At 36.5% G+C, this 72,089-nt stretch overlaps 2 protein-coding genes across 3 annotated transcripts in view; one reads left to right on the top strand and one right to left on the bottom strand.

Moving 5' to 3' along the window:
- Positions 1-4,206: 4,206 nt before the first annotated feature.
- Positions 4,207-44,293, top strand: LOC124237957 (collagen alpha-1(III) chain-like). The gene is made up of 51 exons (XM_046658121.1): positions 4,207-4,411; positions 14,682-14,884; positions 15,144-15,194; positions 15,627-15,740; positions 17,006-17,086; positions 18,876-18,929; positions 19,411-19,464; positions 20,258-20,311; positions 20,939-20,992; positions 21,172-21,225; positions 21,877-21,930; positions 22,584-22,628; positions 22,765-22,818; positions 23,270-23,314; positions 23,891-23,944; positions 24,360-24,458; positions 25,000-25,044; positions 25,202-25,300; positions 25,502-25,555; positions 25,678-25,785; positions 25,995-26,048; positions 26,659-26,757; positions 27,074-27,127; positions 27,288-27,386; positions 27,717-27,770; positions 27,895-27,948; positions 28,518-28,571; positions 29,152-29,205; positions 29,539-29,583; positions 30,152-30,250; positions 30,338-30,445; positions 30,704-30,757; positions 32,285-32,338; positions 32,428-32,481; positions 33,378-33,431; positions 34,034-34,141; positions 34,595-34,648; positions 34,922-34,975; positions 35,176-35,337; positions 35,460-35,567; positions 36,532-36,639; positions 37,314-37,367; positions 37,455-37,562; positions 38,033-38,086; positions 38,441-38,548; positions 38,847-38,900; positions 38,998-39,105; positions 39,973-40,270; positions 41,596-41,783; positions 42,179-42,421; positions 43,173-44,293. Exons 1-51 carry the CDS (start codon positions 4,333-4,335, stop codon positions 43,317-43,319), a joined length of 4,401 nt encoding a protein of 1,466 aa, XP_046514077.1. The 5' UTR covers positions 4,207-4,332; the 3' UTR covers positions 43,320-44,293.
- Positions 44,294-65,600: 21,307 nt separating this feature from the next.
- The window catches only part of LOC124238016 (collagen alpha-2(V) chain-like), a 400,620-nt gene continuing 394,131 nt past the window's right edge, over positions 65,601-72,089 (bottom strand). For both annotated transcript variants that reach the window (XM_046658382.1, XM_046658381.1), the window contains 4 exons: positions 71,392-71,683; positions 69,740-69,927; positions 67,990-68,229; positions 65,601-67,305 (listed from right to left, as the gene is read on the bottom strand). In XM_046658382.1, coding sequence (XP_046514338.1) covers positions 67,159-67,305; positions 67,990-68,229; positions 69,740-69,927; positions 71,392-71,683 — 867 coding nt within the window. In that variant the 3' untranslated portion in view covers positions 65,601-67,158. The remainder of the gene's footprint in view (positions 67,306-67,989; positions 68,230-69,739; positions 69,928-71,391; positions 71,684-72,089) is intronic.

The raw sequence follows: 72,089 nt of genomic DNA on the forward strand, positions 1-72,089 counted from the left end.
TCTGTGTCACCTTTGGAGCAAAATTTATAATCACACTGTTCTGGAACGAGTCAGGGTGTTAGGTAATGAAATGAATTCCAATTTTCTATGAATTTTCAAATATAATTGTAATAATTATGATGTCAAATAAATCATCATTGAATCATAAATATATTAAGACTTCATTGAGGAGGACAGAATCACAATACTCCAGAAACTTTCACAATTCAAACATGTACATTAAGGCAGTTTCCAGGAAAGTTTACCTGCTCAAATTTTTGCCACCCTTTAAAAGTATATGTGTATATGTATCATATATATATTTCTATATGTATATAGACATAAACACAGACACACTTATAAACACACACAAACACATATGTGAATCCTCTTGCATGCCCTAAGAATGGACTTCATCATTCACTATAAATTAATGAGTATTTACTCAAAATTTTTTAAATTATAGCAATACTGGAAATTACCTAAAGATTAATGATAAGCCAAAAATCAGAAGAACAGTGTTCTTTCTAATTTGCCAGTCAGTCTACAATTTTATCCTTTCTCTTCTCTCCATCCTTTTACAATCCCCCACTAGAAAAAATACTGAAGTAAGTGCCAAATTTGTATTCACCCAATTCCTAAATTGCATAAAAATATCATTACCACAATCAATGACTAATCCAAGTGGAAAACATGGTGAAAAAAAATCTGGAAAATGTGCTGTTTAATTCCAATTCCAATGAGTAATTTTCAGAGTCGTGTAACCTCTTTGAACTTTCTGTTCAGTCTTGGGGTAATTTTCAGCTGAAAAATACAAGAGGAGAAATGTGGAACCTCAGGTTTAACTGTAAAGGATATAAAAAAGACAGGAATAGAGATATTTATCGTTTCCCAAATGAGTAAGTTGTAGCTCACTTCATTTTACCAAATGTCAAGGAAATGTGAGCCTTGTCCAAAAGTAAAATTTCTAAGCTAAAGAGAAGTGATTATCAATATAGTTCTATAGGAACAAAAATAAGGGACAATTAACTCTACCTCGGGGACTAAGAGGAAATTAAAGAAAAGCCTCTTGAGGAATTGGTCACAGGAATCACTCAAATATTTGCCTGTCAGGTCCCACCACCAATGTCATTGCCTCAATCTTGGATATGTCTGTGGTTAGATATGCCCAAGTCCTTCTACTACAACATGACATTTTTCAACCATATTTCTGGCTTTTCTACAAACATATTGGCATTGGTTCAAATTCTTTTAAAGGGAGCACAACTCTCCAAACGCGGCATCACCAATGTAAACTAAGTGAACTACGGATCCACCTCTCCAGGAATAGCAAAGAAAATTTGCTTTGTATTTTACAATTGTAGTAAGATACCCTATTTTAAGCAGCAATTCTGCCACGGATTCAGTGTATTTTTAAGTGAATCTTATCACAGATACATTTTAAAGGGGCTTACAGTGATTTGAAGGCATATAGAAAATGTCCATGAAAATAATGCATCTCCTTGGCTTAAAAAAGAAGATCACACATAAGGCAGTACAAGTGAGAAAGAGAGGGAGAGAGAGAAAGACTTCTATTCCATGTGTTTTTCATGATGGAGATAACCGATTTTCTTCTTGCTATTATTGTAGAGAGCACTGCTGACATTCACTGGCCTACTGAGTTCATCACAGCTGTGCTTATGCATCTCCCCCAAGATGCGTTTTCCAATGAACTGGAAAGGATTTGAATTTTTGGTTGATAATCTGCCACACCCTTGCTTTGCTTCATCTTTCCAGTCACTCTTTTTGTTAGAGGAGAGTCAGATTAATCAGTGTTTTGGCTGCTGCAGGTGTTTAGATTTGTGTTAAAACTCCAAATGCAATCCAGAGAGCAAAACGAAACATTATGTGAGCTGGTTAATGTCAGTGAAGTCAGGGATATATAGAAAAAAATATGTCTAGATTACTATGAGAACACCAGCTCTTGGACTGCATGATAGGATTCACCAGTGTGTGTATTTTACCCAGTCATGACACCAGCTCAGATCCACACCCATCTAGACACTGTATTAGAAAACACTGACATGAGGAGGAGGAATAGGATCTGGGATACAGAATGCAAAGGATTCTGGTACAGGACCTCTAAAAATGCTCAAGATAGTGAAGAATGCTAAATCAGAAAATCTGGAGTATGAGATTTCTTATCTCCGGATCTCTCATGGATATCTTAAAATACAACAATGCTTTTACGTGCAAAATATCAGCTAACTTTTCTTAAATGAGTGCATCAATCATGAATTTTTCCCATGAGTGTAAAACTTTTATTTAAGAATATTTTAGTTAAGAATTTTAGGATAAACCAAAAATACAATAGAAATTGTACATGTAATGCCCAAAACAAAGCATAAAAAGCATTATTTAAAAAATAATACACCTAATTTTTCACACTGGGAAATAATTCTAACGAAGAAATTCAATAAACTTCAACTCTCATTAACCATCTAAAACACTAAGATAATGAATAGATATATGAATTTTTTTGCAAGTGTCAAAGACACCAGGAGAAAAATGAATCATATTTCTGAATGGGTTTAAATACAAGGGAATTTTTTTAAAGTACAGGATAAAGATGATTGGAAGACAGAAAGATGTATCTAATAGTCTTTTTCCCCAACATCTCCATTTTGATCCAGTAGAAAAGTTTATCTTCATGACAGTTCAATCGTTACTTTTTTTTCTTCAAGTTGTGACTCTCCACTCTAAAATCAAAAGATGCACAAGAGCTTGGTCCAACTAGTTCTCTTTTCCTGTCATCAGATGATGTCATCTATATTAGGACATCTTTGTAATTTTTGTAACTGGGTCTGTAGGGAGGCAAGTGAGCCACTGTCCATGCTTACAGAAAAGATATACACCTGGGAATGTACATATAGCGTATGAATTGAGTAAAAATTGGGTAACATGAATAGGGAGAAAGAGAAAGATGAAAACAAGTTTAAAGGACAAAAGTTTTGAGCTGAATCTTAGAGAAATGACTTCCATGAATTGTTGTGAAGTGGGGAGAGTTTTATGTGCACATACATTCATGGAGATGAGTATGGTTAACATAGAAAAAATAAAATAAATGCTGATGACCTTGATCAAAATTGAAGAGCCTGTGTGGAACATACAGATGAATGAACTATGGATTGATGACTAGGGCGTAAAGAAATATCATGATTACTAGAAATAAGGACACTGTGGACAAGCATATTTTTCTTACAAAGATTTTTCAAAGACCTATAAATGGCATTTACCCCTTTTTCAAATATAACCCAGAAATTATTCCCTAGATCCAGAAATATATTGAAAATTATTAATGTGTGTATTACGTATATTAATGTGGCCTGGAAATTATGCATATAAAAGTATAAATTTAGAAATATTTATACCAATCTTTATACTAATCCAGATAAAATGAGACCTTCTTCTGGTACTTTGATATTCCATGGGATAGGCTCTTTCTCTTTTTATTTCTTACAAAGTCAAGACATGAAAAGTCTAAATTTCTCTCTAGAAAAATCTGTTCAGGCAGCATAAAAATTTGAGATCTCAGAAGAAATCACTGTTTGGCTGGCTACAGATATTTGTGAGAAATAGAAACAGCTATAGATAAGCATCTAACTCTTCAGATGCCATTCAAACATAGCTCAGATGCTGAGTCTTTTGACATTTACCTGAAATTGAGCTTCCGGGACCCAGGGTGGGTGGATGAGCGGAAGGGACAGGCAGAGGCTTTTCCTCCAGTTAATCTTTCACAGTTCCCTACTTAAATTGAGTTAGGGTGGATCCTGGCAAAATCCCAATAAAAAAAACTTCTAGGAAGATAAGGTTTGCAAATTAGCCTTGCCCAAGACAAGGGCATCAAGGGATTTCTCAAAATTACAGTTGTTAATGTTATAAGAGGAAACAAAAAGTACATATATTTAATTCTTTTATTTAAACACCAGGCAGAGCATTTTGATATATATTCTTAAGTTATACAAACATATATGTGACTAAAATATGTAACATCTTATACATAAACAGATGCACACAAGCTCCAGATGTGCTCTTTTTCTCCCTTTGTGGGTTGTGTCTTCTATAAGGGAAAAAGACATATTAATCATTTCTTTTACTGCTGAGGGGATGGGTGCTGCTCTCATGTTTCAGAAAGGGGCTGGAAAGTGAGGGAAGCCAAACTTTTTCCTATTTAAGGCCAAAGCACAGGAATCTCAGTGGCTGAGTTTTATGACGGGCCCGGTGCTCGAGGGCAGGGAGCAACTGATGGTGCTACTTTGAACTGCTTTTCTTTTCTCCTTTTTGCACAAAGAGTCTCATGTCTGATATTTAGACATGATGAGCTTTGTGCAAAAGGGGACCTGGTTACTGCTTGCTCTGCTTCATCCCACTCTTATTCTGGCACAACAGGAAGGTGAGTAGGTACTGATTTCCAGAAACTTTACGGGGGTTTTTATTTTTACTTCTCCTTACAAAGAGGTGTAAAGGGAAAATCAGTCTCCTAAAAGCTACTTTCCTCTGTAAGCTCCCAACGGTGAAGCGTAGAACTTAACAGGATGGTGCCTTTTTACATTTGCTCAGAAAGAATATTGTGACTTTCTATTTAAAAGTTCTCTGGTTTAAGATAAAGATGTTCTTGTACTAACTTGTTTGCATGTTAACGGTGCTGGAAACTTTTAAAATGGCTTTTAAAAGTTCCCCTCCTGGATGGTTAACATCTTGGAATGCTTCCCTCCGCAGTCTGGAAGTCATTGGACTCTTGTAATAGTTTTATGTTCTCCTTTGTATGCTGGATTCTTTGTAAGGATCGAGTATTGAGTATTGTTTTCCCAATAGGATAACGCATTTAAAAAATAGCACGCATTAAGAATAGTCTAAAGGAAAATACATTATTAGAATTGTTGAATGTATTTCTATAAAATGACAAGATAATATCTTCAATGTTCTTTGAAACGGATTCAAACTGCTAAAACTTTTTCATCGTTTCTGTCTTTATGCTGTTTCAAGCACTTCCATGGTTGATTAATACATGTTTTCTAATAGCATATTGTTAAGGGTCTAGTGTTTTCCACATCTTCTACATTTTCACGGCATTTGCATTAATGAAGAGAATATTTTTAAAAATATTTTCAACAGGAATGTTTCAGTGTTCTGCAAACAAGGTAAAGACACTATACTGCTTGACTTCAAAAAGTTAATTTGTTGTATTTTCTAAGTGCAAACAATGGTTTTCATGTTCTAATTTCCCCCAAACCACAGTTGTCTCATTATTTGATTATGTGAAAATATTTCTTTTAATTCATGTGTTCACCTTAGTCATGAAAATACAGGACAAATTGGAATACAAACTTTTACAGGAATAAATATTTAAATGCTAAATTTGAAGGAGCTAAAAGAAATCATTACACATCAATTTCCATTTGCACATAATCAAAAGTGTTTCTCTTTAAACCTATAGTTTTTGCAAACATGGTGTCTGAAAATAGTTTTCTGTTTTTACTATCAAATATCTTTGATATCCTCACAAGTCATATATGTAAGTTGAGGGGGAGTGGAATACCCAGTGACATTTCTTCAGTTATGTTCAGCCCGTGGCTACAAAAGAAGCAACGCCCATGTTCCTTGTTCCCTTCATTTCCTCTCCCCCTTATTTCTCTTCTCCCTTCCTTTCCCTTCCTTCTTATCTCTCCACCCCTTTTGGCTGCCTTGGACCTCTTCCTTCTTTTGCTTCCTTCACTCATCACTCCACCCCCTTCCTAGGCAAGTCCATCTCTCCTCCTCTCTCCTCCTCCTCTATCACCCCTCCCTCATTCCCATGTGTCCTCCCTATGCCTCCATCTCTTTTCTTTCTTCTCTCCTCTTGCCCCCTACCCCTTTCCTTCCCTAGAACCTCAATCCTCTTTCCCCTTTCCCTCCCTATTCTGTCTCCCCCAGAAGATGCTACAACTCTAGTCCTTGGCTAGGATACCAAATGACTACTACCACACTCTCACCTCAATAAAGACTTTCATCTTTTTTAAAGCTCTTAAATTCTCCTGATTTCTGGAAAAAAAATTCAGAGAGTTCCCATTTATTGGAAAACACACAAATCTGTGGTGTCTCGTTCAAAAGATGGCCAAAATATTTGTAGGTGCCTGGGGTTACAATCTTTTATTAGCTCTATGGCTATTTTTCTTCTCAATTCAACTTTAGAAGGGAAAAAAGTGTTTGATACCTACATTACCTTTACATCGATAAATTCTTTTTATTTTCCCTTCCTCTTTAGATGCAGAAAATAATAAATAGCTATTATATTTTCCTAATACATTTGTAGCTTTTAGGTTCAAAAGAAGTTGAAAGGGATTCTGTTCAGCTTCTTGTTTTTGTTTGTCATGAAAAATACGTTTTTAAGCATAGTACATCTTATGTTCTCTACAGGTTTTATTAAAAAAAAAAAAAAACCCTGCTGGTGAACTAAATGAGGGAGGTTACAGGAGGTGGCTGAATGAACAGCCCCTTAAGGACACTCATATGCAGTTCTGGGGCATACATGCCCTGAGCAGCCCACAGCGAAGTAGCACACTTCTAATGAACACCAACTTCTAGTCTACTTGCATGAATTTTCTGGAGCATAAAACATGTCCTCACAAAGAATTTTGGTCTTTTTATAAATTTGTGAAAGTTCTGTTTAATTCGTATATTTTATTCCACTAATAAAGAAATGTGGTCTGTTTTGTATTTCCTGTAGTTTATAAACATGCCAAATTTTAAACACAAGGACTCGCCCCCTAGTGGCTGACAGACGTAGTTACATCTACATAACCAAAGCCAAGACAAATGTTACACAGCTGGATTCTGTATTTTATAACGAGATTTAAAAATATTACGTGTGAATTTTAAATATTAAACACTACTTTCCTAAGAAAATTAGTATATTACTGATAAAACATTGCCAAACACACATACTCCCACACAAATGAGCTCATTCAAATAAGCTTGAATGCTATGGCCCTTTTCAAAATTCCGCATATAACTATGCCACATATAACATATAACTATTTTTTCAAATATTTGTCAAGTTTCTGATGTAGTCCTTATGTGACCTAAGTATTTTAGCTACTACTTATTAGATAGATAGATAAATGGATAGAGAGCTATTGCTAAGTAATATTGCTTCATTGGGGCAAAGAGATAAACTTTATTTTAACTAAAAGTGTTCTAATGTTTGAGATGATATTTTGGTACACTTGTAATTTCAGTGTGATAATGAACTGTGCGTCTTTAATTCCTTTAGAATTACGGAACTGTAAATGGATTCAGAATCAGTTCCTTATTACAGATTATGTCTGTTTTCCACTATATTTAAAGAGAGAACTTGTAACTGATCAAGTAACATTCAAGTTTTCTGCTTTGTGTTCTCCCTAAAATCAAACATACTAAACTAATGAAAAAATATAGCATAAAATCACTAGAAATAATTGTACTTTTAAGAGGAGAGACTGTGTGATTGCTCACAGATTTCATTGTTGGTCATATAACATAGGTTCAGAATTTTGGTTGTGATTACACAATGAGGAAGTGACAAAGTTAAGACTAGAACTAAAATTCTGTTAAATCCTAGGTAATTAGAGAACATAAAATAAACATTAAATCCAGAATTTTCTTACTTTTGTAACTGTTTGTCATTGAAAGGAGATACTAAAAATTATATAATGCCCTAGAAAATGTATGAGCTAATGAATTTCTAAAGGTGAGAAAAAGGTACATTTTTTCTGTTTAACACTCAACTTTGAATCGGTAAATCTATTTTTTAAATCACTTATGATTTAACCAGAAATTATCTTGAGTTCTGTAATAACATAAATTCTAAGTGAATAAAGTACTGATACAAGATTTTGTGTTTTTCATTCATGATACCTTGCATTTCTTTACCACTTCCAGAGTATTCAACATCAGACGATCTAAAGGTCTGTAGGTGAATAGGAGGAATTCTGATTAAATTCTGGAATCAAACATCTTAGTAGTATGAGTGAAAAGACCAAAGTCACTGGAAGAATTCTGGGAAAGAAGGAAAGACTGTGACTAGGTACCTTTTAACTAATTCAGATTCCTGGGTTGATGTCTCAGCTACAGGCTTCTTTTAAAAAATCAAGAATCGTTGGCTGTAAGTTTCCCAGGAGTAGATTTGAGACTGAAAAATAGCTCCTCAGAAAGCCCCTGTTCCACATCTAGAGTCGCACGCCAGACCCTGAGCTGTCACTCAGAGAGAAGAGCGCCCTCTACCAAAAAGCCATGGTTTCCATTGCGGATGACTCTTCTTTGGTGCAGAGTTCCAAAGATTATGTAGCCCAGTTCTATTATTTTGTAACATGAAATGATATCACTGCCTTGAAGTGATTAAAGTGGATTTCTTAAGAGTTAAAGTTTTAAAAATGAAAGATGTTGTTGCCTTTGCTGGACATGAAGGACATTTGTAAAGTTTCCAGGTCTACAATAACTTTCTGGAAATGTCTCAGTGCACTGTTTCTTGTAAAACAGTTTTCCCTGTAAAACAGTTCAGTCCCATTGTTTTCCATGCTCAAAAAAAAAAAAAAAAAAAGGTGGGGGGGTGTCATATGGTGTAAAAAAATCCAGAGTTTTCAAAAGGGAAACTTTGCCTGTTTCATGTCAAGATGACAACGGAAAAAATGAGATAGCTATTCTTACACAAATCATTTGTTAACTGCAGTTTGGGAAGTTACATTAACCACTAGAATTTCTGTCTGTGCCTAATGAAAACACAGCAGAAGTGGATTCCTTTCAGATTAACTAATAAAACCCTTGTATTTTCCATGACTGAGGTCAAGAATTGCCATTTAAAATGTAATCTTAATGAACAAAATGAAAAGTTCAAAGAAGAGAGCAAAAATTAAAAGGCCCAAAGGATGTAAAAACCAAAGATAAAGGATCCAGAAACCATTAAAAGTTAAATTTGCTTTGAAAACTCACATTGAGAAATTACTGCTTCAGTAAAATGGCATTCATTTTTCCGAAACTTTGTTTTCTATATTATTTGGTGTGGAGACTGGCAAACAGGGACAGTGTTCCTTGAGTTAATTAAAATCAGAGAAACACTCTTTGGAGCTGCATGGTATGTTTATGATGTCCAAATTTAGAAGAGAAGCCTCTAAGGAAGTTATAAGTTCATTAATATGAATCATTTACTAACTATATTTTCTGAAAATCAGTATCTTAGTGAGACATCCTAAATATGTTTTTGGCATTGGATACAGAAGCCTTATGTGTCTGTTGTTGCTGCTGTGCTGTTAGGATCCTGCTTCTTTGTATAGAGTAAAACGTACCCTGGGTCTCCCAAGCACGTTAATCCTGCTGGTGGTCTGGATGTCATCAGGGTGGCCTTGGAGATGTAAGTCATTTTCAGAAGGTCAGGAGAAAATAAACAACAGATTTCAACTCCAGATGGTATCTTCTTTTTTTGAGATCAGACAGAAAAGATATTCTGTTGGAAACTGTTATCCCTTTACAAAATCTGCCTTTGCAGGCTCTGATTTTAAGTTGACAGGGTTTAGAAACCATAATGGGACAAAGCTTTGAAGCTGGCTTCTTTAAACCTGCCCTGCCCTCCAAGCTGCAGAAAGGGACTAGATGCGGTAGTTACGAGTAGCAAATTAGAGACAGCTTTCCTAGGTTCTCGTCTTAGCTTTTCCCCTCACTATATAACCTTGGGAAAATTATTTACCGTCTCTGTGTCCAGATTCCTCATCTGTAAGATGAAGACTATGATAGCACTCACTTCACGGGGACTTTGAGAAGATTAAGTAAAATAGACTTGCAAAGCCCTCAGAACAGTGCCTACAACGTGGGAGATCCTGAGCAAGCTCTACTTAGTTTTAGTTTTACTAACACTGGAAAATAAAACTACTGTAAGGAAGAAATTAAAGCACTTAGTGACTTAGTGACAGGAAAGGTAAGATATAAAATTTTGGTTACCAGACGTAAAATTTAAAGATGTTTGCCAACTGTAATAAACCAAGTAGAATATATTTTCATCAGTATTCCTATAATTTGTCACTAATCAGATTATATTGTAATACAATTGCTGATGGGTAGATATATGATCCTTTTCATTTTAGTTCTCTAATTATTTCTATTTTTCGCAGGACAAAATATTTATCACCTTAAAAGAAATTTCTAATTGGAGACATAAAAATCAGATATCTATGAAGAATAAAACAAGGGAACATCTAGAAATGATGAATCATTAAGTTTTTTTGTCTTTTGGTGGGAGCAAAATAGGCAGAATCTGCCTTGTCCATGCAAAGCAGCATTGAAATTAAAATTGAAATTAGCCATCTCTAAAGGTTTACAGATATTTCGTCCAAAGTCCGTTTTGTTAACTCATCTAGCATATTTTAAGATATTCTGATAAATATATAAGCAGCAGAAACATATTTACTAAAAATATATATTCCCCAAACATTAGTCTCATTTAAAAGCCCAACGTATTTTCATCTGTAGACCACATAAACCCCCTATAGTCACACATGGAATGTTCAACTTTCTAAAGTAACAGGAGAATAATGTTATGATCCTTTGCATGTCACATCTGTTATTTTTAGATTTTCAGGTTAAAGAACACCTTTTCCCAGATAAGGATTCAGTAAGAAGAGAAGAGAAAAAAAATTAAACTTGTCACTCAGGCTAAATTAACAATTTGATTAGATGCTTCAGGGCATATTATTTTTACTCCAAAATGGAATAAAGATAAACATAATTTGCATTATTTTTTAGAATTTTAGTCATAAAATTATGTCAAATCAGTATAAGTTAACATTTGAAGAATGGAAAGAAAAACAACAAAAAGGAAAGCTTTAACTACATCTAAAAATATTAGATTATGTTACTTGGTTTTCTTTTTCTCTAAAGTTCCAAAACAGAGAGCTGGGAAATAAAAGAAGCTGAGAGGGGATTATGTCATATACTAGCTTTATTTTGTTTTATAATTTAGATCCCAGTAAGGAGATGATTTAGTCTACTGCATTGCTTGTGTGACCACAAATAAATTATTTCAGAGCTGTACTTTGTAATAAGGAACAGAAATGCCAAGTGACAGGAGAAGTCGAGTTTAAAATTAATTATAAATGGTAACAAGGAAACGTAGTTCAACCAATAACAGCAAAGGAAGTAATTGGAAAATCTATTACTTCTCCAGTAATAAAAACGAGATTATTTGATATTTTATTTAACATTTTTGCAAAGGTATTTAACTTATTTTTTTAAATCAAAGCTGCTCTGAATTTAGATGTCTCAGAAAAGCAGGGACTAGGATGAGATGACTATTATTTCTGAATCCTATTTTCTATTCCATTTCTAAAGGCTGCAAGTGACTAACTGGAACATTTTATTCCTCTTGAAAACAAAACATTCTTTTTCTTGACACCCCATGATTTTCCCACGTATGGCTAGGCCATGGTACTAAAACTGAGGGCTGGGAGACACTTGTGTAAGAGGTTTAGCATCTGGTAGAACATATTGCCAACCATATTTTGCCTTGCACAGGATAAAAAACATAGAGGAAACTGTGTAAAACTCTCCATTCTGTCAACAAAGGTGACTGAGGTAGAGTGACAGAGACAAGTCTGACTTTCAGCCATAAGTTTCTACAGGAACTGACTTTTCAGGAGAGTCAAATTTCTTTCAAATGAATATGAAATAAATTACAGTAACAAACAAAACTGCAATAGTTCTTACTTTTCAAATAGTCCAACTTCCTTCTTGTACTTAGAACCCATCATTTTTAAAAAAAGAGAAGTACATTAAAATAACTCAGCCTTTATATTGAGACCTCTCTGTTTTAAAAAGCACAATACACATGGTTTCTAATAAAATTCGGAAACCAGAGGCTAAATAACAATTTTCGTTTACATAACTTTGGTTTAGCCCAATTCTAATAAATTTCTTTACAGTTTTAATAAGTCAATATTGTGCTCATTTATTTAACAGTTTGCAGAGCAAAGAAGAAACACTGTATTTCTAGTGATGTGCTGATACTTTCAATGAGATGTAGACATGGGAGAATGAAGACAGAAGGGAAAAATCATACTAATTTTAAGGCGGAGGACACACATAGGAAGAGAAAATATTTAAAACATGAGATACTTCACCCTGGCTTTAACTGTTATTCTCATTTGTCTTTACTACATCATCAGTATTCAGTAGCTAATTTTTATAACACAGGTCGTGTGTTAAATGCAGAAAGATATTCTTGATCCAGAGACAAAGAGCTGAAAGAATCATTAGTATAAACTAGTGGTATTTTTTTCTTTTTTCCCAGCTTTATTGAAGTATAATTGACAAAGCTGCGTATATTTAAAATGTACAATGTGATGATCTGACATACATATACATTGTGAAATGATCACTATGATCAAGTGAATTAATGCATCCATCACCTCACATAGTTACCTTTTGGTGTGTGCGTGTGGTGAAAACACATAAGATCTACTTTCCTGGCAAATTTCAAGTATACAATACAGTTTTATCTCCTCTAGTCAACATTCTATACACGACTGGTATTTTCAAGGGGGCTGGGTAGACTGAAACCCACATTATTAATGGGGAAATCTTGAGCTGAAACTAATCTATTGGAACGTTTCATATAAAGTTAATTTAGAGAAAGTTTTAAAATGGTTCATTTTAAGAAAAAGAAAGCCAACGCAAAGATCGAAGAATGCATTTCATGCAATTTATTAAACAATCTTCTATCTCACTAAAATTTTTAGAACTTTTCTGAAAACCAGTGAGCTTAGTTCTTAAATAAAAGATGTCAGTTCTGCCTAGAGAACAATGAATTTAATGCCTAGACCCTCTTATATTATTAATGTTCATAATAATAGGAAAAAATTATTTGCGCTTCTCTTAAGCATACCTTTCAAAACACCATTTAAATAGGTCTACTTCGTTTGAATTAGGTAATCATTTTGGCATTCAGCTTTTATGCTCCCTAAGTACAAAGGAATGCTCCTTTAAAAGCTTAGGCAATATTTCTTTTCGATGTTCTCATGTATCTGTTTTAAACATGGAGGAGGAACTAGAATAACTTTTCTAAATAAATAGATCCTTTCTTGCCTGCTGAAAATGGCAGTAAAACAATTATGCTTTCTTTTAGTACCTGTAGACTACATTGGGAAATTATAACACAAAGTGAGAGTGGACTTTTAAACTTCTGGAACTGATCAAGGGTGTTGCACAAAATCATTAAAGTTGTATTTGTGCACATAGTGCAAATGAGGAACGGAGGCAGTTTTGCTCCTCATAGAGTCTACAGGTTCTGAAGTTCTCCTGTTTTTGCGAACTTTTACTAAACCAGCTAAACCTCTAAACCCAAAGTATTTAGCATGATCTAAATCATTATTACTTAGGATATGGAGAGAATATAGAAACGGGATCTTAAAAAGTCATATATATCCAGATGGAAAAATCTCAGGACCCACTCACAGCCCCTTGGCCACAAGGCAGCAAAAAAGTGTAGTTGTTAAACTGTTTCCTCTTCCCAAGCAGGCCTCTTTCAGCAGACATTTTAAAGGTCTTGGCTCTGGGAAAATAAAATTTCACTATTTCACAAAACTACAAATATTGAACAGTATTATCATTTGTTGTTTGCAAAAATTTTTGCAGATGTCTAGAAATTTCTTGTTTATTTACTCAATTACTGGCAAGCTATCATAGTAATCCTCAAGAACTAAGCTTGGATTTAACCACAATCCACAGCTAATGCCTTAAGAATTGAGACCAAGTTTTACTTTGGCAACCCCTAAGCTGATTCATTGTTAATAGCTGCTGAAATTTCAGTACCTTGCATATAATCAGGAAACAAGTCTAAAATTTTGGTTGAAGCAAATTTTTGACCATTTTAAGCCACAAAAACACATGATCATGATTCATATTTTTCCATATTATTTTTACTTACTACTTGCCAATATTTGTTTTTTTTAAAAAAACTTTTTTTTTAGTGATTTGGAAATCTCTTCACATTCATATGAGATATGCAATATGTTATGTCATATCATATTGACCTACCAGTGCCCAACAGAGCTAGCAGTGATATTCAATACATACAATAAGTTTTGTTAAAGTTTTCCCAGGAATCTGGAAGAGTTTGGGGCTGCCAAGAGTAACTCCGTATTCTCCCGAATTTCTCAACTAGGTTAAGAAAATCCAGAAAGTCTTGTTAGTAACAAAATCATCTTTATAGTTTAATGCTCCCATCTACTGTTAAAATAAAGAATAGCAATTGAGTAGAAAGGCTTGTTTTCAATTATACAATTAATAAAAAATGTTTAAGTGCTTGTGGGATTTCCATTGGTGTTAAATTCTTACTACAAACAAAAGTAAAATACTGTCTTAAGGATAATTTACTATGGTGTGCCAATTTGACATTAATAAACAGATTTAGTATTTTAAGCATTCTCTTACTACTTAGCAAATTATGTAGGGACAATATGATATTCTTTGTAATTTAATTTGCAATTTTTTTGCATAAGCATGCTTATAAGAACATACCCACAAATTAGTTTAATGAAAGGAAAAAATTATCTGTTTCAAACTATTTCCACGTTGGCTACTGGAAATGGTCTTGACAGCATAACAAAATCACATTTCAGCAAAACGTATGAAAATATCACACCATCTAAATTATTTTCCAGTTGCTGAAGGAGGATGCTCCCATCTTGGTCAGTCCTATGCGGATAGAGATGTCTGGAAGCCAGAACCATGCCAAATATGCGTCTGTGACTCAGGATCTGTTCTCTGCGATGACATAATATGTGACGACCAAGAATTAGACTGTCCCAACCCAGAGATTCCATTTGGAGAATGTTGCGCAGTTTGCCCACAGCCTCCAACAGCTGTGAGTTTAAAGATAATCTGTACATCTTCAAGATTCATATTTAAACATATGAATAGTTCCTATATCATAGGAGCCTGAAAGGAAATGAAAGTAGCGTCTGTCAAACATTATGTTGGTATTACAAGTAAAAGGTGAATGTCAGTTTAAGCTAGGAATTGGATGTGATTTGGGCTAAGAAACAGATATGCAAATTGGGATACACTTCATGAGAAGGTTGCTCTTATGTTTTGTTTAATCTGTTATCTTTTCCATTTATTAGCCTACTCGCCCTCCTAATGGTGTTGGACTTCCAGGCCCCAAGGGAGATCCAGTAAGTAAACATTCTTCAGTGGAAGGAAATTAATTCCTTGAGTAGTTCACTTTGGTTTTCTTCTAACAGCTTTTCCATATTTGAACTTTCTTCATTCATATGTTTCCTTGAGTACCATACATTTAAATGACACAAAATAACTCAAATTGAGAATCCATAATTGTACATGTAAAGGTTCAAATTTCCCAAGCTTTGTATAATGTCTTCATCCCCATTTTCAGTTTGAAAAATAAAATATAGGTCAATATACAAAGGAATGAATTATACCGAAATTATTCACAGGATTTGGGCAAAAATGTATGTGTTCCCAAGCAGATGTATCACTTTTATTGATTCCTTCTGTTACAAAGCAGAGAAGCTACAATTTGGTAATGAATCTGAATCACTAGGACTTTTCACTGTTTTACTAATTTTTATCTCTGATTTTCTCAGGGCCCTCCTGGTATTCCTGGGAGAAATGGTGACCCTGGTATCCCAGGGCAACCAGGTTCCCCTGGTTCTCCCGGCCCCCATGGAATCTGTGAATCATGCTCTACTGGTGGTCAGGTAATACATTCCAGGCCTAAAACATGCCCGCCTTTAAGACTCGCTAGTTCATTTTCTTTTCTTTAGCCTATATTACCTCTCACCTTTGTGTGTTTCTTATGTCTATTTTCTGATTTTATGTATTTAACAAATTCTTATTTAGTGCTTATATGTGCTGGGCACTATTCTAAGTGCTTTATAAATATTCACTTTTCCACATAATGCTAATGCTTTGGCTACTATATCTTTGCAAAATTTCCCACTTCTCAGCAGGCATATAACGTATGCACTATGTTTGAGCAATGAACCATCACATCCTAAAAGAATTAACCTAGAGAATTTAGGAATTGCTTATTGCCTTTATAACTATACCTTATTGCCTTGATAACTCCAATGGTAAAGCCTCTGAAAGTCTGGACAACACTCCGTATTGACTTCAAATCAACAGGATTATTCAGCCCTTTGCAACTACTTTTGCCAAGCCTTCAGAGTACAACATGCTCCTCTTGAAAAGCATGGCAACCAACTAATTCTGCATGTAAAACAAATAAATAAGACAAAATTTCTGCTGTGCGTAATTAGAAGAAATTAGAAAACACATATAGACAAATCGCTATGAGTTTACAAAAAGGTGTTTCAAACATCAACTCAACAAGAAGCCAAGGATGTCATCTAACTTACTCTTATCCTGGTACCAAACAGAACCCATTGTTAGGCCTAGAATTCAAAATAGAATAATTTCCAATGAAATCCAATAAGCACACGAGCCTTTTTATCATTCTTGTGCTTATTTTCTATGGGAGTGTTTATTTTAGGTGATTGTTAGGCTTATTAACCAGAAGCGAGGGGATATAAATTTTACTTGTATCATTAACTGTTGGGAAAGTTACTTGACTTCATTTTTCTGCTAAAAATAAGAAGGTCAGATTATATTATCTCAAGGCTCCAACAGTCTTTGATGTCATGTTTCTAATGCTGTGGATATCGCTTAGAAATATTATTTTGAGTAAGAGCATATAGGAACAAATGATTGCAGATTAACATTGCATACAGTTAGTTAAAAGATTTGTGCATTACATAAGTATTTCTGTAGGTTATCTAACATCTAAAGCTAGAGAGTGACAGAACAAGCAAGGTGACTAAATAATATATACTACACCCTCTGGCATGCAGAAACTTTCTATCAGCGAATAGTAGATGTTGCATGTACTTCTTCTAAATGCTTTTGAAAAGAACTATGGTCTATATACCAATATGATCATATCTATCTGGTCTCTTTGCTACAGAACTATTCTCCCCAATATGAGTCATATGATGTCAAGGCTGGAGTAGCAGGAGGAGGACTCGCAGGCTACCCGGGGCCAGTTGTATGTACAAGTCTTTCTCAGCATTTTAGAACATTATTCAGCCTTCCAGTTGGCGAAATTTCAAATGGTGGTTCTTCTGTTAATCCAGTATTACTACAGAATTGTACAAACTAGGTTTTCCTCTAGTAAGGCTGGGAAATAAAATGGTAGCATTATCATGATCCTTCTATCCTAACTCATTTTTCCTCACCGCCTCTCATTTCATGCCTGTTTGCCACTCTTTCCTTATACACCTTATACACCTATACAGGGGCCCACCTGCCTTCATGCTTAGGTCTCACACTCATATATTTCCTAATTTAACCAAATTTTATTTTTCACTTCCACTTTTCCTCTTTCTCATCCAAGTTGTTCAGAATCTTCTTTTAACGTATTTTCATTCATTAAATGCTACCTTCTAGATGACAACCTGAGTGATAAACGCCCAATATCACCATACATCTCACCTCAAATCCTGAAATCAAATACAAATATTTCCGGAATTCATCAAGTCTTTAAGTTCTTCTACTGTAAATGATAGCTATTTTCATTGTACCTGAAAGGTTTTCCTCAATGTAAATGACCTAGAGTTTTCATAGAAGAAAATAGCAAAAAGAACATTGAAACCTGGGCACATGTGCATGATGCATGGTCCCCTGTAAAAGACCCTTGCTGTAGACAGCCTCTCGGGAGAAGCTACACTAGGGGAGGCTCTCATTTCACTGCCAGTAACAGGTACGTAAGTGTAAATGGAGCATGATGCTGATTCTCGGGGATTAGGGAGGATTGCTGCCCGATTATTGGACTCCATATTAGTGACTTGTAAAACTAGAGAGGACAAAATTTTAGCCACTAGGTCCAAATGACCAGTTAAAAAAAGACCCTTCAAATTGGTATAAAGTAAATTATATAAAGAGAATTTTAAAAATCTTTAAAGTTTTGAGTTATGACTTTTTTGTATCTTTCAAAGCCAGAAGGAAAATTATATTAATTACGTAAACATCTGGTCTTACTCAGCTACACTCACATTATGAATCCTATTTTTCAATCAAAAACCTGAAAAAAACCTAAACATGCTCCTAAAAAACACACTTAAACTAAAAAAGTCACTACTTATTAACATGCCAGAAAAGAGGTTACAAGAGAAAATTTAATTACAAATTGTAGTTTTATAAATTTATTACCAGTATTTAGAAATAGCATGCTACAAAACTGAAGGGTTTCTAGTTTAACCTATATTTCTGAACAATGACAAATAATTGATTATAATTCTAATTCAGCATTGTCCCATGTATGATGATTCTCATATGCACATCTAAATCTTCATGTCAATGTAACTCAGTGATATAGCTGAGAACTTTGGTGTTGATTTATAGCATTTTTAGAAACTAGGATTTATAGTATGTGGATAAATATTTTTCCTCAGTGAGTTTGGCTGCCAGACAAAAAAACACTTCTTCACCAGTACCAGTATCATCCTAACATTGCAGAGATTCTCATAACATTTTACATGGATTTTTCCAGATTTTGAATCCCCTTTTGGGAAGAAATACTGAAAAAATATAAGACTTACCAATAATTTTTATTGATTCTGTGGGAATTTCATTTAGAGTGATATTTTTGTAATGGGATCCTCACTGTAGATCTAATAAGATCAATCATATCCATGAATAGTTACCACATATTGACATATGTTCCCATTTTTTAGAGATGTCCGTATCATTCCTAAACAGAGACATCTCTATGATGCCTGGATAAAGTGTATTTCAGTGCACTTGTTTTGTATTTACCCTTTACATTTGCATTCTAGGGTCCCCCCGGCCCTCCTGGCCCCCCTGGCGCATCTGGTCATCCTGGCTCCCCTGTAAGTATAGCCATGAAATACATATATAGTGGTGTTTTCTTCTTCGTGCATGTTATATAAGTCAGGATAATACAGATCCTGCTATAATTTAGCCATTCCAGTGTGCATGATCCCAATTAAGTAGAGAAGTCACAACCAAGAAACTATCATTCCTTCAAAAATGTTGGAATTTCATATTTAATTCCTTTCCACCAACAACTATTAGCAATTAAAATCTTGGTAAAATTAAACCACATGTTTAATTTGCCTTTAATACGGCTTCAAATTCGAAACAATTCAGTTTCAGTGGAATGAAGTGGATGGAATGGAATAAATTAACTTTATTCTGATCTGAAAAATTTTGGTTTCAGTCTTTATAAATTGGAATAAAATCCACTGACTACATTCACAAATCCTGATTTCATACTGTCTTCAAGTTGTAAAGGGATCCTATGAAGATTAAGTCACTTAAAAAATATGTACATGTTATTCTATCCACTAGGGTTCTCCAGGATACCAAGGTCCCCCTGGTGAACCTGGGCAAGCTGGTCCTGCAGTAAGTAACAATTATATCTATATTTAATAAATTGACAATTCTATATAGAAACCACCTTCATTTTCTTAAACTTTATCATAGCTCCCTACAAAGAATATATTAAACTTATGCTTACATTTAAAATTTATGTAGTATTTTTATAATAGCTTAACTGGTTTTGAACTGGTTGCAAGGATTTTTGGGAGTCTTTTCATGATTTAGATATCTTGGATACTTACTATTCAATCTAGGAATTCCCTGGCTGATTAGCCATCACAACAGTCCATTTCCTGGTGTGGATACAAACCCTCTATCTTAAACAGGGATTTAGTTTTCCTGTAGTCCCTTAGTTCACCTTTATATCTACTCTACTGATATAGAATTTTTGAAACTTAATATAGTAGAAATAAACATAATCTAATAGAGTCGTCCAGAAGAATATGCTGTGTAAATAGAGAAGTAAGGGGAAGTTAGTTTAATTTAATGTTTCAAAATATTTGGAAATACTTATATATTTAAAAATTCAATATCTCAAAAACTGTAGAAGTACATTTGGGTGTATAAATACACACATGTGATATAAAATACAGGTACATTATACTTTTGATTTTCATTAAAAATAAGTTGAATAAACAGTAAAAGCTGAGATAATATAGGTATAATATTAACTCAATATGTCATTTTCATGATGAGAAATATTGAGAATATTTTCTAAAAGGAAGTTCCTTCCAGGAATCCACATAATATGTAATAATAAATTGATTATAACAGAAAAATCTACAGATATATTTGTTTTTTATTTCCTTATTTTCAGGGCCCTCCAGGACCTCCTGGTGCTATAGGTCCATCTGGTCCTGCCGGAAAAGATGTAAGTTTTTAAGGATTGAGTGGGGATATGGCAAAATTTAACTTGGAATATTCTGAATAGCATATACCATATGTCAGAATCTCAGAAGGAAAACCTCACTCAAAAAATTTTGATAATGACATCTTAGCGGATATTAATCTTTGAATATCTAAACAGTATTTACATATATCATTTATTGAATTCTAAACTAACAGAACCCCTAAAGTCAAGAAGATTCATCCAGTGAATAAATCACTTACTGGGAGGAGAAATGTCTCTTCTCTCTGCCTCTTGCAATGAAAAAATTGATATCAGTACTTTATGAATTTCAAAACTTATAAACACTTTTAATATTATGCTATTCTTTCTTTCCCATTTAATTTCCAATGGCAAATTCTTATCACTGGATTGAGAGATAGTCACAATATTTCAGTGACGAGAAGCCTGCATTGTTCATACATTTATATTGAGATGGGAGAAGCCCTCCTCACTCCTTCTATTAAGAAAGCTGATCTGACAACTGTATGTTTAGCCCAATCATTTTCGTGAGGCCTTGAGGAGAAAAATGCGAAGTTATCAGTTTGCTGATTGGCTACAATGTGTTTTCTCCTGCACAAGCACCTATGTATTGTTTATTTCTCCACCTAGGGAGAATCAGGACGACCCGGACGACCTGGAGAGAGAGGATTGCCTGGACCTCCAGTAAGTCTTCAGTATCCAATGAATTAATTGCAGTAATCACAATGATCTTAGCCTATTAATTAAATGATCTTAGCCTATACAATTAAATTGAATTAAACTTAAAAATAGAAGGCATTTTACTAGTGGATTGTGATTCTATGTGAAGGTTCATTAATATCTTTTCTTTTCATTGGTTTTAGGGTATCAAAGGTCCGGCTGGCATACCTGGATTCCCTGGTATGAAAGGACACAGAGTAAGTAGAGTTTCTAAACGGACTATAAGCTGGTCCCTTTGTGTTTACTTGTCTAACCAATCTTATTGGACAATTGAGTATGTGCCCCCCAAAATTGATTCTGACAACTAATTTATTTGATTTTTTAAAAAGTCTATCAATTTTATTTGCTAACCAAGCTAACTAGTTATTTTACACAAAGTAATTATGCCAGTTTTAAGTGTACAGAAAGGCTTGCAAAAGAATAATTTAATTTTCTTATCACCACTGTCAAAAAAGAATAAAAATGTATTATTGAGAGCTATGTTATTCATTGATTTAGTCAATACGATTTATAGATTGAATCAAGCAATTTTATTCCATGCAAAACATAGGTAGATTTAACCAACTGAGCCAAAAATCTGTCAATTTGCTAGAAATAAAATCTATGAAATTGATATTTACTATGCCACATTAAGGCAATTTCCTAATTGGACTAAATTGTACTTCCTAATTAGTTCCGATTCTTTACTATAAAATCAATGTCAAATGTCTTCAATCCATTTAAAAGAACTTTGTATTAAGTTACTGTTGAAAATATTGATATGTGGTAAAAGCTAGTTAGAAAAATTTCAATGTAATGTTTTCAATCATTCTGGATTATGAACAGGTTTTAAAACTTTTACTTCCTAGGGCTTTGATGGACGAAACGGAGAAAAGGGTGAAACCGGTGCTCCTGGATTAAAGGTGAATCACAACAAAGTCATACTTTCATAAGTAAATTTATTTAAATGTTATAGTTGTATTTATGATTCATATTTTGGAGTTTAGCTTTTCCCGAAATTCACCTGAATTTTGCATTTTAGGAGCTAAATAACAGAAACTAATTAAGATGTTCTAGTAAAGTTTCCCTGAAAGCTGATAACTTGGACTGCCTACATTAGAAATGATGGCGCACCCCTGAGGAGCTCATTGATTACTTCTGTTTACTTCTCAAAATTTTTTTTAATTTTATTTTTCCTTTTTCTCCCCAAAGCCCCCCAGTACCTAGTTGTATATTTTTAGTTGTGGGTCCTTCTAGTTGTGGCATGTGGGATGCCACCTCAGCATGGCCTGATGAGCAGTGCCATGTCCCCGCACAGGATCCAAACCAGCCAAACCCTGGGCCGCCCAAGGAGATCGCACGAACTTAACCACTCAGCCACGGGGCCGGCCCCAATCCTCTCATTTTTAAAATGCAAAAATTGAGATTTATGGCAAATAAAATGCTAATAGAAACTTGATATTGTTAAAATGCGTATCTTTTTCTTAGGTTCCATAAAATTTTTCATAATATGGAGTGTTTAATAAATTATAAATTTCTCTGGTACAAAATGGTAACATATTTTATACATTTCTAGGGTGAAAATGGTCTTCCAGGTGAAAATGGAGCTCCTGGACCCATGGTAATTACGTTTCTCGTATAATTTTCAGTTTTACTGTTAACCTCCATCTAACCCAAAATTCGCCTTGCTTCCTCAGCAACTGTTTTTCCACGTATCAAGTTCACAGTAAAACCATACTTCTGATTTTATTCTCTAGGGTCCTAGGGGGGCTCCTGGTGAAAGAGGACGACCTGGACTTCCGGGAGCCGCAGTGAGTACTGTTGCTGACCTTGTGCAATTACAGATAAGTGTCTCAGCCAGGTCTTCAGGCTGTGACAATCTGCAGGAAAATTTCTTTTCTATGAAATTGCATTTAAAGTCACCTCCATAAAATTTTAGCCATAATTCTAGGGAAACAAGTAAGAGTTTTTTAGTTATTATCTCTGTTGAGGATTTTGTTTTTTTAGTGTTAACTTTGCATATGGTATTAGAGCCATTATTTCACATTCAGTTCTGTAAAACAGAGAATCCAATTCTTCTACATGAGATCATTGCTGTATATCTCAGAATTTTAACAATTTGACTAAAAATATATAGTTAGTAGGCAGATTTTAATGTACTTGTGGAAAAGTCATCAATTGAGTCAGAATTTTAGTCAAAATATTACTTATAACCAGCCTTTTAGAATTAAGAAGATACTTGAGACAAACTTCTCTTTTTAGGGGTCTCGAGGTAATGATGGTGCTCGAGGAAGCGATGGACAGCCGGTAAGAAACTTCTCATCTAACCCTGATTTGCTTCAAGTTAATGAGAAATTATAGATTGTGGAATATTGGAATAATATGGATTGTAGACCCCAAACTCAACATTGTTCATAAACCTCTGATTCAAACTGACACTAAGCCCGTAAACAAATCTAAAAACACTAAACCCATGAACAAAATTCCGATACTTTTTGTTATACTTTGGCCAGTTGCTACCATCTGTATGGTGCTTACACTCTCAGTTAATAGCCAGTATTGGATATGACAATTAAGAGTCCTGCAAAATAGATAACATGTTCCCTCTATTTTATAAATGAGAGCTCAGAGCTGCATAACCTGCACAGTCACAGAATCATGGCAGAAGTGGGGTGAGGGGCTCCAAATTTTCTAACTTTAGACTTCACTCTCTTTTTATTTTATCACGTTGTTTCGCCACATAATATTCATCTATGAATCAATAATATTTTTATCTGCATAATTGTCTTCTGTACTGAGTATGTGCTCACGTATTATTTACTAGTAGTGTTAGCTTTCATTTACTTGATGATGAGCTCTTGAAATTGTACTTCATTTTTTCAGGGACCCCCTGGTCCCCCTGGAACTGCAGGATTCCCCGGTTCCCCTGGTGCTAAGGTAAATAAGTATTTCTATAGAAGAATATAAATATAGCTTGGAGACAACAGAAAATCCTTGGATTGTTTCTTGAATGTGACTTTTTTTTACAACTCAAGTGGATATCTTTTATCTACTTAGATCTTTAAAGCCCTCTTCTTGATTCCAAAAGGAGTGTTATTCCAGACATTCAACTATCCTAATACCTCTTCCGATGCCTTTCTCTTTTCCCAGTCTATTTTGGGGAAACAGAGATAACACAGACACACACATAGTTGCCATTTTTCTCTGCCTTTATGATTAATGATTCCTTCATAGAGTATATATTCATACTACTCCAGCCTTTGGGAGACAGATTTAAACAAGGCTGAAGGGTAAACTGGCTAAAAGATTAGAATTGGCAAGGGAAACTGACTACATAGAGTTTATCCCTTAGGGTGAAGTTGGACCTGCGGGATCTCCTGGTTCAAGTGGTGCCCCAGGACAAAGAGGCGAACCTGGACCTCAGGGAAATGCTGGTGCTCCAGGTCCTCCTGTAAGTAGCAAATATGGCCTTTGAGAGAGGGAGAGTGGTGCTACACTCATTTCATGAAAGCATATGTTTTAATGTTGCTATCAATTAAAATTATTTTTTGAAAACAAATGTTGCTTAGTGCTTTGCAGTGACTCTACTGTAATAAATACAGTACTAAAAAGGTAGTTTTTGAGGTTTGCATTCTTCTAGAATTTATGAATTTTTTGTTTATATGACAGAGTAAAGGATAGATAATAATCTGATACTTCAAAGAATGTGCCCCAAACTAATCACCAATCAGAAAAATTCAAAGAAAAAACAAGACCAAAACCTCTTCTATTTATTTTTATTTAATAATCTAGACCATGTGCATATTATCTCTAATTTATTCAGATAATGATTTTTTTTGCCTACCTTTTATGTGTATGCTATAGTCGGAGGAATCATCTAATCTCTATAAAGCACAACACCCCCCAATAACTTTATTTTGCAAATATATAAACAACTTCAAATATATGTACACTATTTGCATTATTATTAATATGTTTTTTTTCCCCTCTAGGGCCCTCCTGGGGCTAGTGGTAGTCCTGGTGGTAAAGGTGAAATGGTAAGACACCCCCACCTCTCACCCTCTTCTCATCCACACATACATTATTGACTTCCTTTGCATTTTGCGTAACAATACATTTGCAATGTTTTAAGCTAGCTATTCAGAAAGAAAAGTTCAAGGTTGACTAATGTTAGTCTTCTTGGGTTGTTCTTAGGGTCCCGCTGGCATTCCTGGAGCTCCTGGACTGATAGGAGCCCGGGGTCCTCCAGGACCATCTGGTGCTAATGGTGCTCCTGGACAGCGAGGGCCTGCGGTAAGTTGCCTATTTTTCCTTTGTTGCCAGAAAGGTGGGGCTTAATTCTCACAACAAAAATATGAATAACAGGGTTTTTCCTCTTGTTCAGTTGAATTTATGTTGCTTTCACTGTGGTGTTATAATTGAATCAAGTGGCACTGGTGATGATTCTGTTAGTCTATTCTCCCTGTTTTTAAGTCAAGATTTTGTTTCATTTAGGGTGAGCCTGGTAAGAATGGTGCCAAAGGAGAGCCAGGAGCACGTGGTGAACGCGTAAGTATTACCTCAATGGATTTGGTTATTTCTTAGAGAAATGCAATCTAATTAGAAAGTAAATAGGTAAAAGTTTTGCAACCAAATTCAGTCATTACTCTTTTATGAACATCGTTTCTTAGGGTGAAGCTGGTTCTCCAGGTATTCCAGGAGCTAAGGGTGAAGATGGCAAAGATGGTTCGCCTGGAGAACCTGGTGCAAATGGACTTCCAGGAGCTGCAGGAGAAAGGGTGCGTTTTCCATGGGCATCTAAAAAGCAAACAACGCTATAATCTACATAGAACTAGACCTTCAGGGTGAGGCATGGTTTTTCTTGAGTACTCAATCCCAAATATCATTTTGAAGCATTTAAAACATGAGCCTATTTCTTTTGCCTCTCAAGAATTATGAAAAAGTTTTAATGCTTTGGACTGAAATATTTACCTTTCACTATTTCCAGGGTGCGCCTGGATTCCGAGGACCTGCTGGACCAAATGGCCTTCCAGGAGAAAAGGTAGATAACTGTAGTTTCTGTCTTCATAAATGCTAGTGCTACAAAAATATATATCCTTCTCTACAGTTTCCCATTAACTGAAACCTAAAAGTCTGAAAGAAATATATTGGAGTTTTAAAAAAATAATAATTCCCAATGTAAAACAATGATGCCGACCCCTGCTCAGCCATTTTCCTAGCTTTGTAACTAAAGCTAGTCACTTAAACTTCATAAGAATGCTTTAACTTATTTGTTAATTGGGATTATTTATCTCAACATCGTTTGCAAGAATAAGATAAACAAATTCTTGAAAGTCCTTTGAAAACACTAATGTGCTGTATAGATATGATCTCACGTCATCAAAGATATTTAACTTTATATACACAGAAATATATTAAGCCCACTAAATATTGCTTTTTTTAAGCATGTGATAGTCATCAGAGTTGCTTCAAAATGTTTCCAACAAGATAATGCAAGCTAATAGACAACTGATTTTATACAGAGTACGTCAGCAACATACGAACTCTCTCTCAGAGAACAAAGGATGTTCTCTAGTTGTAGCATAAATATGCTCAATGTCTAGGTCAGTGAAGGCTCTTTTACATATTTGTTGACTTATTTCACCTCTTAGGGTGCCCCTGGAGACCGCGGTAGTCCAGGCCCCGCAGGGCCCAGAGGAGCTGCTGGAGAACCTGGCCGAGACGGTGTCCCTGGAGGCCCAGGAATTAGGGTACAGAGAAACACTTGTTTGATTGACACTGTCATTTAGGAAGAAGCAAGGCAAGTGGAGAAGAAGGATCAAAGACAACTCAAATCAGACTACATACTTTATAGGCTCAAAACAAAGCAAAATTATTTTAAGAAAACAGGCTAGGATTGATTGAGGAAGAGCAGAATATAGAACACTTAACTAAGACACTTGATATACAGAAAAAAATGTGTGCGAATGTGTAAGTGGAAATCTCAAAATTTTACAGATAGATCTATGTTTTCTTTTTTTTTTAAATGATCATTTTTAAATCACCGGGCTAATTTCTTTAATTTAGGGTGTTCCCGGGAGCCCAGGAGGACCAGGCAGCGATGGGAAACCAGGACCTCCAGTATGTACATATTTAACATTTCATTTTACAAGTCCAGTGAATAATGGAATGCATAGTTTGGTCTAGCCTTGATATATATTGTATAGTCTTGATATGTGTATTGTATATCTTTATCAAATATTTGTCAAACCTCTGTTAATGTAATGTTTTTTCTCATTAGGGAAGCCAAGGAGAAAGTGGTCGACCAGGTCCTCCAGGCCCATCTGGCCCCCGAGGTCAGCCTGGTGTCATGGGTTTCCCTGGTCCTAAAGGAAATGATGTGAGTTCCTCCCTTCATTTTTCAACAAATATTTGACAGAAGGCCTTTACCCCCCATCTGGAAGTGCAGAGAGGGCCAAAACTTGATCTCCATTTCAAAGCATGGAAGAGTATATGAAAATCCAAATATCATGTGAGAAGGGAGCTAAAATATGTTTTTGTAGTAAAAACTTTTTTGGGAAAGAATGATGATATTTATGGGAATCTAGTTCTAGAAAGTAGTTTATGTTTGTACTTATGTATGGAGGAGGCATATCAAAAGAATGAGGGAACAATACGGTGAGTGATTTTTCTTTTGAGAATTAGTAAATATTGGTCACTTCTGCTTTAGGGTGCTCCTGGCAAGAATGGAGAACGAGGTGGCCCTGGAGGTCCTGGCCCTCCGGTATGTAGCTTTCATCAGCTTATATCCAGCTTTCTAATAGAGGCATTTATCTCCAACCCCATGACTTCTCTCTGTTATTTTTATTAACTCTGCTTCTCTGTTTTTCTTTTTTTTTTTTTTTTAGGGTCCTGCTGGAAAGAATGGTGAAACTGGACCTCAGGGTCCCCCAGGACCTACGGTAAGTTTACTCACATAAATTAGAGATGGAAGTGGGTGGCAGTGGGACAGGGGAAAGACTTTGGGAATTATATAATCTCTACCACTATGTCATTATAGTTCATGAAAGCATTTACAAAGCTTGCTTACTTACTTAGCTCACTAAATGCTGACTGGGTAAAGTTTATATTATACATATCTCCTTTGCCTCGCTTCCACAGGCCAGACTCTGCCCTCCTTTGCGCTGTTACTTTTTTTTTTTTTTTGAGGAAGATTAGCCCTGATCTAACATCTGCTGCCAATCCTCCTCTTTTTGCTGAGGAAGACTGGCCCTGAGCTAACATCAGTGCCCATCTTCCTCTGCTTTATATGTGGGACGCCTACCACAACATGGCTTGCCAAGCAGTGCCATGTCCGTACCTGGGATCGAAACCGGCGAACCCCATACACACTTAACTGCTGCACCACTGGGCCAGCCCCATACTCTGTTACTTTTTATATTAAGCAATCACCTGGTGAAATGAAAACTGTGTGGACTAAATATGAAAGGATATTTTATAATGGAGCGTCTTATTATATTTTTCTACATAGGGGCCATCTGGTGACAAAGGAGATGCAGGACTCCCTGGTCCACAAGGATTACAAGTAAGAACTTGTTATTTAAATGTCATTGAGCACCTGCTTTTACCAGAGAACAAAGTACTTCCCTTTGATACCTGTATTTGTTGAGTTAACTTGTCAGTTAACTTTTATTTGTCAGTCAATTTTTTTTGTGACACCAATAGATTACAGTTCATCGTAAGCTTAAAATTTGTGGGTCTGTCTTCTACTTTGACATAAAATGACAGACAATGTTAAGGCTTAACTTCCATATCTATTCCAGAATTAAAACAAATAATTAAAAACAAATAATTAAGCTTACATAATTCTATACTTTATACTTGTTTCCATTATAATTTAAATCCATAAAGCTACATCCATCTCACCACACTCATCAATTCATATTTATATGCAGCAACAGAGAGAATAGAGGGAGATGAATAGATTTGTAAGGTATGAATATCACATCTCTGTCATTAGATTTTGAGAGCCACAAATTTTCCACCCTTAAAAAGACCACTTAAGCCATTATTTGAATACTTTGCAGAAACATGTTTACTTATGAGGAGGTTTTCAGTAAGCAATGTTTGAAGTAATTATACAATACAAATATGGTTCTTTGTAGGGCTTGCCTGGCACGAGCGGTCCTCCAGGAGAAAATGGAAAACCTGGTGAACCAGTAAGTTGCATGCCATTTTTTCAAAACTCAGAAACCAAAAGAATAAACAGTAATCTTTCATCAGTTATTAACTTTTGCATTTTCTCATGCCAAAGTATCTGAGTTTTCACATTTAGTTTTGAAATAGTTATAACAAAACAAAGAAAAATTATTCCATTGTAACTATTACATAGAAAGTTTGAATTTTGCCATAAAATAAAAGGAACTAAAGAAAGAGTACATAACTCAAGAATTAACAAATTGTACAGTGTGCAAGGTCACATGTATACCTTGCTTATATTTATATAACATGTATTGTGACGTAGGCCTAACCATACAATGCTGATCTCATAGGGTCCAAAGGGTGAAGCCGGCTCACCAGGAATTCCAGGAGGCAAGGTAAATATTTCCATTTATTTTCTAATTTCTTCAGCATGTTATAGAGCAATTGATTAGTGACACACTTTTAGTATACCAAACCAAAATGCTCTTTTTTTTTAGAAGCACAACATTCCAAATGTTTGGTGAACACACTTAGGGTAACTTGAGATATTTCCAATACATTAAATTTGCTTCATCTGGAAAATCAAATTCTCTGACATTAGTAAATACCATACAATTGCCTATGGGCCTGAAATTTCAAAAGAAAAATCTTTCCAGTATATTGATTCTATATAGGAAAACTGTTTTAGTAGAAGAACTGTAAAAACTCACCCTTGTGAATAAAATAATAATAGTTTTGGAGCTCGCTCTTTAGACCAGGGGTCAGTTTCCTTGTTTAGATTCTTTTTAAGTTTCCAGTTCTCATTCAGTTGATCAAAATTTTTTTATAATTTTAAAAATTTCCAAATTGTTAAGAAAATATAAGAATCTAGTGGTCTGCATCAAAATAATACAACTTAGGGTGTTTTTGATTTGTATTTAGCATTCACTTTTCTAACAGAGATACCACATTTTGCTACTATAGGGTGATTCTGGTGCCCCAGGTGAACGTGGACCTCCTGGAGCAGCAGGGCCCCCCGGACTTAGAGGTGGAGCTGGTCCCCCCGGTCCCGAAGGAGGAAAGGTAACTCCAAATAATTCAATTGACCTAGATTTTACAAAATGCATTCCATCTTTTTCTTGTGACTTACTATTTCTCCTTTAATTTCAGGGCCCTGCTGGTGCCCCTGGGCCACCTGGTGCTGCTGGTACTCCTGGTCTGCAAGGGATGCCTGGAGAAAGAGGAGGTCCTGGAGGCCCCGGCGTAAAGGGTGACAAGGTACTAACTTATTTTCTGTTATTTATATAATAAAACAGACCTTTGTAGTTAAAGGAAAGCAACATTGCTGGAAAGTGATCTATTTTTAAACTTAATGTTACCATTTTCTAGTAAGCGAAGTTTGAGATGTGTTCCTACAGCAACTATTAATCAGAACACCCGCTATTCATCACACCAAGTCTTGAGGGTTGCTCCTGTTCTTAGCAGACTTTCATTGAAGAGACTTCTACTCTGATGACGCTGGCTTTTATTTGACAGGGTGAACCAGGCAGTGCAGGTGCTGACGGTGCTCCAGGGAAAGATGGTCCAAGGGTGAGTACTCCCCATCGGCAGAAACAGGACTTACCTGTATGTGATATGGAATAGTCCCATACCTCAACTTCTATTTTTCCCCAAACTCCTCACAAGTTAGACCATACTTTGCCACCGTCTGGGCATTAAGAAGAGCCAAATGGCTTGACTGTTAAAATTTCTGATTTATATCTATCACTACCTGGTAGTTCAATAGTGACCTGAGAATGGAAAAATCTCAGAAGTATGATAAAGGTTACCAGCTAAAGTCATAATAAGTCTCTAAAATCCAAGATAATCAATACTACTCGTGAAGAAATTTTTGATTTTAAAAAACACTGTAATTCTATGGTGCATTGATACATGGAATACTACTGAGCAATAAAAAGGCGTGAACTATTGGTACATGCACCATCTCATACATCTTATACAAACCTCCAGGTTATCATGCTGAATGAAGACAAGTCAAACTCAAAAGGAGACATAATGCATGATTCCATTCATGTAACATTCGTGAAATAACATAATTGTAGAGATGAATAACAGCTTTGTGGTTACCAGGAGTCAGGAATGAGGGAGAGGGAGATGGGTGTAACTAGAAAGAGGTGGCAAAGGGAGTCTTATGGTGATTGTACACTTGAGTATCTTGATTATGGTGGTGGCCATTAAAGGCCGCATGTGATAAAATTGTTTAGAGCTACATACGTGCATACCCACATACGAGTGCATGTACAACTGGCAAATCCCGAATAAGCTCTGGATTGTACCCATGTCAATTTCTTGGCTTTGATATTTTACTATAATCGTGTAAGATGTAACATTGAGGGAGGCGGGGAGAAAGGTGCACAGTATTTCCCTGTATATTCTTTTGCAACCTTCTGTGAGTCTATAACTATTTCAAAATAAAAGTATACAAAAAACGTTACAGTCAATTCTCTTCACTTTGGCAAACATCTTCTAGCTATGACTATAGCAAATAAACATAACTAAGCCATTATGTAGATAGTATATTTACTGCAGTTGCCTTAAAGAAATTTATAAATACTTCGCTTTTGACAGACCAAATGGGTAGCCATCATCCAGTTAAAAAAAAAACACCTAATATTTTATTTATATAATATAAGTAAAACTTTAATATTTGGAAATGTCAATTTGAAAACTTTAGTATGTGTAATGATACTTTGAGTAGTTAAATGAAACATTCTGAATTATCAAGCAGTTGAATAAGGCAATGTACTTTAATTTTTAAAATATGTTACTCTGAGATCTTATACCACATCTTATTTTTCTTCTGCCATAGAAAGAAAGATGAATCAATAAATTGCCACTGAATCTTGCAGTCCTTTGGTATCATCTCCATAGAATCTTGTGTTGATTAAGCTCTGTAGTATTTACACACTGAGGGAAGAGCATATCATTCAAGCCATAAAACAAATCATATTCTTTAGTTTTTAGATGAATGGTATGTCTATATACTCTCTGTGTGATTAGTAGGAAAAATGGTGCTTTTTATCTTCAAAGTTAAAAATGTATTTCTGTTTTCTTTAGGGTCCTACTGGTCCCATTGGTCCCCCTGGCCCAGCTGGTCAGCCTGGAGATAAGGTAACACGTAACACTTTTCAGAAACAAAAAGAAACTGTCCTTGGCTTTTTGGATGCAGGGCAATGTTATTATTTTTTCTCTTTTTTAAGGGTGAAGGTGGTGCTCCTGGACTTCCGGGTATAGCTGGTCCTCGTGGTGGCCCTGTGAGTGTTAAAGACATTTCAACATACTTTTTAACCCCACACAGGCAGCAACTACTCGTGCTTCCCCCTTTAGCAATTCTGCCTAGGTGCTGAGTCTCAACAGTGGGATTCTGTCTTTAGCAATCATGACATGCAGGGCAAGTTAAAGTTCTTAAATCTAAAATTCACAGGAAACAGTTTAAAATCATGCCTTCTTTCCTAAATAATTCTGGAAAAAATATAAAAATTGCACAAGTAATATACACTTGTAAATGAGTTCTTCTTAAACCTGTAGATCTTTGCCTGAGGCTCCTTCTAGATATAAAATTCTCCACTGCAGGATCCGTGAAGGAGAGATATACAGTCGTGCACCGCATAACAATGGGGATATCTTCTGAGAAATGTGTCATTAGGCAATTTCATCATTGCGTGAACATAACAGAGTGTACTTACACAAACCTGGATGGTATGGCCTACTACATACACATCTGGGCTCTATGGTACTAATCTTAGGGGACCACTGTCATATATGTGCTCTTTGACCAAAACATTGTTTTGTGGCACATGACTGTATAGTAAATATTTTTAATTTATTAATTAATTGATTAATTTCTCAACCCTTTTACCATATTATTAAATCTTTACATTTTTAGAAGTTATACAACTAAATGTGTTAAACACTTCAAAATTCTCAAATTATTTTTCTTGTAAATAATATCACAGTCAGAGGCAGAAGGAATCAATGATTCTGGTGTTGTCCACTCCTAATTTCCTTAAGAAATGGAAACATCTTTAGAGATTAAACTATGTTAGTTAGCTTCCAGCTTAAAGGAAAGATAAGATAATATCAAGGATGATGTATGCTCCCTATGGGAAGATGTTTTCACTGGGGCCAACGAGGGTATTTTTCACTTCAGGGGGAGCGAGGTGAAGTTGGGCCTCCAGGACCTGCTGGCTTCCCTGGTGCTCCTGTAAGTATGAACACTAAAACATACACGTCACACAGCCTAGAATCAGGAACTCGCTGAAAAATAGCAGAAGTATAAGTCAAGTCTGGATTCTAGCCCTGCCTCAGCCATTCATTCTCTATAGGGTCATTTTATCCCTATTCCTTTTTTTTTTACTTTATTTCTATTCTTGCTCTTTAGAAAAGGGAGACAAAAACACCTGTCTCGCCTTTATGCTATGGTAATGAAGTAACAACACCCAAGATTTAAGAGCGCTCTGAGAATTTTAAAAGAGTTTCCATTGTAGGATGAAACTAATTAAAATTAGCTCTAAGCCCCGTCTTTCTCAAATGAATTTACTGGTGCTCACTTTCAAACGCACAATCCTTGGAGAGACATTCTCCCTTATGACAAATAACGTACATCTTAATGCTTTCTTGATCATTTTCTTTTGTCATGGGAATATTTTGATTGACTTTGTTTTGCTATTTCTTCAGAGAGCCTTCTTCTCCGATTCCCTCTCAATATCTCTCTACCTGAAGAATTCTATTTTCTGAAGCAATGAAATTCTAAGCCAAGTGTTGTGAAGGATGTCAGCTCACAGTCTGTTGTTCTTTCTGGGTTAGGGACAGAACGGTGAGCCTGGTGCTAAAGGAGAAAGAGGCGCTCCTGGAGAGAAAGGTGAAGGAGGCCCCCCTGGAATCGCAGGACCTCCTGGAGGCTCTGGGCCTGCTGTAAGTTTTCTCTTTCCCTAAGCCTGCTAATGGACAGCATGTAGGTTTATCAGTAATTTCATATTTCACACTGAGAGAGCTGGTCACGGTGACGAGAGGACAGTCTTCATGGGAATATAGTTCCGAGTTTGAAGCTTGGCTGCAACAGTCTACATATGACCTTAATCAAGTTACTTCACCTTCATAGAATTACTGGGTTTTGGCTTTTGAGGCTTTTTTGCTGTAGGTTGTCGTTTCTGTTGTCATTTTTTTCATCTTTATTAAGATACAATCAAAATATAACATTGTATAAGTTTAAGGTACACAACATAATGATTTGACATATGTATATATTGAAAATGATTATCACAATAAGTAGAGTTACTGTTTTTCAAAGGCTTACTGCTTCTCCCAAATTTTGATTTTGGTGCTATTCTTATAAGCCATTTCCATTTCCACCTTCATTCCATATAGGGTCCCCCTGGTCCCCAGGGAGTCAAAGGTGAACGTGGCAGTCCTGGTGGTCCTGTAAGTATTGATCCTCTTAACTCTTATTGAAAAGTATGAATTAATATCAATCTGTATAAAAACTGCTTTGAAAGCACTAGATCCCTAAGGCCAGTATAAAGATTTTAATCATCATACATGACTTATATGTAAGTTCCAAGAGGAAAAACAAGCCATGAGTGACCCCAGGGTAGAATGCGAATCCTACCACATTTCTTATACTTTATATTTGTTTTCAGTGGTTATTTGTTCTACTTAACTATTGAAATTCAAAAATATGTTATCATTTCACAGGGTGCTGCTGGCTTCCCTGGTGCTCGTGGTCTTCCTGGTCCTCCTGGTAGTAATGTAAGTCCTTTTTAAAGTATTTTTCCACCATATATTCCATAAGAAGCATTCATATATGCATAGGATGAGAAACTTATCCATTGCTACTTTTCTTTGTGTTAAATCTCATATGAAATTATGTGAATACAAGCAAAAAAAAGAGGAAAGAAAAATTCACTTTTTCATTACAAAATACTCAAATTTCAAACATTTCTTTGTAGGGTAACCCAGGCCCCCCAGGCCCCAGTGGTGCTCCAGGCAAAGATGGGCCCGCAGGTCCACCTGGTAGCAGTGGTTCTCCTGGCAGCCCTGGGGTGTCTGGACCGAAAGGTGATGCTGGCCAACCAGGTGAGAAGGGATCACCCGGCCCCCAGGGCCCTCCGGTGAGTGAGTGGCTTCGTTACTCTATTGATTGACAATACTCTTTTATTTTTAATCATAAATTCAGTACAGGAGAACATAATCACCTAAAGAAGAGCTAAGGCTTCATTCTCTCTCACAACAGGGAGTTCCAGGCCCATCTGGACTTATAGGAATTACCGGAGCACGGGGTCTTGCAGGACCACCAGGCATGCCAGGTGCTAGAGGAAGTCCTGGCCCACAGGGCGTCAAGGTGAGTGTGGCCGTCTTTCACTGGACTCTTGTTTCCTTTGATAGACTTCAGAGATCACATAACCATATCAAGTATGGTATGAATAAGTTTTCCTGTAACAGATGCAAATTCTTGATATTTTCAAATTTTCAGGAAGCATGCATATTATTAAAAGGATGTTGAACACAAAAACAATGCACATCATAGACCAGCCTTGAACATAAACACAGATAAATTTATGTCACAGAAAAATATCTTGCCATCTCAAATACCTCTGGTTAGGAAAGTTATGAGCATTCTTTAGCTTGTTGACTGTTAGCCTTGAAGAGGGAAATAATGTCAGCTAATAGACCTTTGAAAGCCTTTAATTGATACCAATTATCCATCAACTCTATTCGTTTTGCACTCTTGATTTTCTTTCACTAATATTGCTATGACATCCTAGTGCTTAGGGTCTTAAATATCCATTTAGCTAATGAGGTAATAAAATTCTGTTTTATTAGGGCTCACATTTTGACACTTTGAGCACCTCTCTTTCAACAAATTGTCATATAATATTGTAATGAAATTAAAATATAGCATTGAAGTGTATTCAAATGATATGAACATATCTAGTAAATGTATATGAGCCAAATGTTCATTGTAACCTAATTCTAATGGTCACCCTAAACCTATAGTTTCATGATGGCTTGTCATTTTTTTTTACAATAGCCATGTCTATTTATACATCTCATATTAGAATGCATTCTGAATATGATAATTAATGTGATAACTCAGCCCTTTGGGATCCAGAGTCACTGGGAAAGTTGGAAAACACAAGAAGCTTGCTTCCTCAGAGCTTTTCTCTCATGCTGGGGATAGTTTTAGGAACAAATTCAATAGAAATTGAATAAAACAAGGTTTTTCTCTGGGAAATAAAGACATCTGATAACATCATATTAATTGATCTCTTAAGTTAAAATGCTTTTTATTTGTTTGTACACAGGGTGAAAGTGGGAAACCAGGAGCTCCTGGCCACAATGGAGAACGTGGTCCTCCTGGACCTCAGGGTCTGCCTGGTCTGGCTGGTACAGCTGGTGAACCTGGAAGAGATGTAAGTACTAGTCCTCAGGAAATGTCCAGTCAACCAGGTAATACTTGATAATTTATTTAAGCAAGGGTCAAATTGGACCTTAATGTCTACGAGTGTAAATATTGTCACATGCCAGAGTTCTCCTTCCTCCTCTATAACAGATGTTCTTTCTATTACAACTTAGACTAGCCTCAACTATTCACGTTTGTTAGTATTTACCCAATGATTGATCGTTAGTGGAGAAGAATATGGTCTCTCGCTAAATAAAGAAATAAGTTGGGGGTAGGGAGAGCCCCAATTTACAACATTCCTTCTGGGTGAAAATGTTCTGCATGTTATCTGTGATTAGCTTTTTCTTACATTGTAAATTTCCATTATCAGCTTAAATTACTGTCTGTCAAACTTTTATTTATTATCTCTCCTGTAAAGATCCTTTTTAGACTTTTTTCCCCTAACTAATTCTCCCTCTTTCACCCCATGAAATTTTAGTACCACAGATACACTGCGTATCAGTTAAGGTATTATCATCCTTTGAAGGGCCACACCTGTTGTAATATCTAAGATTTTTCACTCCCAAGAACTAATATTTATCCTCTTTAGGAGGATATTGCTCCCATTGAGAATGCACGGCTTAGATGGTATTTAAATAGTTCCAAAGAATTTTATTTCTTTTCTCCTTTTTTTTTTTTAATCAGGGAAACCCTGGATCAGATGGCCTGCCAGGCCGAGATGGAGCTCCTGGTGGCAAGGTATAAAAACACGTGTACAATAGGTTTGTGTAATTAAAGCCATAACTGCTGATCATATTTATTTTGGATCTGTGAATTTTTCCACAGGGTGATCGTGGTGAAAATGGCTCTCCTGGTGCCCCTGGTGCTCCTGGTCATCCAGGCCCACCTGGTCCTGTGGGTCCAGCTGGAAAGAATGGTGACAGAGGAGAAAGTGTGAGTTCTAATAAGCACCATCTTTCTTTACTTGTCTATTTTCCTCAGTAAAGAGATCAGCAGACAGAAGATTGAATGTCATATCTGCTCATTGAAAGATCCACTATCATTTGTTTTACAGTTTTCACGCTAGTCATTCCTTAGGCAAGTGTGGTAATAAAGTTATGTGTGACATTTCTGGCAGTAGTCAACGAAGAATTCATTACTAAAATTCAAAACAGTGTTGACTAAACCGAATGTATATTCCCTGGGTAAATGCAAGGCTGAATTAATAGGACTTTCTCAGCTTTCCTGCTCAGACCTCCTGGGAAAGATATTTACAGGACTTTGAAGGAGAAAATGATACGCACTTTCAATAACTATGCATACTATTATTCCATCACAATGAAATTATCAACTTTTAAATAAAACAAAATTATATCAATAAATAAGCAATTCCGTGTGTGTCTGTTCGTTTGTTTTTATTTTAGGGCCCTGCTGGTCCTGCTGGTGCCCCAGGTCCTGCTGGTGCCCGAGGTGCTCCTGTAAGTCTTTTTTTAAAACTCATTCTGCAGTGTAGGGAATATTGTATTTTCTGGCATGTTCAGGACAAGGGGATGACAAAATACATAACTATGGAGCAGAATTTAAATTTTCCTTTGATGATATAGAAAGCAATTCAAAATCCAAAAGTTCTTTGGGGCTAAGGATATACACATGGGGTTCCATGCAATTATCAGTCCAAAATCAAAACAACCACAAGAACAATCTTTATTGTTCCATGTATGCAGTGTCTGTTAATGGGATTTCTAATAGAATGTCATACGATGGACTTGTTATAAATTCTATTTTGTTTTTCCAATGTGTATATGACCTTAATTTGAAATGTGTTTGTAAAGGGTCCCCAAGGCCCACGTGGTGACAAAGGTGAAACTGGTGAACGTGGTTCTACTGGCATCAAAGGACATCGAGGATTCCCTGGTAGTCCAGGTAGCCCAGGCTCTCCGGTAAGTGCATCCATTTTGTTAGAAAACCCCCTTTAATGTGTTTTAGCTGATGAAATAGGCAACTTCTAGAGACCCATAGTAGACAAATGTTCATCTCCAAAAGTATATGCTAAAAGAGATGAGAAATGGATCCAAGGGCTTATTTGAAATAGCAGTTGGCATGAGACAATGGGGAGAGTAAAGGAAAAGGAGATCAAATTTCGCCCTGCTCCCCATGTTTCTTGATCTGATCATGAAGGTACACTTTTCCAAATGTGTTCAAAGTCTTCACTTATATTCACTCTGCCTTTTCTTTCAGGGTCCTGCTGGTCACCAAGGTGCAGTCGGGAGTCCAGGACCTGCAGGCCCCAGAGTAAGTGCCACAGAAAGATATTGGGAGGTCCATATTTTTTAAGTGTTTGCACTGTCAGAAGGAATTCCAGCATTGTGATATTATGATAATTTTTTAGGGACCTGCTGGGCCCAGTGGGCCCCCTGGCAAAGACGGAACACTTGGACATCCAGGTCCCATTGGACCACCAGGGCCTCGAGGTAACAGAGGTGAAAGAGGATCTGAGGTAAGACATCACTCATAAATATGTATATTTAATTTGCTATAATCTTCACATTTTCAGAAACACTTTACAACATTTTAAAACTGAGGTAGTGAGTTAAACACAATGCTTTCACCCAACTTGATTTAGAAAATGAGCAATGACTTTAAGACATTCTCCACCATATTAAGACTTTCTCCATCACTCTATAACAACAGGGAGAAAAAAGCCTTTTTTACAGTTTGATCAGATAACAGTTATATCAGAATAAAGACATAAGCCCAGTTAACCAAATGAACTCTGCCGGTGCTGATCTCACGCTAGAGATCTCCCTCTTATGGGAATCATAATGCTTTGAAAGTAAGTGGTACATTCTGCTTAGACAGTTTCTGTGATTCCTATTCTGCTATTGATACCAACATTCCTAATTCCTTTCTATCCCACACTTTTAAGGTAAATGGAATAAAAATTATTATTCCCACAAGTTACTCATATGGGGATTGAAACACAAAGAAGTTAAGTAACTAGCCCAAAGACATAAAATTAGTGACAAATCTGGGATCAGAATCTAGGCTTCCTGATTGTATTCCCTTTGTCGTGTCAGCATTAGAATTGCTTACATTTATACAGAAGGAAACATGATAGAGTAAAATTTGTGCTCTAACACTACCGATTCTTAAACAGTAGAGCACAACAAATTTAATGATAATGATATAGTTATTACAAATTGGTTATCATTTGAACACAAAACAACCCAAATAAACCTTTATTAAAATAATTATAGTACACAATGTATTAATTATTTTTAATTCATTTTTTGGGCTAGCAACATATTCTTTCAGTGGAGACCAAACAAGTACACCTCAATGATGTATGTTCTTCCCTTCCTAGGGCTCCCCGGGCCACCCAGGACAGCCGGGCCCTCCTGGACCTCCTGGTGCTCCTGGTCCATGCTGTGGTGCTGGGGTTTCTGCCATCTCTGGAGTTGTTGGACCTGAAAAATCTGGTGGTTATGCCCCATATTATGGAGATGAACCAATGGATTTCAAAATCAACACTGACGAGATTATGACTTCACTCAAATCAGTCAATGGACAAATAGAAAACCTCATCAGTCCTGATGGTTCTCGCAAAAACCCTGCTCGGAACTGCAGAGACCTGAAATTCTGCCATCCTGAACTCAAAAGTGGTATGTTGGGGAGTCTTTCACACTCATGGCAACAGGATTACAGAGAAAGCTGCTTATATCAGAATTTAGGGAAGAGGAAGCTTTTACAATGAATAGAAAAATTTTTATAGCAGAAATAGTACTTAAAGAATGTTAGTTGAGGGGCCGGCCCTGTGGCCAAGTGGTTAAGTTTGCGCGCTCCGCTGCAGTGGCCCAGGGTTTCGCTGGTTCAGATCCTGGGCGTGGACATGACGCCACTGATCAGGCCACGCCGAGGCGGCATCCCACATGCCACAAATAGTAGGATGCACAAGTGGAATATACAACTACGTACTGGGGGGATTTGAGGAGAAAAAACAGACAGACAAAAAAAAAAGAAGATTGGCAACAGTTGTTAGCTGAGGTGCCAATCTTTAAAAAAAAAAATAATGTTAGTTGAATTGAAACTGCTTGATATTGTGAGTAAGAAAACATAAATTTTGCAGGTGTACTTAAAACATGACATGAATACCTTCAAGATATTCCAAATGTAAGAAAATTTAAAGACAGTTTTGTAGAAAAGCTTATACAAATCATAGGTTGATATATTTCTGCATATGATCACAAAGTTATTTGAGTGATAAAGAAATGTATATCACTGTGTTTTCAGGATCAAATATATGTAATTTGATGCAGACATAATTTGCAATTTAATTATTGCAATATTTATTTATTTTAATTTAATTTTTGTAACAAATCTAATTATTAAATTTTAGGAAACAATTAATGAAAAATTCCAGAAAATTATATAGAATTATATCGAATATGGTAGTAATGTAAGGGTTTGCAGGTATTGGGTTAATTCTTTCTGAAAGGCAAAATTACTTCAAGCTTTCAAATATCTTGACATGGAAACTTGCCTTTGTTAGGAGTCATTTCTGGAAATTCAAATAAGTGACAATCAGCAGTCATAGGGACTTTCGGTTTAGACCTATTGACATAAATCTAGATTAAACAAAGCTTACATTATTAAGCAAAACTACCTTAAATAGATGGTCATCTTTAAAAACAGAGAGATTTCAGTAAATACAATACACCAATCAAAATGTCTTGTCTTAGTTTATCTTCATTGTTCAGTATCAAGATGCTATTTTTACTTCAGTGCTTTCTAATTGTTATAGCTAACTCTTTTACCTCAATAAATTCAATCTAAAAGTTTCTCTATTATGCTATACTATAAAATACAGATACATTAGTGGGCAACATTATGAATGCCTCACTAGGTAAACAAACAATATCATTCTGGTCCAAACTTTATTACTGGATTTTATAACCAATTCCCATTGTCCCTTTTTGTGACTATTCAGGAGAATATTGGGTTGATCCTAACCAAGGTTGCAAGCTGGATGCTATTAAAGTATTCTGTAATATGGAGACTGGGGAAACATGCATAAATGCCAGTCCTTCGAATGTTCCACGTAAGAAGTGGTTGACAGATTCTGGTGCTGAGAAGAAACATGTTTGGTTTGGAGAATCTGTGGATGGTGGCTTTCAGGTAAGAGAGGATATACCATTTTTCTAACTTAGTGATCCCTACTTACTTAACTTTTTTGGTTCCTCCCATTTGTTCATCACAAAGCAAAGTTAGTTAATAAATAGAGGAACCCGAATGATTTTGTATATTCGGGTAGCTACTTTTATAACTTGTCTCTCTAGAGCTAAGCTAGATTGAACTATTCTTTGTATACCACCACTTTTGTTTCAATTCTTAAGACTTTTTTTACTCTAACATTATATGGTATACATACAATAAAAGCGTATTCACATATAAAATACTCATACATAAAATATATGAACCTCCACTAAAATGCCCATAGTATACTGCATGAATCCCTGACATAGTGTTGTAACTAAAAATGTTTGATGAGGTTTATTTGTTCCCTATCACAGTTTAGCTACGGCAATCCTGACCTTCCTGAAGATGTCCTTGATGTCCAGCTGGCATTCCTCCGACTTCTCTCCAGTCGGGCCTCCCAGAACATCACGTATCACTGCAAAAACAGCATTGCGTACATGGATCAAGCCAGCGGGAATGTGAAGAAAGCCCTGAAGCTGATGGGGTCAAATGAAGGCGAATTCAAGGCTGAAGGAAACAGCAAATTCGCATACACAGTTCTGGAGGATGGTTGCACTGTAAGTAACAACATTTTTATAAGCATGGATCCTAAAGAGCTTAGCATTTCTAGTTCACTCATGCTAATTATTTTGGAAAGAAGAAATAAAAATAATGAGGGTGAACAAAAGATAGCATTTGGTGTGAGAATAGAATAGAATCGAGCAATGCATCACAGGGAATGTTAAAAAACTACCAAAAATAAATACATATTTTCAACCTCTAGGTGAAAACTAGTTGAAATGAAAGCAATTGAAATTTAAATCCATCATATAAACTTTGTCAGATAATCTGGATGGTTACTATATAGTCTGCATCATAGCCATCATAAGACCTCCAAAATCTCTGCTTTTCTTTTCATTTTAAAGGTTAGCTTTAAATCAATTCCTTGTTGTTACCATTTATGAACAGAAGGAGAATTCACTTCTAATATTAGCAAATTCCATTGTTAGAGACCTATCCACTCCTTAGTAAACAGCTATATACCTGGTAGTAATGACCATTACCAAGGCTTCTGAGAATGCGCTGGCCTATGGCAATCTCCCTGCTGGGTTTACCCTGAGGCCTTTTAAGGCTTTTGGTTAACAATATGGTTTATCGACTGGGAGAATTATGGCTTTGAAGTGGACCAAGTCTCAGACATATGGAAGATAACATGGGAAATTGGCAATTCCCCTCCAGCAAATTTTTTTTTAAACTTGGTCAGTCAGAGAAAGTGTCTAAGTAATTGTCATGTCATGATTGCTTACATTTTTCTGCTCTTTTTTACAGAAACACACTGGGGAATGGGGCAAAACAGTCTTCGAATATCGAACACGCAAGGCCGTGAGACTACCTATTGTAGATATTGCTCCCTATGATGTTGGTGGTCCTGATCAAGAATTCGGTGTGGACATTGGCCCTGTTTGCTTTTTATAAACCAAACTCTTATCTGAAACCCCAGCAAAAAGTTTCACACTCCATATGTGTTCCTCTTGTTTTAATTTTGTCAACCAGTACAAGTGACCAACTAAATTCCAGTTATTTATTTCCAAAATTTTTGGAAAAAGTATAATTTGACAAAAAACAATACTTTTTTTCCTGTTCCACCAAATACAGTTCAAATGCTTTTTGTTCTATTTTTTTACCAATTCCAATTTCAAAATGTCTCAATGGTGCTATAATAAATAAACTTCAACACTCTTACAAGAACACTGCGTTACATTCTTTGAATCCTAGCCCATTTGCAGAGCAATGACTATGCTTACCATTAAAAGATTACCTTTCTTTCTGAAATAGTCAAACAGGAAATTAGAAAAGACCTCCCTGTTTCAACTACCTCAACCTGGTGAGAAACACAGATGAATTCTATATGTCCCAGAAGACAAAAAAAAAATGTATAAATTGGTAAAACATAAATTTCATTGATTTACTTCCTAAAATATTGGTAAAGAAAAGAAAAGAAGGTATAATGTAGTAAAAGAATTTAAAGAAATATTTTAAAAGCCACAATTATTTAAATCTTGGATATCATCCTCTTTTAAAGGTGCTTTTCTCCTTTCTTGTCATTGCTGGTCAAGATTACCAACATTTGGGAAGGCTTTAAAGACACATGTTATGGTGCTAATGTACTTTCACTTTTCAAACTCTAGGTCAGAATTGTTGCCTTGCATTCAAAACGTAAATGCACACCATCTGTACATGTCTCCGGTCAAAAAGATTTATTGGCGTGTCACTTCAGGGGACTCTCGCCCTTCATCCTGTAAAAGTCAACAACAACAAAAAACAAATTATGGGGCTTCTTTTGTCACAGTAACACAGAGAATTTGTTGCAATTTAACTTTGTAAGCTTGTATGTGGTTGTTGATCTTTTTTTCTTACAGATGCCCGTAATAAAATATCATAAGAAAACATTCCTGTTTTTTGTCACTTTTCATAGATTTAACAAATGTATGTCTACATTCAAGAACTCTAGTGATTTTCTTGAAAAAAAGCACATTGAATTCCAACTCTCTAGCTTCATAATGCAATAACCTTCAGGAATATGAGATAATATAACCTATGCTCAGAACAGAGATAATGCTCAGTGGGGAATCATGCAGATTTTTAGATTATATTTAGTGGAACCCCTGAGGCATATTGAAAATTAAGTGCATTCTATTGGAATAAATCTCTGGAAAATAGTAACATAGTAAATTAGGGTGCCCCCAAATGGGAATAATCAGGGAGGAAAACGCTACTAATTTATCAGGAAATAAGCAAGGTCTGGCAAAACAGACATTAATATTAAGAATAGTTACAAGCTTAGGCTTGTTCTATCACCGCTATACACTGACTCATTGCCGTCTTGGGTCAGTTCCTTCTCCACCATTAAGTTCTTAATCTTTTAGTTACTATAAATACAAATAGTACGGTCTTGTACACATGACTTTATAGTTTGAAATTTACTCACTCTATATGGTTGATAAAAATAATAATACTTTCAAAAATTAAGATCCCATCAGTCAAATGTCAAGACTCTTAGTCTACTTATCCTCAAAGCTAGAGACACCCAGTCTTAACAGTTCTCGTGTCAGTTATCTTTCTAGAAATATTTTGTTTACATATATAAAGAGAGAGAGAGAAAGAAAGTCTATTTGCATTATGCATTAAAAATTAAATTACTTGGAGTTTTATTTTAGACATCTTCAAAGTCAGTAATATTTGGCCAAATCTTTTTCATATTGCATCACTCTGACATTGGTTCTCCTGCCTCCATCCTTCATTTATAAGGACTCTTAGAATTATATTGGGCCCAACTGGATAATTCAGAATAATCCCCATGTCAAGCTTAGCTGATTAGCAACCTTAGTTCTGTCTGCAACCTTAATTTCTCCTTGCCTTGCCATGTAACATAACATTCACATGTTTCGAGGATTAGGATGTGGACATATTTGGGGCTAGTATTCTTCTTACCTCAAAAGCAATGCAAAGAAGTAGGGAGAATAGGAAATCCATGTTGGTGGTGGTCACAGCTGGAGTCCGGGCACAACAGCCAGATTTCTAAAAGACCTTGGGCTGTAGTGCCAGAAATGGCATCCAGTGTCCAGCTTTATTATGGTTTCACCATGCTGCTTCTTGGGTATGAGTTTGAAGATGGCTCTGAATGTCGGCATTCCCTTCATATCTTCTCGCTTATGATTCTGGGTTCTATAGCTTTCCCTGAATTTCCCTGAGCTTCAGAAAAGGCTATAAATTACATTTCTACTTAAATCAGCCCAAGTTGGTTTAGACTGTTTGCAGCTAAGAATCCTGACCAGGCTAGTAATCCATAACAGCAATGATGGCAGGCAGCAGAAATTCAGGAAAATGAAAAGACTATGGGATCAAAGGCTTACACTGGTTAGGGAAACACGTAAGAAAATCCAGTTTGTATCCAGGGATGAGAATTTAGCAGTCCATGGAAATAGGATTCATCATCTGTGATCACCTGGTATGATTTGCATTTTGAAGTCAAGGTCTGAGGTCTAAGAAAATCAGTGGCCTCTACTATACAACAGCATATTTAAATTTCACAAGAAACTGCAGGATTGCGTGAGGGTGTGGCTGTTTTTACTGGTGGTACACAGAAGTAGAGTGACAAGGTCCAATCCCTAACTTCTTGGCTCAAGGTGTAGAAGGGAAGCTATGACCTTTCTCTGGCTGTGTTAAAATGAAAACATAAATATTTTTTTAAAAATTTAAAAACTCTTCTCTTTGCACAGGTTTGAGATAACCAAAAAGCAAATGTAAATCTCAGTTCTGCAGATTACCAAACTTTAATAGAAATAAATGGATTTTCCAATTCTCTGATTGCTGTATACTTGGGAAATAATAGGACCTCAGAAATTGGAAAGGGGTTTATGGAAAAATTCGCTTCAAAAATTCCTGTTTCACATTAAACTTCTCTAGCCATCTAAAATAAGACACCTTATTTCCTGCCTGGGAATATTTCTGCCTTTCCTGAAACGCAAGACGTCAACAAGAAAAGACTAATTCTCATCATACCTCACTATGACCACTGCTTATTGTCTCCAGATTTATAACTAGAGTCAGATCCCAGAATGCTTCAGGGGGATAACAATTAGAATGTCAATCTCAGGAGGAGGCTTACACATAAAAAAAATAGAAGGATTTCATTAATTAAAATTGTCTAAAATCTGGGCCACATGTGTGGGAGTGGCTTGTGAGGTACTAGACAAAGAAGAATTGTGCGATCAGATTAGACGAAATTTGTCAATATGTGAATGTATCAGAGTTCTAGGAAGGTTATAATCACTAGCATGGTTGACTGAACCAGGCCTCAGAGCAGCCAAAACTAAATGAATTTGAGACATCACAAACTTTTTGGCAGAAGGAGAATGTAATTCGAAAACTTTAGACTGTTGGAATGGTTTCTCATATGTGATACACCGCTCAGCTTCTAACTGTACTCCCAAGGTGGACCACCAAGGTCTTGAGAAATACACAGTGAGATGTGTGCCAGCACTTTTGAAAACCTCCTTGTAAGTGTGTCTTTAGACTGGAGATGGAAATAGAAAAAAAGCAGGTGAAATAAGCTTCTTGGTTTCAATGGAGATGACAGGATTCCATACCAGAGGGCATCTCTAGACTACTGGCAACAAAGTAAAAATAATTGTAAGAAAATAATGAGCCCTATTAGACAGGCTGCCTGTGACAGTCATACTTAGTTTTTCATAAACAAGGACAAAAAATTTCAATGCAGGTGAAGAGAGCTTAGTTGAGCAACTACACAGGCCATAAGGCTTTCATCCGGTTTCCAGACTTTGAGTTCGTAGAGCCAGCATCTTGAATGAAGAAGTTCAGTGCTTTGGAGGAAGTCTCTTGCAATAACAACACAAATAATGGGAAGTAAAGATGGGCCAATCATCAGGGGCTGGCCCCGTGGCCGAGTGGTTAAGTTCGCGCGCTCTGCTGCAGGCGGCCCAGTGTTTCGTTGGTTTGAATCCTGGGCGCCGACATGGCACTGCTCATCAAACCACGCTGAGGCAACGTCCCACATGCCACAACTAGAAGGACCCACAATGAAGAATATACAACTATGTACCGAGGGGGCTTTGGGGAGAAAAAGGAAAAAAATAAAATCGTAAAAAAAAAGATGGGCCAATCATTGTTCTAGTCACTTTAAACTTATTAATTAATGTATTACTCACTTCAGTCTTGTGAGGTACTATTATCTTCATTCAATCCAAAAAAGAAAATAAGGACAAAAAGAAGAATTATAAGACTTCACTTCAGTCGTCACTTTAACTGATGTGGTTGAACTTTAACTCACAAAATTATGTGTGCGTTTCATGGAACTAAAGACAATATAGTCTATGTCTTAATTGAGATCCCCACTAAAGTTTTCAAATCTTTCATGAAGCAAGCAACATGGAGATCTTGAAGAACATCATTCCAGGCAGAGGAAATAGCAATTGCAAAGCCCTTAATAGAGGGATGTTCTTGGTGTGTTCAAGGAAGAGGCAAGCCACGTGGTTGGAGCAGAGTTAGCGCATGGGAGAGTAGTGCAAGAAAAGACCACAGAAATAGACAGGGAGACGGACTGTACCGAGACTACAGGAAGGATGACCATAGGTCCGGATTTGCCCTGGAGAGCCCCAGTTTATACGTATTTTTTTGATGTCTCATAACATTTAGCCTTTTAGAATTCTCATAAGTATTCTGATGTGGGGATATTATATGGCCACCCTACTCTTATTTGGCTGCTGTGAGAATTTTGACCTTTGCTCTCAGAGAGATGAGAAGCTGTTGTGCAAATGGACGTGATCTGGCTTACAGTTTCAGAGTGTTGTTGTGGCTGTTCTTTTGAGAAAATATTGTGCTGGAGCAGAATCTATGAGAACAGTTAGGAGTCCATTGCACTTATCTGGGCCAAGGAACATAGCAGCTTCGACCAGGAGGGTAGTACTGGAGGAGACGAAAGACTAGTCAGGTTCTGGATATATTTTGAAAGTATAGAAAACAAAAAGTGCTAACAAATTGGATGTGTTGTCTAAGAGAAAGAGAGATACAAAGCATGAATCCAAAGCTTTTTGCCTAAGCAACTGAGAAAAGAGAGTTGCCAATAGCTGAGATGGAAGAGACAATCAAGGTAAAAGATTTGAGGGGCTCGAGATTTTAGGCTCGAGATAATAGGGCTTATTACATTCTGAATGCTTATCCATCATCTAAGTAGACTTGCTTAGTTGGCAGTTACATACAGATCTGGAGGTCAGAGGAAAGGTCCAGGTTAGAGAAATAAATTTAGGAGTTTCAGCATATGTACGGTTTTTATATCCATGGAAGTAGACGTGATCATCAAGTAATTGAGCATAGAAAGAAAGGAGAAAATGTATAAGGACTAACTCTGGGCTATTTCAATGTCTACAGGTTGGAGAAATGAGGAGGAAGCAGCAAAGGAGATGGAGAAGGAACAAAGGGAAACCAGGGAAGTGCAGTCACCTAGAGGCCAAGTGAAAAACAAGTGTGCTGTTAACATTTTAGAATTACAGCATATTGAGAGGATAAGTAAGCTTAGAGTTGATGTATTTCAAGGCCGCTAATTACAGATTTTAAAAAGTGAGGTTATGTAAGTTTTCTTATGTCCAAAGATACCAAAGAGAGATGTAATGGAATCTAATCACAGTCATATTATCACTTTTTATCTCTTTCTTGATGCAGAATTAAATGCAACTGTCTTTACCTTTAAACTGGCATTTTAACAAAAAAGTTTCACTTATAAAACTTATTTTATAAGTCTTGAGGATAAATTTACGCAGTAACTATAGAATATTTGGAAAATGCAGAAAACTAAAAAGAAAAATTAATTATCCATGTCCCACATCAAATGACATTTCTTTAAAGCTTCTTGGAATATTCTAACACAATTTTGATAATACTATATATGCCATTTTGTATGCTGCTTTGTCTTTTAACATGATACCATTTTATTCATAAAAAATATATTTTGATTTTGGTAATAAACAGGAAAAATATAGAGGAAACTATTTTTAAAAAATAATGGCTCCGAAGTTAGAAATCACATCAAAGTGACCTTACTTTTATCTAGTTTATATTAAAAGTTTACTTGTCTGGGTTCTATCCTAGAGGAATGTGCTTATTTTTAAAAGTGAGTCATAAACTGGAAATATTTTCCTTTCAGACATAACCCTCCATTGAGTCATAACTCACTAAGTGAGTTTGATACAATATTGGTGAGAACATTCTATAAGACAGAGCATACGTGAAAGATCTCCTCAATTCTTCAAGTCCCCAGGCTGCCACACCCAAGGTTTAGAGATCCTATGAAGAATTGCTTGTTGAGCCAAGGCCACAACAAAAAAAGAGTCTATTATCCACAGCCAATATTTTTCTAAACAAATTCTTCTCTGATGACAATTTTGCTCCTCCTTTTGCTTTTCATCTCTTTAAATCTGTTCAAAAAATATGTCCCTTTAAAACTCCTGAGTGTTTTCACTAAAATGCACAGAATTACTTGGTATCTGTTAATCATATCTGGCATGGTTCTTATTAAAAAGGAAGGCTACCCTATGTGGTCCATAAAATTTATGAATGGGAATTACTATATTTCATACAAGTTTAGCAATGATGTCAAAGCAATGTTATGCTTGTTGCAATTTTGAAAACGAGACATCCCATAATTAAAAAGGTGGGAGAAAAAAATAAAAAGATTTAAGCTCTGTTTTAGAGTGGTTTCCCTGGAAATAGACTCTAAGATGGTGACTTCTGTGCATAAGATTTACTGAGGAGTCATCTCGGGAGACACAGAAAGGCAGGTTTAGACTGAAGGAGAAACTGACCAAGAGCAATTGACAGTGAGGCTCCAGGCAATGCTACAAGAAGCTCTAGAAGTGAGATGGCCCTTCAGAGTAGTTATAATTCACAGTAAGAGGGGTAGGTCTTGTATCCTTGACTCAGACAGTCGTGGACTGTGGGCCAGAACCTGGAAAGGGTGGAGGTTCCCTTCAGTAAGGTAGTTTTGGTGACTGAGAGCAATTCTCAATGAGGGGCATGGCTGTGAAGCCTCAGTAACAGATATTCTCAGGGGATTATAGGTCCATGCTTTGGCTTTCAAGAGAGAATATGGGTAAAACAACAAATTATCTATTACAGGCTCCTACTCCATGTTCAGCACTCTGCTAAATGCTGTAAGGAAATATAACATATGCTTACACCTCTTTGGGAATGTGTTGTCTAGAATACATAAGTTGAACCCACATGAAATGGTACAAAAGCATTCAAGATAATGAACAATTAAGTGCTAAATGGTGCTAGGCCAATCAGACAAGGTATAGATAGTGGATCAGGAAAATAATTGGCCAGTGATGATTATCTCATGACCATGGGACAGTGAAGAATGCAGGCTATCTAAATCCAGTCATTTCAATTTAGCAACATTATGGGAGCAATTATTAAATGTAAGGCTTAGATACAAGTGCTCAAGAAGATTCAAGGAGAAGGAGATACCATTAAATTTAGTAAATAGCATGTCACAAGACTCAATAAGTTGTATTAGAGCGATATGAGGTAATAGAAAGGACAATGAAGGAACATTCATGTCCACTTGGAGGCCCTCAAGAAAGGCTACATGAAGAGGGTGACATCTGAGGCAGACCTTAAATAATAAAATGTTTTCAGGGAGAGACAGAAAGGAGATTCATGTAAAGAGATAGGTGTATTTGGCAATTTAAATTAGCCCAGTTTCAGATGGAGCATGGTTTTCATGTGGTGATGTGAGAGTGAAGGCTGGAAGTATAGTCTGGACCAGAGAGCTTAGAATATGGAGCTTACAGGTCTTTTTTAATCTGCTTCTTAATGTAGAGCCATATAAAGGTTTTAAATATTGAAAGACTCTTGCTTGAAGCGAACACAAGGTCAAAGGAAGTGTAGGGAAACAGGAGCGGATTTACAGGCAATGAGGAGACACCTATTGTGGAAGAAGGAAGGATGAATCTACATTTTAGGGAAGAAGACACTAAGACTAAAAAACCTTGGCAAGGCATGAAAGTACATTTTCTTTTTCAAAGACTAGACAGAAAAAAGAGTCACAGAGTGTAGACATACTTGCTTGGAAAATTAGGTTAAGAGGGGAAATTGGGGACAGCAAAAGGAGGACATCAAAAGTCATGCAAGAGATGTTTCTATTTAGTAAGGAAGGACAAAGTGGAAAGTTACACAACTCCAGTCTCACTCACAGCTTTCTACGTGGCAGTTCAACATGACACTGACTCATTTGGAAGGGTGGTTGACCATGATAAAATGTGTGACTGATTTGAGAATACTAGGACAAGGGTGGCTAAGAAGACTTGGAAATTATCCTTATACAGATGGTCGATGAAATCATCTGGCTCCAGATGAAATCATTAGGGACCAAAACTTGCAAAAGAAAGGGGAAAAGGACAGCATGGTGTGTATGTGGTGGGAGGGAGGATGTGGGGGAAGCCTCATCATGAGTCTGATTTGGCATCCTGTAGCTTTTAACGGTTTAAGAAAAGGAGGATTTAATTTTGAGGGCTAACGTAGTGATAATTCGAGGGCTACGAGCAGAGAGGAAACTGAACAGAAGGAAGATATCAGTAGGGCTATTGATAAAAAAGATTTGGGTCTGATTTTCAAATTTTGTCTTGAATTTAAACCACCTGGAGACTGTCCTCAGTGGCGTCAGCAAGAACACAGACCTGAAGGAATAAGACAATCACTGCCTGTAAGAACCCACAGCACACAGCATTGCGCAAGGAAACACGTCAGATGTCTCAGGCAGCAGCTTGGACGGCAGCTTCCTATTTGAATCTTTAGGGCTTCTATTTTGACTACAGATGTCTTCAATTTCTGTTGCATTTTTCTCATTAAAGTGGCTAACAATTGTGATCATTCTATATCTCCAGCTGCCTTTCATTATAAGATCTACCTCATAACAGTTTCAACTGTTGGGAAAATTCTTCACATTAACATGCCACTGCTACCTTCCTCCATTTATTACCATTTGAATCCACATTTTTTACTTCACATATGTACAGAACAATTTCTTATAGTATGGATGGCATTTAACATAATTGCTTACACGCATAGGCTTTTGGTGTGCGTTCCTTAAATTGTGGTGAATCATATTCTTTGATAAAAATAAATGCAATCCCAAGGTTTTTTTTTTTAACTTGTAGGATAGTCACATGGTAAGGCGCCAAAGTGAATTAAGTATCATTTGAGGTGTTTGCTGATGGCATCACAATAAAAGCCAGTAGAGAATTATAAGCATAAATTATATAGGATTATGCTAAATTAGTACAGTTTCATTTTTAGGGTTCCCTATTGTAAGTCTCACTGGTGTCTCTGCCTAGATTCATTTTCAACCAGAATTTTCATCTTTCTTCATATTTTCCTCTATTAGTCTTCTTGAGTTTAGCCATAAAAGTGTAAAAATGAGACTAAGAACTGCATTATAACATCAGAGGTGGCTTCAACTCTCTTTTCCAAAGTTCATGGTTACATTTAACAACCAAGGTTCAGGACTCTGTAACTAAGAAGTAATATCCTCAATAATAGGAATATAACTTTCCTCCTTCTCTCTTTTCCCCTTAAAGATCAGTGTTCTCAGTGATCTGTCCTAGCTCACTGCTCTTTCCAACTGTCTTGGGTGATCCCATTCCCCCCCAAAGCTCTAACAAATCCTCAGTGTGATGGCTTGCCTATCTTCAGCTGTAACCTTAACCTATCTCCAGCTGGATGCTCCATAGACACATCACATATACCCTCAGCCTATCTCCTTCTCTATTCTTCATGCTAGCAAATGCCATCATATTTCATCCAGCTACCCAAGCTGGAAACTTAAGAATAATCCTAAATTCCTTGTTGCCTCACCCCCGTCACTCTTTTATCAGATTCTATTGATTCTATTTCTCCCAAAATCTCCCAAATCCATCTCTCTCCATTCTCAGTGGTCTTCTCATTCCCTGTTTCTTTCTCTCCAACATTGTTCTAACTAATCTCTGGTTTCAGTCTCACTCACGTTAAAAATTCTCCCTGAGTATTGCTGCCAAGGTGATCTTTCTAATACGCAAATCACAATACTTGTCTTACTTGCTTAAAACATTTCAGTATTTTGATGTTTTAGATGGTTCAGATCTTGTTCAAAGGGATTGGCTTGCATGCAAGATATTCAACATCTTTGGCCCATCCACAAAATGCCTAGAATATTTCCCAATTTTTATGATGACCACAAATACCCTCCTCACACATTTCCAGAGGCTCTCTAGAGGGTATGGTGACACTCCCATCTGAGAACTAAAAATAGTTTCGGTAAAAAAGCTCTTCCAGTGGGGCTGGCCCCGTGGCCGAGCGGTTAAGTTCGCGCGCTCCGCTGCAGGCGGCCCAGTGTTTCGTTGGTTCGAATCCTGGGCGCGGACATGACACTGCTCATCAAACCACGCTGAGGCAGCGTCCCACATGCCACAACTAGAAGGACCCACAACGAAGAATATACAACTATGTACCTGGGGGCTTTGGGGAGAAAAAGGAAAAAATAAAATCTTTAAAAAAAAAAAAAGCTCTTCCAGAATAATTTTCAGTCTCTTTAGCTCAACATACAGGTCCCTTCATGATACCTCTTCCTACTTAGTTTATCCCCCAACAACTCCTTGCATGGAATCTACTGCCATGCCAGCCCACTTGGGGTTCCCCAAACAAGCCATATCTTTTAAAAACTCCATGCCTTCATCTACGTTGTTATTTACATGTGGTATGCCTCCATTGCTCAAGACACTGCCTTTGTCTCTCAAGACTCATTAATAAAACCTTTTATTCTTCCTTTCTTCCCCTCCTCTCCAAATCTCAGCCTAGTTTAGATGTCTTGTTCCTATGGTTCTACTGTGCATTCTTCATTAAGATCAGTTATCACCATGTATTTATTCAATTCAGTTGGTGTGTTGTTCTGTTTTACCCACCAAATGGTAAAAACAGCATGTAAAGCATGAGGTGACTTCCCATAGCATTGACTGGATAATCATTTTACATTCCAAATTAAAAAATCAATGAAATACACATGCAGAATGTGCACCCACAACAGATTCTCAGGCTGTAGTCTAAATCAGTCTGCCATCATTGGGAAATTAGGTTTGTCATGTGGATTTTAGGTTCTACTCTATTTAATATCTGTATTTGTAATTTTCACAAATGAGATTTTAAGTTACTTGTCATCTGGTAAAATTGATGGTACTGGAAGATACCCCAGTGTATCCTACTCTCTCTCCTACCCCTAGCACACTTCTGGCCACACTGCCTCCTCACATTTATAGGAATTCTGAATAAACCAATTTGAGAAAATGACTTTAACTATACTTTCCATATCTAGTGGGAAAAGCACACAAAAACTATATGTGAGTGTTTTCTGCGTCTTCTTTTTCACCTAATGCGATTAGACATTTTAATATTTGTCAGGTTCTGATAGAATTTAATATCTTATTGTTTGGGTTGCATTTTGTGTTTCTAATGATATTAAATATCTTCTACATATTTATCGGCCTTTATATTATGACTTTTGTGAATTATCTATATAGGAGTTTGCATACGTTTACTTGTTTTTTTCTAACTAATTCCTAAAGGCATTTTGCAAGTAAAGTATATTAAGCTTTTTCTGTCATATTTATTACAAAATTTTTCCCAGTTCGAACAAGCTCATAAGCATGCTTATTGAGTTTTATAATATAGATTTAAAATGTACTTTTGAATCCGATTCCTATATTTTACTTTATTATTTATATATTTGTTTCCCTTCCTATTCCAAGATTATTAAAGTACTCAAAATATTTTATGTTAATATATTTAGATTTTTTTAATTGAAATATTCAGTCCATTTTGGAAATGTTTTGGTGCAAGGATTAAGGAAGGAAACGTGGGAAAATGACAAATGTTCATCAAGTCTCTGTAATACTATTTACTGAATAAATGAGAATTAATTTAACCATATTTTAAATTCTAATATAGATATATGGATTCATTTCCAAATTCTCTTCTTTCACCATGGCCAGTAGCTTTTATTATTTATTTCATTTCTGGTAGGGCCAGTGACCCCTTCTTTACTCATCATTTATGTTCTCTGGGGAATTCCTTGTCACTTTTCTTGAGTATTTTTTGTTGCAATGAGCTTTAGAATGGTTTTGTTATGTTCCACGTTTTTAAGATCCTATAGAGATTTTGAGTGGGATTGTATTTAACTTAGGGAAAAGAATTACATTTTTCAAATATCAAGCTTTCCTGCGTGAGAATAAGTTACATTTATTTCCATTTTTATCTTATTTTACATATCTCAGTAAAGCGTTATAGTTTTTTTCAATCATGCTCTACAAATTTCTTGTCCTGTTTAGTTCTTAGTGTTGTACGTCATTATCGCCCTTGTGGATAGAATCGCTTCTTCTATTGTCTTCTAGCCAGTAATACTAATAGAAACAAGAATAATAATAATACAATAATAATCATATATGCTTCACAGTAGTACATAAATAAAGTATTAATACTCTAAATGTACATTTCCATTTACACAGCATATAATTCCTCATCATTCACTCATTGAATGTATTTCAAACAAACACAAAACCAAGCAGTATGTTGGATCCTTGTAAACAGTTCCTGCCCTTGTAACAAACACAATTAATAGAGAAGACTTACATTAATAAAATAATCATACAACTATATGAGCACAGTAATTTGTGCTATAAATGAAAAGTACAGGGGGCCAAGAAAACTTGTACCAGGGGACTTTATCTAACCTGGGTGGTAGTGAAGGGTGAGGAGTCTAGGAAGGATTTCGTGAGGATGTAGCATCAAGCAGAGCTCTAAAAGATGAGCACAAGTAAAATGGGCAAAGGGATACATATGCAAATGGCTTTGACAGGCTGGGGTGGGGGCTGGCTGTTAGGAAATGGACAGAAATCCATTGTGTGTGGAGCAGAGAGTTAGGCAGATAGTGGCAAAAAACCTTGAGAAGTAGGCAGGAGTCGGGTCATGCCAGGGCCTCAAAGAGTTTAAGGATTTTGGTCTTTGTCCTAGAAGATACCACGGAAGATTTCTAAGATGCGTGTGTGTGTATGTGTGCGTGTGTGTTGTGTTGGGTGAAGGGGAGAGTGAGGTGACATTCATATTTATACTTCAAATTGACAGCTCCAGCTCTTGTGGGAAGAATGGATCAGAACAGAGCATGAAGGTTTGCCTGAAAATCTGTTAGAATGCTATTAAAGGAGCCCAGGTAAGAAAGAATGATAATGTGGAGTAGGATAGGGATGGTAGACATGGAAAGATGGGACATTTAGGAGGCAAAATTGAAAATACCTAGCAATGCCAGGATTCTGGCACAGAACATAAACCAGCTTTGAGATAGAAATGCTCTGAAATTTTTTTTTGACATACTAAGCTACAAGTACTTCTGAAACCCAAATGAAAATGGTGATTTAAACATTTATATATGCATTTCTTGAGCTCCAAGGAGAGATTAGGGTTGCACATATGCATTTGGGGCTATTGAGACATAGGCAGTAATTAAAGCTATGGGCATGGGTAAGGGTTGGTAGTGAGCGTAAAGGTAAAGAGAAAAAGACTGATCCCCTTGAGAAATACGGACATTTAAGTATTGAATAAAATGATGCATTGATTAAGAAAGCTGAGAACAAAAACTACATTTGGGTAAACCAGTCATTTTTTGTGAGGAAGATTAGCCCGGAACTAACATCCATTGCCAATCTTCCACTTTTTGCTTGAAGATTGTCACTGAGCTAACATGGGTGCCAATCTTCCTCTATTTTATGTGGGATGCTGCCACAGCATGGCTTGACAAGCAGTGCTAGGTCTGCGCCCAGGATCCAAAACTGTGAACCCCGGGCTGCTGAAGGAGAACATATGAACTTAACCACTATGCCATGGGGCTGTCCCCCTACACCAGCAATTTTAATTAAAAAATCAGCTTACTGGCATGCCCCATGCTCCATCAGCTGTTGGTTGTTGTTGTGGCATCATTACCTTGGTTTGCCACTGTTGGACCTCAGCCCCCAAATTAGCTTTTAAGACATTATTCTTAGTCTCTCCTGAAATCTTCATAATTTCAAAGAAAGAAGCTATCTTGAGAAGCCCTTTATTTATGGTGGGACAGAAACTCTAAGTGCTGTAGTTGCAATCATTGTGGGGGGTTTTTTTCCAGAATTTTTTTGCTTTTTGCCATAAAACACTATTCTCTTGAGAAAGGATGTTGTCTATAGTTTCTTTGGTTCTCTTTTCAATTTGGGATAATTACATTGAACCTCGTCATACTATGCCAAATTTTGTCTTATGAGTTTGGGACTTATTCAGCATTACTTGTGCTTTCTTTGCCATGTTTCTTCTTTCTTCATTTGTGTTAATTTTGAAGATTTTCATTTGTATTTTTTAATAAATTAATGATAATGATGTCACCAAGATGGCAGAGTGAGTTGTCTTCTTTGTCTCTCCACCTTCGAATCTACAACTAATTGGACATTCATCAGTTAACAAAGGATATCCATATAGCATCTCAGGACGCCTGAGAGACCCGTGCTGCTATATATCGGAAGATGGACGTACTTCCCCCTGGGATGAGGTGACCCCTGACCCCCAGATAGCCTAGCACCTGCAAGCAGCTTTCTTCCAGCGGACTCCCCCATAGCATCACCACTCACCAAGGGTGGGAGTGTGCAAGCACCGGCAGAGTGACGGTGGAAACAGGTGACTACAACCCTACCTAAGTCCCCCGCGATTACACCTAAGCCCAGGGGGAAACTCCAGGGTCCTGCACCAGTGGTAGGGAAAACCTCTACTCACCATTAGTGGAGAGACCCCACCCAGCATTCAGAATGCTAGGAGGCTCCTGAAGAGGAGGATCCCAGGCAGGGCAGCAGCCCACCAGCTGCTGTCGGACTCATGGACTCTGGCTGTCTCCCAGACTGGGCAAGGGGCTCCCAGAGATCAGATGGGAGTGGACTGGGGCTGGGTGGAGTTCCAGAGGCCCAGCTCCATGGCCCAGGGGGAAACTCCAGGGTCCTGCACCAGTGGCAGGGAAAGCCTCTACTCACCATTAGCGGAGAGGTCCCACCCAGCATTCACAACGCTGGGAGGCTCCTAGAGAGGAGGATCCCAGGTAGGGCAGCAGCCCGCCAGCCACCACGAGACTCATGGACTCTGGCTGTCTCCCAGACGGGGCAAGGTGCTCCCAGAGATCCCATGGGCGTGGTCGGGGGTGGGGTGGAGGTCCAGCAGCCCAGCTCTGTGGCCCAGGGGGAAACTCTACAGTCCCACAGCAGCCTCAGCAAAAGCCTCTGCCCAGCACTAGTGGAGAGGCCCCATCCAGCAATCACAGGGCTGGAAGGCCCTGGGGCAAAAGTAGCATAGCTAGGTGAGCTAACCACAGACTGCAGAAGATACCCATAGGTCTGCTGTGACCTATAGTGGACAAGTGAGATTTTGTGAGCTCTGACAGTGACAGAGCTGCGAATATGGGTGATCCTGCTCCCGGCTGCTGGGAAAGCCCATAACACTGCTGCAGACCCCAAGGAGGGAGCACGTCTAGGTGATCTGAAACAGTAGGCACCAGTAGCCTGAAGCCTCCTTGCAATTGCCCCCACAGCTGATGAGGGACCCCACAGGACCACTGTGACTATGAGGAGGGGCCCAGGTCCAGTCAGCAACAGCTGAAGGGGTTCCTGGTCATGCAGTCTAAACAGCTGCTCCCCCCCCACACCAGTAGAAACAAGTGGAAGCAGTAACTAAACTCTATCTCTATTCAGAGGCACAAATCCATGCCATAAAGCAGTATGAAAAAATATATTAAATCTCCAGAACAGAAGGAAAATGACAAGTACCCAGAAAACAATCCCAAAGACAATGAAATCTAGAACCTAAATGACGATGACTTCAAAACAGCCATTATTAAAAAACACAAGGAGTTAAAAGAGAATACAGATGGACAACTCAACGTGTTCAAGAGCTATGTCACAAAAGAGCTTGATACTATAAAGAAGAACCAATCAGAAATACTGGAGATGAAGAACACAATGGAGGAGATTAAGAAAAATCTGGACTCTCTGAACAGTAGGGTCGATAATATGGAGGACAGAATTAGCAATTTGGAGGATAAGAATATAGAAATGCTGCAGACAGAGGAGGAGAACGAACTAAGACTAAAAAGAAATGAAGAAACTCTCCGAGAATTATCTGGCTCAATTAGGAGATGCAACATAAGGATTATAGGTATACCAGAGGGAGAAGAGAAGGAGAAGGGGGAAGAAAGCCTGTTCAAAGAAATAATGGCTAAGAACTTTCCAAACGTGGGGAGAGAGATGGAACTTCATGTGACAGAAGCCAATAGATCTCCAAACTTTATCAATGTAAGAAGACCAATCCCAAGGCATACAGTAGTGAAGCTAGCAAAAGTCAACAACAAAGAGAAAATACTAAGGGCAGCCAGACAGAAGAAAATAACCTACAAAGGAACCCCCATAAGGCTATCAGCAGATTTCTCAGCAGATACCTTACAGGCTAGAAGAGAGTGGAATGATATATTCAAAACTCTGAAGGACAAAAACCTGCAGCCAAGAATACTCTACCCAGTGAAAATATCCTTCAAATACGATGGAGAAATAAAAACTTTCCCACATACAGAAAAGTTAAGGGAGTTCATTGCCACAAGACCTCCTCTTCAAGAAATGCTCAGGAAGACCCTCATACCTGAAAAATCAAAAAAGGAAAAGGGTTACAAAACCCAGAGCAAAGGACATAAGTAGAAGGAAAATAAAAGAAAGTAGCAGCTCTTCATCAGAACAGGTTAGCAAAAGTCAAATGAAACATTAAAGATAAAAGGAAGCGAAACACCAAGAATAAATATAATCCTGTCATTTTAACCACAAACTCACAACACAAGAAGGAAGAGGAAAAAAAATCTGACAATCACAACCTAGAAGGGGAAGAGAGAAGGGATGGAACGTTTTAATTCAAGGAAATAAGAGGCTATCAGAAAATGGACTATCTCGTCCATGAGATGTTTTATACAAACCACCTGGTAACCACTAAACAAATAACAAGAATAAAGACACAAGTTACAAATAAGAAGAAAGCCAATACAGAAATTTACCTACCTGAATTTGTAATCCAGAAATCATGGGACAAGAAACAAAGGAAATGCAAGAGAACTGGAAAACAAGTGATAAAATGGCAGCGGTAGGCCCCCACATTTCAATAATCACTCTAAATGTAAATGGATTGAACTCTCCAATCAAAAGACACAGAGTGGCAGGATGGATCAAAGAACAAGACCCAACAATATGCTGCCTCCAGGAAACACACCTCAGCCCCAAAGACAAACACAGACTCAGAGTGAAGGGATGGAAGACAATACTCCAAGCTAATAATGAACAAAAGAAAGCAGGTGTTGCCATACTTATATCAGACAAAGTAGACTTCAAAGCAAAACAGATAAAGAAAGACAAAGAGGGGCAGTATATAATGATAAAAGGGATACTCCATCAAGATGACATAACACTTATACATATATATGCACCCAACACAGGAGCACCAAAATTTGTAAAGCAACTCTTAACAAAACTAAAAGGAGACATCAACAACAATACAACAATAGTAGGGGACCTCAACACCCCTTTAACACCAATGGATATATCATCCAGACAGAAAATCAACAAGAAAATTACAGAATTAAATGAAAAATTGGACCAGATGTACTTAATAGATATATATAGAACAATTTGTCCAAAAACAACAGGTTACACATTCTTCTCAAGTGCACATGGAACATTCTCAAGCATAGACCATATCTTGGGAAACAAAGTAAGCATCAATAAATTCAAGAGGGTTGAAATAATATTGAGCATCTTTTCTGATCATAATGCTATGAAACTAGAATTCAACTACAAGAATAAAGCTGGGAAAGGGGCAAAAATGTGGAGACTAAACAACATGCTACTGAATAAACAATGGATTATTGAAGAAATTAAAGAAGAAATCAAATATTATCTGGAGACAAACGAAAATGAAAACACACCATACCAACTCATTTGAGATGCAGCAAAAGCAGTCCTAAGAGGGAAATTCATTGCAATACAGGCTCATCTCAATAAACAAGAAAAATCGCACATAAGCAACCTCAGTCAGTAGAAGGAGGGAAATAATAAAAATTAGAGCAGAAATAAACGATATTGAAACAAAAAAAGACAGTAGAAAGGACCAATGAAACAGAGTTGGTTCTTTGAAAAAATTAACAAAATCGACAAAGCCTTAGCCAGATTCACTAAGAAAAAAAGAGAGAAGACTCAAATAAATAAAATTAGAAATGAGAGAGGAGAAATCACAATGGATACCAAAGAAATACAAGGGATCATAAGAGAATACTATGAAAAACTATATGCCAACAAATTGGACAACCTAGAAGAAATGGATAAATTCCTACACTCTTACAACTTCCCCAAACTGAATCAGGAAGAAATAGAAAATCTGAATAGACCAATCACAAGTAAAGAAATAGAAACAGTAATCAAAAACCTCCCCAAAAATGAGTCAAGGACCAGATGGCTTCTCTGGAGAATTCTACCAAACATTCAAAGAAGATTTAATACCTATCCTTCTCCAACTATTCCAGAAAATTGAGGAAGATGGAGCACTCCCTAACACATTCTATGAAGCCAACATCACTTTGACCCCCAAACCTGACAAGGACAACACAAAGAAGGAAAACTACAGGCCAATATCACTGATGAACATAGATGCAAAAATCCTCAACAAAATTCTGGCAAACCGAATACAGCAATACATCAAAAAGATTATACACCATGATCAAGTGGGATTTATACCAGGGACACAGGGATGGTTCAACATCCGCAAGTCAATCAACGTGATACATTACATTAACAAAATGAGAAACAAAAACCACATGATCATCTCAGTAGATTCAGAGACAGCATTTGACAAGATCCAACATCCATTTATGATAAAAACCCTCAATAAAATGGCTATAGAAGGAAAGTTCCTCAACATAATAAAGGCCATATATGACAAACCCACAGTCAACATCATACTCAACGGACAAAAACTGAAAGCCATCCCTCTGAGAACAGGAACAAGACAAGGGTGCCCACTTTCACCACTCTTATTCAACATAGTGCTGGAGGTGTTAGCCAGAGCAATTCGGCAGGAAAAAGAAACAAAAGGAATCCAAATAGGGAGGGAAGAAGTAAAACTCTTGCTGTTTGCAGACGACATGATCTTATATATAGAAAACCCGAAAAATCCATAGGAAAACTATTAGAAATAATCAACAGCTACAGCAAAGTTGCAGGGTATAAAATCAACATACATAAATCAGTAGCATTTCTATAAGCTAACAATGAACTAACAGCAAAAGAACTCAAGAACTCAATCCCATTCACAATCGCAACAAAAAGAATAAAATACCTTGGGATAAATTTAACCAAGGAAATGAAATATCTATACAACAAAAACTACAAGACTTTCTTGAAAGAAATTGATGATGACATAAAGAGATGGAAAGACATGCCATGCACATGGATTGGAAGAATAAACATAGTTAAACTGTCCATACTACCTAAAGCAATCTACAGATTCAACACTATCCCAATCAGAATCCCAAAAACATTCTTTACAGAAACTGAACAAAGAATCCTAGAATCCATATGGGGCAACAGAAGACCCCAAATTGCTAAAGCAATCCTAAGAAAGAAGAATACAGCTGGAGGCATCACAATCCCTGACTTCAAAGCATACTACAAAGCTACAGTAATCAAAACAGCATGGTACTGCTACAAAAACCGATGTACAGATCAATGGAACAGAATTGAAAGCCCAGAAATAAAACCACACATCTACAGACAGCTAATCTTCAGCAAAGGAGCTGAGGGCCTACAATGGAGAAAAGAAAGTCTTTTCAACAAATGGTGCCGGGAAAACTGGACAGCCACATGTAAAAGAATGAAAATTGGCCATTCTTTTACACCATTCACAAAATAAATTCAAAATGGATCAAAGACCTAAAGATGAGGCCTGAAACAATAAGTCTTCTAGAAGAGAATACAGGCAGTACACTCTTTGACATCAGTTTCAAAAGAATCTTTTCAGACACCATAACTCCTCAGTTGAGGGAGACAATAGAAAGAATAAACAAATGGGACTTCATCAGACTAAAGAGCTTTTTCAAGGCAAGCGAAAACAGGATTGAAACAAAAAAACAGCCCCCTAGTTGGGAAAAAATATTTATAAGTTATTTATCTGACAAAGGGTTAATCTCCATAATATATAAAGAATTCACACAGCTCAACAACAAAAAATCAAACAACCCAATCAAAAAATGGGCAGGGGACATGAACAGACATTTTTCCAAAGAAGATATAAGGATGGCCAATAGACACATGAAAAGATGCTCATCATCACTAATCATCAGGGAAATGCAAATCAAAACTACACTAAGATATCACCTTACACCCGTTAGAATGGCAAAAATATCCAAAACCAAGAGTGACAAATGTTGGAGAGGTTGTGGAGAGAAAGGAACCCTCATACACTGTTGGTGGGAATGCAGACTGGTGCAGCCACTATGGAAAACAGTATGGAGATTTCTCAAAAAGTTAAAAATAGAAATACCTTATGACCCAGCCATCCCACTACTGGGTATCTATCCTAAGAACCTGAAATCAGCAATTCCAAAAGTCCCATGCACCCCTATGTTCATCGCAGCATTGTTTACAATAGCCAAGATGTGGAACCAACCTAAGTGCCCAGCAATTGATGATTGGATAAAGAAGATATGGTATATATATACAATGGAATACTACTCAGCCATAAAAAAGGACAAAATCGTCCCATTCACAACAACATGGATGGACCTTGAGGGTATTATGTTAAGTGAAATAAGCCAGACAGAGAAAGACGAACTCTGTATGACTCCACTCATAGGTGGAAGTTAACACATAGACAAAGAGAACTGATCGGTGGTTACCAGGGGAAAGGGGGAGTGGGGGGAGGGCACAAAGGGTGAAGTGGTGTACCTACAACACGACTAACAATAATGTACAACTGAAATTTCACAAGGTTGTAAACTATCATAATCTTAATAAAATGAATTAATTAATTAATGATAAATTAATGTCACCATCCTCTCCAGTCATAGATTATATCACTTCTGATTACGTAGAGTTTGAGGTATCTGTTGGACATGAAGGTAAAGAAGTCCACTAGTCTAATGGAACTTATAAATCCAGAACTCAGCAAGAAATTTGAGGGTCTTTGGAATTGTCTGCAGCAGCATTTCACTTGTAACATTCTTGAGCTCCAAATAAGAACTGGTATTTCTATAGTTGGAGATTATTAGTGTTTTTGACTTAAAAGCATCACCACATCTATCTAAACTCAGATAACCTGTATAGGTTGGACTTGAAGGAACTTTTAATACAAACAAAACTCACAAGTGTCTTTAGGTATATAAATATTCAAATTCAAGATGTAGATCTCAAATAATAATCAGTTTGGGGAAAAACAATGTTATGAAATAAATGTTGAAAATAAAACTTTGTGGGCCCAGCCCCATGGCATAGTGGTTAAGTTGGTGCCATCCACTTCAGTGGCCTGGGGTTCTCAGGTTCGCATCCTGGGCACAGACTCAGCACCGCTTGTTAGGCCAAGCTGTGGCAGTGTCTCACATACAAAATAGAGGAAGATTGCCACAGATGTTAGCTCAGTGACAATCTTTCTCAAGCAAAAAGAGGAAGATTGGCAAAATATCTCAGCTCAGGGCCAATCGTCCTCACCAAAAAGAAAAGAAATGAAAACTGAAAACATTTAGGCTAATTCATATGTGATACACTTAGAGAAAAATGTTTTATCATCACAGTTTATTCAACTATGAAAAATCAGTTGCTTTTCTCTTTTTATCAATAATACTACCCTGAGATTGTTAAGGGCATAGACATTGATAACTGGTGTCATGTTGCCTTTGTGAGTGATGTTGCAAATTGAATTTCATTTATAAGCCAGCATATACATGATGGAAGGTATTTGCTGGTTTATCTTGTAAACAAATGGCAAACAAAGAATACTACAACATCTTACTTTTCACTATTGGAAATGAAATGGGTCTAATATGTTCAAAGGAATTCCACAAAACGAAAACCATTGACATGACAAAAGCGTGCATTTAATTCGATGCTTTGCAGAGATACATGACTAAAGTTGTGTGCATGGCTTGTCCTTTGGGATGGTCCCAGCTGTTTATTCTTAAAGAAAAAATAAAAATGGAGCCAACAAATGCAATTAAGGAAGAAAAAAAAAACTTGAGACACAAGGGGACCTACATGTTCTGATCTAAGAAACATGCAAGTATTACAAAACATCCCAGATACAGAATGACAGATGAACAGTGAAAAGGCACTGGAACAATGCTCCTTCTTTCAGAAACAGGAAGTCTAACAGTTACGTTTTCACAAATGGTATTGATGAAACCATCTTTATTTTTTATTTTAAAGAATTTTATAGAAGGAATTTTAGCACCATCGTTAAAGGAAAAAAAATAATAATACATTTTAGCCCTGCCTATCTCCAGTCTTGGAATAACAACAGAAGCATAGCACCTTTTAGCATCTAAAATATAAACAAGAACAGTAAGTCCATCCCAGCTTCTAGAGACGAGGTAGCTCATGCTAAGAAATGTTGGGTCATTTTTCCTATGAGAATTCAAAGGCCAAATGTTCTAATTCCAATCCTCACATTTGATTAGAGTCAGCTCCACAACTCAGTTTCTAAATCTTTTTCTTCATTATAGGCTTGAGGATGATGAGATTGTACATGTGGAAGACTCTCAACCTTGGGTCCTGGACATGTATTTATGAAGTTGTATGTGTAAATTATTTTGCATTCAATGTCTTCTTAAATAAGAAAGTGCAAATGATTTCAATGGCATACTCATGTAACTTCTACCTATATTGATAGATTGAGTCAAGAGGGAAAAGGACCTTTAAATTTGAATGAAGAAGTCTAAACTTACCATCCTTGACAAAAATTTAAGATTGCTTTGTTTTCCAGGAATTCCACTGAATATATATTATTTAAAAATTCCATTTAAGACAGTGAGAAACTGATACTTTTTTCAAAGTTCTCTTTAAAAAGTCTCTATGATAGTTTTACAACATCAAGACATGCAGGCGGGTTTCAATCACAAGAGTAAACACTTTGATTTCATTTTTAATTGATAATCTGGGAATCAGAGGTCACAGAAGGGCACTACTTTCTATTTTTCAAACTGCAGCCAAGTGAAATAAACATGTGCTATGGTTTTACATACCCCACTCTTTAAGCTACCTGCCAGGAAGAAGAATTTTCTCATAAATACTAAGCAACTTTGTCATTACATTGAAATAAATTGAAGAAAACGGAGATTTATTTATTTAATCAGTTTACTTTTTTTTAAAGGTGGTCACTGTCATTGGTCGTCTTAAACCTAAACTGCTGTATTGAAAAATATTTTAAATCAATTAAAACTTGAGGATTGTAAGTAAAATAAATATTCTGAAGGATAAGGAGGCCAGGCACTTAAGACCATATATACAATGCTGATGCAGGATCAGCCATTACTTCAAGAGTCTCAGGATCAGCTTCAAACAGTCAAAGTTCTTGTGAACGGTGGTGGTCGTTGATGGTGGGGGTGGCGCTCATTGTCGTTGTATCTCGGCTTGCTTTACACAAAACAAACTGGCCCAATTTCAATGCCAAATTCCTGGTCTGTGCTGCCAACATCGACAGGGGCAAGATCTACGATGGGCAAGCGTGCCACATTCTGTGTTCTATATTCAAAGATGGTCTTGCCCACATTTCCATTTCGTTTCTGGAATTAAATGGTGCAATGGGTTAACAGTATGTACAAATTATTCCAAAGATGTTAGACTGCAACTTCTAAGCCAATTTTTATAATGTAAAAGCAATGATTTTTAGAGCACTACTTAAAAGTAAGAGTATTGCCCATATAAAGTGAGGTGTGAGCGTGCCGGGCAGGCATTTCTGTCATGCTTTCAATTGAGGAAACGCCCTTAGTTCTTTTGCAGCTTCCCAAATTGTCACTAACAACGTAATTATGAAAGCCCTTTTGCTTTTCACAAAGAAAACTATAATTCATCATTTAATATTTTCCCTTTTTTTCTATATATGCAAGTGGAGAGCCATACAAATAAGTGAAAAATATCAGTTATCTCAGATTGATTGTATGTTTTAGAATCAAGGAATTTTAAGCATGGAATTTAGATTAAATAAATTAAATAACTTGCAGAAGAACCAAAGTAAGTTTGCAGAAGAGCTGGATCAGATCCCAAGGATCCAGTCATTTCTTTATTGTTTTGTATAACATCTTTAGTGTGCTTCATGTACATTCAAATTTACCCTAAAGAACAGTTGTAAACAAACTGCTGTGCTTATATACAGGGTAAAATTGTCCCCACCTCTAGCGCCATGACAGTATTTTTCAAAGAAATCATTTTTTTCTTCAACCAGATCAATATAGATCAAAAGTACTTACAGAGCAAGTATCTTGAAGAACTACATATCTGAATCTAACGTTTCCCTCTGCTTTGATTTCTAAGTCATTCGATCCTTTGAGAACCACAGCTTTCTTCAGGTTCTTAGCTTGATCATCCACGTATCCTACACTGTTTTTACAGATGTAAGTAATGTTCTGGGAGGCTTCTTTCGATAAAAGGCGCAAGAAGGTCATTTGAGTAATGGCTGCATTAGGTGACTGGTGGTCTCCATAAACAAACTAGAAAAACAAAAAGACTCTCTGTTATATGCAATACTAATGGGTTTCATAGTACTATATGTGTGTGTGTGTGTTGATTTTAGGCAAATCAATTTTGAAGAGGATTACTTTTATTCTTTCATACAACAAGATAGTCTACCTATATGTGTGTGTATATACATACATGTATACACATCTTAAAATTTCTACAAATATTCACAAGAGCCTCTGGCCTTATTACCCCAAACAATGGTATGAGGTGATGAAACCAATGATAATTATAGCTCACACAGAGGAAGTTTAAGTATTTTAAAATTTTCTTCTTTGTTTAAAAAAATTTGAATATTAGTTTTTAGAAAAAGTTCTTTATTTGAGCATTGGCTTGGATGTTCAATCACGTATCAAAAATAACTCATTGTTTTTATTGAAAATTGCAATAAGAATTAGGACTTAACTATTGGTATAAAATCTTGTAGGAAACATGAACTACAAATTTTCCATTAGCTAACAAAAACAAATAATCAAAAATAATTTCCTACAGGCTCTTTTCTACTCATCCTTTACTTTGAGCTTTACTTTCAATGCTCTGATTTGAGCTTTTTACATAATATTAAGTAAATTACATTTCAATTAGATATATTTAAATTTGAAAATTTCCCGCTCATCAAATAATGATAGATTCAAGTATATCCTGCACACACCCACAACGTCCTCACATTATGTTTACTATGAACATGAGTTCTGAGGAAAGCTCAAGAACAGAGGTGAGAAGAAACTTTCAGAGGCTGCCATAAACAGATCCGGAATGAAATATTATATTGCAGCAGGAAGTGGCAAGGCTGGCTGAGGATCTAAGTACTGGACCATGAAAGAAACATGGAGGAGACTGGACTCCGAAAAATATTAATAGAATTCATATAATTATAAAATGCCTTAAGTCGAAAAAGTATTACAAAGTTTAAAAAAGGATTCAATTATTAAAAATACTATTGTGGTAACTATCTAATATTTATTTACAACTTACCATGTACTACACGCTGTGTTAAGTATCTTTTATTCACACAAAATATGAGATAAATATTATTACTTTCACTTTAAAATGGCAAAATTGAGACTCTGAAAGGTTAAGTGACTTCCTAAGGCCCGAAAGTCAGTAAGAGATCTGGGTACGAGTCTCCTAAGTCACCTAACGCTAAATATAATCCAAGTCTTTGAACTGCAATAAGACTCCTTCGAGTATACTCCACAGTCAGTGACACGCACATTAAAGGAACTAGTATTAAAAATAATTACTTTTCTCCATTCCAACAATAGGAAAATTATCATTCAAAATTTATGTTAATTTAATTCATAGTAAAACTTTGTTCATGCAATGATATTGCAATTGTAAATAATGAGAATATATCACTTCAAAATAAACACAGTAAAATAAACCCGGTCCAAAAATAATAGTATAGTCCTCAATAAATACTAAAATACAATAAATAGTGAAAAGCCAAGAACACAATTTTAAGTAATCACTTTCAATTACCTGAGATCCTCTATTCATGTCAAGGCCATACCACACAGGCTTATGGTCAGGAGATTTGCTGGCCCACCAGGTTTTACGTGGTACACTGGAAGGGTTTGCTGAAATACATGTTTCTCCTGTTTCCATGTTGCAGTAAACTTTGATTGCATCTTCAGCAGATCCCTGGTTAGGATCAATCCAATACTCACCTATTTTCCAAAATAAAAATATTTGCTAAATAAAGAGAATTTCAAACATGAGTATGATTAACAGAGGGTTTGAAAATATGAACCCATTGATTAAGGATTTTTTCAAAAGAGAGTATCCCAGATAAGAAATACTCTCCAGCTAAGGAAAAAGTAACTGTTATGCATTGGGTCCTTTCAACATGCCAGGCACTGTCCTAAGGCACTTTGACAAACCACGTACTTAAGGCTCCAAAAATTCATGTGATGGAAATATCATTATCTCCATTTTATAGATGATAAAACTATACCAAAAAGAATCCACAGTGATTAAGTGGCTTTGCCAAAATGGATGTGTTCCCATTAAATTTACAAAACCAATATTTTAAAGCAAATTATCATTGGCATGTAATAAAATAAAGCATTGTCAAAGCTATGAATAAAGTAAGTAAATGAACTGAACTGCAATTAGAATGCTATAAATTATCTCACTGGCCTTATTTAAAATTGATCTCATATATAAGAGATTCTTGAAATAGGCTATACCAAATTAGTGCTTGATGCCAGACATATAGTCAAAAAATACACAAAAAAATATATTTGTGTATATATCTCTATGTATATGTTTGTGTGTATATGTATATTATACCTATATATATATATATATATATATATGTATAAAATGTATGAAAAACTAAATTCTAAATGAAATGAAGGGACAGTGGTGAAATGTAAAATATAGAGTTGAGAATCAAATTGCCTATTCTTCAAAGATAACTTTAGCTATCCCTGTCCATGTCATTTCACAGTTAACTGACGCTTTTAAGTGTTTCATAGCTCATCCCTATGGCCTAGGATCCCTCTTCTCCAAGTCTTATTAGATTAATCAACATGATAGAATAATGCAAACTTTAGGCATGGTTTATTCAACTAGAGCAGAAAGACTATTTAATTCCAAAGTACTTTAGAACATCACTATAACATAATCCTGCCAGCAGAGATTCCTAAAGTAGGATTCAAAGAACATTAAACTACATAAAAGGAATTTCAAATTCACATAAATTTAGAAAATAATGCATACTTTATTCTACTCTTGATGATCCAACAATATACGTTAGCCTATTAAATCCTTGAGGAGTCATGTAGGTAAATAAATATGTTTAACCTTGCCTAAGCAGGTATTTTCTACATTGATATCATCACAAAATTATCAATATTTTAAGACTTCTGGATGGAAATGGAATGATCATCATGAAATTGGATCATTAATAGGATATATCCTCTATTCTAGTAACTATCATCTCACCCTATCATTTTTCATGTCATTGACTATCCCCATCACTAAACCATAAACTGTGTGACATCTTTTCCATTTTATCTCTTGCGTCCATCACTAAGTAGAGAGTCAATAAAATATTTTGGAAGGCAGTCGAGAATAACACAATCAGAAACAATGGACTTTGCTCAAGTGGGCAGCTGTCAACTCACCACTCTGCTTGGCGGAATGGCAAAGCTTCAAGTCATCACAAGTCCGGGCTGGGTGCTTTCTAGAGCCATCAGGGCTACGCATGGTTTCAATCTGACTACTGAGTGACTTCAAGGTAGCATGGACCCCTGGGTCAGTTTTGTTTTTGTCATCAGGAGCCGCCTGATCTTCAGTAAACTCTGGAAGTGGATCTGGCATGCTCTCATCGTAGTGCCCCATGATATCCCCAAGAGCAGCTGTAAGGTGGCCAGGAGGACCCGGAGGGCCAGGGGGACCAGGCTCACCAGGAGGACCCTAATTTTAAAAAATTGGAAATACAGTTAACACATGTTTTTGGTTTTTGTTTTTCTATTGGGTACAAAGGCACTGATGGGATTCGGTCCACAGGGAGTTACAATGCAACACCTAAGGTTGATGATACCAAGAGATCTGTGAATCACGCCCTTTTTTAACTAGATGCTTCTGGCCTGTCAACCTGTAACATTTCAAGCATGAGAAATGATGCCTAACTGTTTTTCCAGGCACCATATCTACAAGTCAGCATCTGAGAGAAAAATAAAAGCATAAAATATTTGCTCTGATGTTCACCCTGAAGATGCAACGTATTTGATGTTAAGAATATGTAGATATGTATGCCCATTTCCAAACTATTTTATGTAATGCACAACTAAAATGTTTTAAAAAGGACTTACGGACAGAA

Source organism: Equus quagga, chromosome 4 (assembly GCF_021613505.1).
Source record: "Equus quagga isolate Etosha38 chromosome 4, UCLA_HA_Equagga_1.0, whole genome shotgun sequence".
Taxonomy (NCBI): Eukaryota; Metazoa; Chordata; class Mammalia; order Perissodactyla; family Equidae; genus Equus; species Equus quagga.

Coding starts and splice junctions, on each gene's coding strand:
- LOC124237957 (XM_046658121.1), top strand. CDS start 4,333: ATGATGAGCTTTGTGCAAAAGGGGACCTGGTTACTGCTTGCTCTGCTT. Junction 21,931..22,583: donor CCGGTGCTCCTGGATTAAAG/GTGAATCACAAC, acceptor ATACATTTCTAG/GGTGAAAATGGTCTTCCAGG. Junction 26,758..27,073: donor CTGGAGGCCCAGGAATTAGG/GTACAGAGAAAC, acceptor TCTTTAATTTAG/GGTGTTCCCGGGAGCCCAGG.